We start from the raw sequence: 72,089 nt of genomic DNA, 5'->3' as shown, positions 1-72,089 counted from the left end.
TATCTTCTCTGGTATATTACCATACTCCACACTCCAACCGTGTAAAACGCTGGGGTGTCACAGCATTTCAAAAAGCTACAGCCGGGCCAGGGTGCAAATTCCAGCGAAAGCCATGGAATCATTTTTTTATTTTCACAAATACGTAAGGTTGCTTGGTACAGCAGATTTTCAGAAAGCAAAAAAGTGATTGGTAGAATTTTTGAATTATATCAGTTACTTGTCCATTGTTTTTCTTTCGCCCACCAACCGATCTTAGGAAGGAACAAGAAAAATGTACATCAGCCTTATTCCTGTTGAAATGAGAATAGTCTTGGCCAAAATAACAAACCAGGAACCCTATAAATAGGAACACAAGTAACCTTTAACCAGTTTTGGCTATTTGGGCCTCAGCAGTAGGGTGCAGCGTGAGTCCTGTAGCACATTGAGCATAGAACCCAGGTCTGGGCACACCAATCGCTCCGAGTGTCACACTGAAGAAATAAAAACATGAGGGATGGCATGCTTGAATTCATCTAAACCACTGGTAATTACCCAGGCCTGCATTCTAGTTCATTGTTTTTTGCCCACCATGTGCCCTCAGACAGGAACCAGCAATATGTGAATCAGTCTTTATCCTGCTCCAATTTTGCATTGCTGTGAATAATATGTGCTGTCCCTGCCTAAGTGACATCCATTTTATCAGTCTCAGAAAGATGAAAGTTTGTGGCACTCCTACTGGAATTCAACATGTACACAGGTTGTGTGTAGATGTCTGCAGTTGGCCCAATAATGGTACATAATACTTTACTGGTATGCAGTTGCCTATAGTGTGCAGTAAACAGAATTGAGCATTGTTCTTCCCTTGATATCAAAATGCAATATATCCTTTGTTCACTTTATTTTAAGACCCCTGGTTTTATGGTATTATTTTTTTTTGCATTTCCATCTGTATTTATCCATATTTATTCTTTGGTCATTTTATCAGTATTTATCCATATTTATTTTTTGGGTTTGAGAACAAATTAAGTTTAAATTTGTATATTTCCACATTTAACTGATATGTGAGCACTCACCCTTTGATGCCTGTCGTGTTTTAGAAAATTAAGCAGCCACACATAACATAACAATACACCCACAGGTAAATATTAGCATTATTCTACAAATATATGTTGATATGTTGACATATTTCTGGGGGTTGAGACATTCTTTTCCTTTTTTTCATTTCTTTTGGAGTTAGGGGATTCTAATTTTAGGAACCCACTTTATATGAGGGACATTTTTGTGTATTCAATATGTTGACATATGACAGCATTTAATGAAATTTCATCCCATAATTTTAACTCCCCATACTGTCTATCTGTTCAGCTGTTGACCTGGACTTTGTAACATATAGCATGGAGAGCCACTTCAAAGAACAATTTTCTGTATTTTTCTGCTTCTAAGAATAAATGAATACATAAAACACATTGTTTTCTGTCTGCAATTATCTGTAAAATTCAGTAAAAACTGAAAAATTGAAACCCTATTTATTTTCCGTTAGTGGTGCACAATATTAGTGTTTTCAAAACACCAAAGAAGCATAAGATAAAATGCTATTAAAATTTATTTTAAACTTTAATATACCAGACTAACTCTATAGACTTGTATGGAAGGCAAAATTCTTCAGTCATGACACTGTCTATTTTTACTGCCATTTGATGGACACTTAATCTAGCTCTTGGGTTAGAGTGAACGTGTTTCTGGGTACCCCTGCTGTTATTTGTGGGTGGGCGTGGGATGCGATAATTACAGCTTTGTCCCATTTCACGTATGCACTTTAAATGCCCGGGATACAACTCTTTATTATGGAAAGAAACAAACATGTTATATAATGATAACATGGATTTGTATTTTATGAGAAAAGAAGGTGGTTGACAAAGCAATATAGACATGCGAAAGACATGGACGTTAGTTCACCAAAATGCCAGGATTGCGCAAGTGACATCTCACGCCATTTCATCTTAACTTACACTTACACACACATTCACTCATACACACACTCTTTTGTACATGGGCGCGCTCTCAACCAGAGGCATGCACACAATATACATTTAAAAGGGTTTTTTACTTACCTCAGCTGCCAAGAAATGTCATATTCCAGCGAACTGTACTCCGTTTATTATTACCCTAATGGTGAATAATATATTATATTACAAGACCAGAGGCTCATATTATGCAGTCTTTTCTTGCTTTAATTTTACAGCAGCCAAGAAAGAACTACATTTCTCAAGAAAAAAAGTGATAAGCTACAAAGTGACATCACAATGGGAAACAACCAGTGGGACCTCGAGTATAACTATTAGTATATTGACTGCGAATAACAAGTCATCTTTTCTTGCTGCTCGCAGTCAAGATAAGTACTTTCAGTGTTTCTCATCATTCATAATTGATAACATTTGCCTCTTATTGATGTTTAACTACTTGTATTGTGTGGCATACCGTTAATATTGAATCTTCACTTCACTCGCGTGCTCGTTTTTCTCCTGTTGCAGCGCGTCTCGTAATGGTCTAGGCGGCCATCTAATTGGCTGCGTGCCTCAGCTTTCACCGCTCTTCACTCCGGTCGTGTTTCTCGACACAGAGTTCCATTTCGTTCCCTTTTCCCTTCTGACTTCCCTCTGGGAGTGGTTTTCACTGGGTTACCGCCTCCTCCTACATACAGGTAGGACTAGGTTTGTTTATTTTCACGCCCACCTCTTCAGGCCACTCACCTCTCTCTCAGTTTTGTTTTTTAACCCCTTTTTTGCTGGCTCAAGTTAGTTTGCCAGTTTTCTTCAACATTTTTTATATATTTTGTCTGTTTTTCTCCTTCTCAGTATGTCTCAGGAAGAAGAGCCTCAAATTTTTAAGGAAACTTTAAAGTCTTTTATAAAAGACTCTGTCCAACAGGCTGCATCTGTTTCTATATTAGACATCTCTAAGAACTTAGAAACCTCCTTTTCTAAAATGATTTCTGCCAATGATGCACCTTCTGCGAAAGGCAAGAAACGTGCGGCCTCCCTTCCTGGACCCTCCAAAGGCGTTTCTGTTTCTTTTGGTCCTCCCACCCGAGAGGTTTCTAAGTCGGGACCCCCTTCCTCCCCCCTCCACATTATACAATTGAGAGACACTGATGATGATGATGACTCTCTTAGAGTGTCCCCGTCCATCATTACCCAGCAACGTCACTGCTACCCCTGTTATTGACCCAAACATGCTTATGTTTTTTACCAAATTTGGAAAAGATCCTAAAAAGGGTGTGGATAGAGCTTGGTCTGGTTGCCAGGATAAACTGTTAGACTTGGTGGATCCTCTCACTAGGATTTTTGATTTGGCAGAAGAGGCCAAAATGGAACAGTCACCAATAGACCCTGTGGAACTTTCTAATTGGGCACAATGTGCTATTTGTATGCTTGGTAATGCGAACACTCAATTGTCTATTGAAAGAAGGAAAAGTCTCCTACTAAAGATTGACCTGAAGCTGGTGTCTCTGGCCTCCAAGGAAGAGGGTCCATCGGCTAGAGGTTTATTATTCGGAAATTCTTTCATCAAAGAGTTGGGCAAATATGTCTCTACCTTTGCCACTCTGGATAAGGCCCATCTTTCTCTAAAGAAGATTTTTTCATCACGGGCTTTCTCCAGGGCCGGCAAAGGCAGGAGTCGCTTTGCCGGCCACTCCCTCAGGGGTCAATACCCCAACTGAGACTCCTACAATCAGGAGAACCAGCCTGATGCCTACTCAGGATACAAGCCACGTTTCTACCCCTGCCGCTCAAGAGGGTGCCGGAGCAGAGGTTATTCCAGCAAAGGAGAACTATTTTCCGGTAAGTGTTTTCAATTCTGGCCTACCTCCAGTAGGAGGCAGACTGGCCTTGTTTGTAGATTCATAGTTGCTTTTCACGTCAAATCCCTGGGTGATTCAATCTACTCAGGGTTACCTCTTAGAATTTTATCAACCCCGAATTCAGTACCGTTTCCCTCTTCCCCTTGTCTTCTCTCAAGATCAACACTAGCTCCTCCACACCGAGATTCAGTCCCTCCTCTCCATATAGGCCATAGAGCCAGTCCAGTTCGACTCTTCAGGTTTTCTCATCACCACTTTCTTGGTCCAAAAGAAAAACCAGAAGTTTCGGCTTGTTCTGAACCTCAAGAACTTCAACAATTTTGTAATTTATTGCCATTTCAAGATGGAGACTATTCTCAATCTCAGGGATATCTTACTGCAAAACGATTGGTTGGTCAGATTAGATCTTCAAGATGTTTACCTTACCATACCAATTCATCCCTCTCACAGGAAATATCTCCAATTTCAATGGGAAGATTACTTTTACCAGTACAAAGTTCTTCCTTTCGGCCTCTCCTCTGCCCCTTGGTGTTTCACCAAGATTCTCACGCCAGTAGCGGCTTTTCTCCGATCTTGCGGTGTCTGTCTGATCCTTTATCTAGACGACTTTCTCCTTATGGCACAGGACAGAGATCTTCTTCCTTCCAAGTTACATCTTTGTCAAAATTTTCTCCTCAAGTTAGGATTTCTCATCAATTTTCAGAAATCTGCCATTGTTCCAGCTCAAAAGCTGGAGTTCCTCGGTTTTCTCACAGACACTACTCTTTCTATTCTTCAGCTTCCCGAACACAAGGTCTCTCAAGAAGGAAATTTGTCAGTCTTTAGCTCTTCCTCACATCTCTCTCAGAACTCTAGCTCGTCTGGTGGGGCTTCTTGCTTCCTCAATTCAGGCTATCTTTCCAGGTCCTCTGCATTATCGTGCCCTCCAGCGTTTAAAGATTCAACATCTTCACAGAGATCTTGCCTATTCCGATCCACTTGCTCTGGACCCCGAGTCCAGAGAAGAACTACAGTGGTGGCTAACTCACTTAGAAGCCTGGAACCGGAGAACTATCTTCTCTGCTGCCCCAGATCTTGTATTAGAATCCAATGCAAGTCGGACTGGTTGGGGTGCAAGGTGTAGTCGGTTCTCGACTGGAGGCACATAGTCTCAGAAGGAGTCCTTCTTGCACAGAAACAGTTTAGAGATGCTTGCAGGTTCCTTTGCCATCCGATCCTTTACAAAAGAAAGAGTAAGTTGCACCATTCTTCTCAGAATGGACAACCTAACCGCCGTCAGGTATATCAACCATCTAGGAGGCACCAAGTCCAAGATTTTATCAACCCTCGCAAAGCATCTTTGGGAATATTGGTGGTCATTACAACCCTGTCGGACGGTGGAAAAGGTGCAGTAATACCACAAACAGGCCGGCAGACAAAAAAAGGGAATTATGACCCTGGCGGAAACCGCCAACAAAGACAGCCACTTTAACACACCGCCCGCCACGGCGGTACAGACAAGCAGCGCGGCGGTTACCACCAACAGACAGGCGGAAGACAATGTACCGCCCACACCATTACAAGCTGCCAATCCGCCACCTTTTCCGGGGCGGATTCACCGTGGATAAAAACACGGCGGAAACAGCTTTTGCTATGGGAAAACACTCACCTGAACACATCCCACGAGGAATGACGACTCCATGGACCCGGAACTCCAAATACTACCTGCCCTTGTCTTTCTGCTCGTTTACGACCAACAGCGACGTAGGCGCAGAAGATACCGGTGAGTACTGCATCTACGACACAGGGGAGGGGGGAGGCAAAAGTCAGGGGGACACCCACCAAACACCCCCACCCCCACCCCCACCCTCGCATTAGACAACATACACACCAATGCAGTCACAAAAATCACATTAACAACCCACAATCCCCTCGGAAGAATGCAAAGATAAAGCGAATTTCGGTCAAACATTGTAATGCCAATATACATGTCATACAAAAATATACAGATATATATCTCTAAATCACTCATAATTATATATACAATACAAGAAGTAGTGCAGATATGTACACAACAATGTCCGTGCACCAACAGTCCAAAAATGCATGGGCGAGGCCCACAATAGATACCTGGCCAAAATCGGAGAGAACACTGCTGGGGCATCAGATAGAAACACTACAGGCACCTCAGGGGGAAGGGAAGGGGGGGGCACCTCAGCCGGATGACTGCAAAGCCAGATCCACGACGGGGCTCCATGCCCATTGATGTATCCTGGGGAGTGCAAAGCCACAGTCTCTCCAGTCTCTACAGTGGGTGGGTTGCCCACTGTGCCATCCTGGGGAGTGCAAAGCCACAGTCTCTCAAGTCTCTACAGTGGGTGGGTTGCCCACTGTGCCATCCTGGGGAGTGCAAAGCCACAGTCTCTCAAGTAGATGCAGGTCTCCACTGGTTCTGGAGGGGGACTGGTGCCCAGACTGGATGAGTCACCCAGTGAAAGTTCCTGTCCTGTCACTGTCCCAGCTGCACATGGGATAAGGATGCCTGATGTGGCGGTACATTCATTCCTACACAGTGCATGCCCTGTTCAGCGGTGCTTTGCCATGGCGGTCTCTGCCCTGTTCAGCGGTGCTTTGCCATGGCGGTCTTTGCCCTGTTCAGCGGTGCTTTGACATGGGGGTCTTTGCCCTGTTCAGCGGTGCTTTGCCATGGCGGTCTCTGCCCTGTTCAGCAGTGCTTTGCCATGGCGGTTCAGGACTGTTCAGCTGTGCTTTGCCATGGCGGTTCAGGACTGTTCAGCAGTGCTTTGCCATGGCGGTTCAGGACTGTTCAGCGGTGCTTTGACATGGCGGTTCAGGACTGTTCAGCGGTGCTTTGCCATGGCGGTCTCTGCCCTGTTCAGCGGTGCTTTGCCATGGCGGTCTTTGCCCTGTTCAGCGGTGCTTTGACATGGCTGTTCTGATACTGACATTGGTGTGTGGCATGACGATCTCCATACTGGACATTGGTGTGTGGCATGATGATCTCCACACTGGACATTGGTGTGTGGCATGACGATCTCCATACTGGACATTGGTCTGTGGCATGATGATCTCCACACTGGACATTGGTGTGTGGCATGACGATCTCCATACTGGACACTGGTGTGTGGCATGACGATCCCTACACTGGGCATAGGTGTGTGGCATGACGTTCCATCATTGCCGAGCGGGGCTGTGGCATCCTGGCCCCTCCTGGGCTGTGCCATGGCGGTCTTTGCCCTGTTCAGCGGTGCTTTGACATGGCGGTTCTGATACTGACATTGGTGTGTGGCATGCCGATCTCCATACTGGACATTGGTGTGTGGCATGACGATCTCCACACTGGACATTGGTGTGTGGCATGACGATCTCCATACTGGACATTGGTCTGTGGCATGATGATCTCCACACAGGACATTGGTGTGTGGCATGACGATCTCCATACTGGACATTGGTGTGTGGCATGACGATCCCTACACTGGGCATAGGTGTGTGGCATGACGTTCCATCATTGCCCAGCGGAGCTGTGGCATCCTGGCCCCTCCTGGGCTGTGACTCTGGCGGTGGCTTCTGGACCAGTAACAATACTTGTGCCCTCCTGGGCTGTGACTCCGGCGGTGGTTTCTGGACCAGTGACGATACTTGTGCCCTCCTGGGCTGTTACTCCGGCGGTGGTCTCCTGACCAGTAACGATACTTGGGCCCTCATGGGCTGTGACTCCGGCGGTGGTCTCCTGACCAGTAACGATACTTGGGCCCTCCTGGGCTGTGACTCCGGCGGTGGTCTCTGGACCAGTAACGATACTTGTGCCCTCCTGGGCTGTGACTCCGGCGGTGGTCTCCTGACCAGTAATGATACTTGGGCCCTCCTGGGCTGTGACTCCAGCGGTGGTCTCTGGACCAGTAACAATACTTGTGCCCTCCTGGGCTGTGACTCTGGCGGTGGTCTCTGGACCAGTGACGACGGTGCTGGCAGTTGTGTCTTGACCGCCGGAAATGATGGTGCACTTCTCCGCCGTGACACTCAGAACAGGCTGGGGAGACTTCCTCTGGACCTTCCCCACCTTCTTTGGAGTTACAGCTGACTCACCAATCGCCTTGGATCCCATTTCACTTGTTGTCCCACCAGGAGTCTTGACACGGTCCCGTCGTCCACTCCCCAATTTCAGAGCCTTTACAGGGGGTGGGCTGCCAGTGCCTTAGCTCCGGGTCTTACTGCCTGCCCTGGTGGACGGTGCACTCCAAAAACCTGGAACACGCACGACTGGTACTGGAGGCTTTTTGGTTGAGGCGCTACGACGGGACTGATGAATTGGAGGGGGGGTGGTGGCAAAAAGGTCAATTTGACATAGGGACTGACGGACACTGGGATGGGTAGCTGGAGGGGGTCTGGGAGTGGAGGAAGAGGAGGTGGTTGTAGGAGGTGTCACTTTAGGTGTTTTGGGTGCAGGTGCAGGTACTGGAGGCTGTCGTGAGGTGGATGGATGTTGGGTGAGTGATTGCCGGCGTTTGTGTACTTTGGGAGGGGGCGTCACAGACACACTGGGAGAGGACACAGGGGACGTGTAAATGGCAGTAGAGGTGGTAAGTGCAGGTGAGCGGCTTGTGGTGCTGGGTGTCCTGGTGCAAGTCCTAGTGCCTGTAGATGTGGTGCATGCAGGTGTGTGTGTAGACGACACTGGGAGGGAGGAGGGAGAAGAGGAGGAGGGGGACACAGTGGAGGCAGTGGATGTTGCTGTGTCTGTATGGGTGTGATGCTTGTGTGAGTGCCTGTGGTGTGTGTGGTGCCTATGTTTGCTTGAGCTACTTTTGGGTGTTGACTTGTGTGCATGCTGGTCTGTAGATGTGCTTGGGGTGGGCTGGGGTACAGGGGATTGGGTCTGGGTGGAGGAAGTTGGAGGGGGGAGGCTGGACACAGGGACAATGGCTGCCATCAGTGCTGAGGCCAGAGATTGCAGGGTTCGCTGAAGGACAGCCTGACCAGAATGAATGCCCTCCAGGAATGCATTACCATGTTGCAACTCTCGTTCTACACCCTGGATGGCATTCACAATGGTAGACTGCCCAACAGTGAGTGACCTGAGGAGGTCAATGGCCTCCTCACTGAGGGCAGCAGGAGTGACTGGTGCAGGGCCTGAGGTGCCTGGGGCGAAGGTGATGCCCACCCTCCTGGTTGAGCGGGCACGGGGCAAACGCTGAGGGGCTGCTGGGAGGGTGGTGCTGGTAGGGGAGGTGGCGGCTGTACCTGTAGAAGTGGGGCGCCCAGATGGTGCCGCCACCACAGGGAAGCTCCCATCGGCGGACGAGTCTGTGTCGCTGGTTGGTGATCCGGTGGCCGACGTGAAGCTCCCCTCGCCCTCCGTCCCACTGGTGCATTCAGAGTCTGTGGTGTGGCCCTCCATGGCCATGTGGGATGCAGCTCCCTTGTGCTCCGGTGCCACTGTACCTCCGCTGATGTACAAAAGGACAGGGAGAGCAGGAAAAGGGGGGGAGACAGAAGAAAGAGAGTTTTAGTGCATGGCATACCGCTACCGTTGGCGGACAAGACAGACGCAGCAGCCCCATGCATAACGCCGTGCTCCTGGCCTCTGCACATGCAATTTCTGGGATATGGCCTACATGGCAATGGTGGAAATCTGCGCACATGGATGCCACAGGGGCAACTATACCTCAACTTGCCACTCTTCTGAGGTGGGGTAGAGTGTCACATGGCCTACATTACAGAGGGGCCTTGCCTACCTAACTCGCCCTGGCCTAGGGACACACACAGACCACCTCCCCCACCCAGACCCCTCCACTGCACGCAAAGTCCGCAGAATGAGAGTGTACTCACCCCCTTGTGTCTGCTGTGATGCCCTTAAGCGCCCATCCAACTCCGAGTAGGCCACCGCCAGGATCCGGAACATCAGGGGGGTCATGGTGCGACGGGCACCCCTCCCACGTTGGGAGGCCATCCCCAGCTGAGCCTCCGCCATCTTCTTGCTGCAGCGGCGAATGTCCTCCCATCTTTTCCGGCAGTGGGTGCCCCGTCTCTGGTGGGCCCCCAGGGTCCGGACCTCCTTGGCGATGGCACGCCAAATGTCCCTCTTCTGGTGGGCGCTAATCTACATCACATACACAAGGGAAGAGGAACAGTCATTACCAACTGCACCATCAATGTGAGTGGCCCCCTCCATACTCTGACCATGTGGCCCTTTTATTCCCATGCTTTACTGTAGTATCAACTCTGCCCCCTTCCCTCTTCCACCCAGCCCTGTCCACCCAGGCCTAGCCGATACAACGTGCTCCCTGTGTACTAACCTGTTGGTCTGGAGGACCGTAGAGTAGCATGTACTGGGGGAGGACCCCATCCACAAGTTTCTCCAACTCCTGTGCAGTGAAGGCAGGGGCCCTTTCCCCAGATGCAGCAGCCATCGTGGTTTCCAGACCGAGGTCACAGCAGCACTAGCAGTGTAGGTCCTTTCCTGTCGAAGGTCAGGTATCTAGTGATTGAACAGATAGAAACTGGAGGTGACGTCCGCGGCGGTGACGTCCGCGGCGGTGCGCATCATCACCGCCGGTGCACCTGTTCATTGGCTCCTGGGACCCATAGGGTTCAATGTTAACCAATGCAGCATTGCGCCACGGTCTATGACCGCCTACCGCGACGGTGTGCAACGCCAGCGCTGTTACCCCACAATCCCATTGTCCCAGTTTAGAGGTCAGGCAGCCGCCATTTCAAGGGCCCACATGGATTCATTTTTAACTGCATCACACATACCGAGGCCTACACTCAACACACATCCAGGAAGGGTTTATTGTCTGGTGTAGTCTTGTGTGTGACTGTGGGTACATACCTGGAGGAATAGTGACTGTTTCTTCGCTGTTGTCCTTCTTAGGCACCGTCAGCTGGGACATATGAGAAGATGGCGGAATCCTCCGGTGTACCGACCGCTGGTGGACCTGTTGACAATGGAAGAGAGACATTTAATCGTTACCTACCAGTTTGACCATGCCGCAATCCAGCAACTATGTACCCAGTTGGAGCCAGACCTGATGTCACCAATCCGCCATCCGACTGGAATCCCCCCTGACGTGCAGGTGCTGTCAGTGCTCCATCTCCTTGCAAGTGGGTCTTTTCAGACAACAGTGGCCATGGCATCAGGGATGTCCCAGCCTATGTTTTCCAACGTCTTGTCCAGAGTGTTGTTTGCCCTGCTGAAACACGTAAGGAGATACATCATTTTCCCTGAGGTGGAGGATTTGCCTAAAGTAAAAGGTGACTTCTATGCCCTTGGACATATCCCCAACGTCATAGGTGCTATTGATGGGACCCATGTAGCTCTGGTCCCCCCCCCGCAGGAGTGAACAGGTGTACAGGAACAGGAAGAGTTATCATTCCATGAATGTCCAGATGGTCTGTTTGGCAGACCAGTACATCTCGCAGGTAAATGCAATGTTCCCTGGCTCTGTGCATGACGCCTACATCCTACGCAATAGCAGCATCCTTGATATGATGGGTCAACTCCAGAGGCACTGTGTATGGCTATTGGGGGACTCTGGTTACCCCAACCTTTCCTGGCTACTGACCCCAGTGAGGAATCCCAGGACCAGGGCAGAGGAACGCTGTAATGAGGCCCATGGGCGGACTAGGAGGGTTATCGAACGCACCTTCGGTCTCCTGAAGGCCAGGTTCAGGTGCCTCCATATGACAGGTGGGTCCCTATTCTACTCACCGAAGAAGGTGTGCGACATCATCATCGCCTGCTCCATGCTCCATAATTTGGCATTGCGACGCCAGGTGCCTTTTCTACAGGAGGATGATCCAGATGACGGTGTTGTAGCAGCTGTGGAGCCTGTGGACAGTGATGAGGATGAAGCTGAGGAAGAAGAAAACGACAACAGGGAGTCAGTCATACAGCAATATTTCCAGTGAAACACAGGTGAGTACATTTTCAGGTTTCACATTATATTAACTTTCACACGTCTACCTCTATCCTGTACCTACATTTCACTCACTATTTGTTAACTGAGTTGTCCCCTTCCATTTCAGTTTCACAAATGTGGTAACCTATGTGTCAACTGCTTGCATCCTTGAAGGGCTTGTGGTGTGTGACATTGGTATGTTAGCCTTCCAATGGGTAACCCATTATGACACTGTAATTGATAATACAAAGTTCAAAATCATAGACTGACTCCATTTTATTTAGTGTTTCAAGGGTGTTTATTTAAGTGCTAAGAAATGAAGGGGGGTTGTGAAATGGGGATGGGTGATGGTGGAGGAATGTCCATGGCAGAGTCCAGTCTATTAATCTCACAGGTACATTGCACATCTGGCCATTGGAAGTGGAGCTGGGGCAGTTCTGATTTGGACAGGGTAACAAAGTGGGACAGTGGGGGGACAATCAGGGTGGTCTTATTTCCTGGCGGGGGTCTTGCCATCTTGCTCTGTCCTGTTCCTGGATCTCAGGGCCCGCTTTCGTGGTGGTTGTCCGTCTGTAGGGGATGGGGTGCTGGTGTGTTGGTCCTGTGGCGGGGCGTCCTGTCCACTAGCGCCGGTGGAGGTGGTGGGCAGTTCGTTGTCCTGGCTAGTGTCAGGGGCCCCTTGGAGTGCCACGGTGTCCCTCAAGGTCTTTTGAATGTCCGTCAGCACCCCTACGATGGTGCCCAGGGCGGAGCCGATGGCACTGAGCTCCTCCCTGAACCCCAAATACTGCTCCTCCCGCAGACGCAGGGTCTCCTGCAACTTGTCCAGGACCGTCGCCATCGTCTCCTGGGAGTGGTGGTATGCTCCCATGATGGAGGAGAGGGCCTCGTGGAGAGTTGGTTCCCTTGGCCTGTCCTCCCTCTGTCGCACAGCAGCCCTCCCAGTTCCCCTATGTTCCTGTGCCTCCGTCCCCTGGATTGTGTGCCCACTACCACTGCCCCCAGTTCCCTGTTGTTGTTGGGGTGTTGGGTTAGCCTGGGTGCCCTGTAGTGGTGGACACACCGCTGATTGACCTGTCCTGGGTACAGAGGTTTGGGCCTGCTGGGTGGGTGCTGTGCTGGTGTTACCAGAGGGTGGAAGTTTGGTGTTGGGCTGTGGCTGGGCAAGGGGAACCGACTGTCCTGAGGCCCACGATGGTCCGGGCTGGTCATCAAGATCCAGTAGGGCAGAGCTGCTCTCGTCACTGTGGGCCTCTTCTGGGGGTGGAGTGGTTTTGTCTGGACCCTCTGGTGTGGTGACGTTCCTTCGGGTTCCTGCGGGGGTATGAGAACATGATTATTGCATGTGTGTGTTTCATGGTGTGCAATGGTTGGGTGTGCGTGAACCCCAGTGCAGGCATTCCTGTGTGGGGGCTTGTGTGCTGATGGTTTGGGGGTGTTCTGGGTCTGTGCAGTGGGCATGCTTTAGTGCTGGGTGTCCATGCTTAGTTGTGTCATGCAGGTCTTGGGGTTGAGATGTGTAGTTGGTGTTATGGGTACATTAGTGAGGAGTTAGGGTGATAGGGGAGGGTGTGAGGGTGGGGGTGTGTGATAGCATGCAGGTAGGGTGGGGGATATGATAGTGAAGATTTGACTTACCAGTGTCCGTTCCTCCAACGACTCCTCCGAGGCCCTCAGGATGCAAGATGGACAAGACTTGCTCCTCCCATGTTGTTAGTTGAGGGGAGGCGGTGGGGGTCTGCCGCCAGTCCACTGTACTGCGATGTTGTGCCTGGATACCGTGGAATGCACCTTCCCCCGTAGGTCGTTCCACCTCTTCCTGATGTCCTCCGTATTTCTTGGGTGCTGTCCCACTGCGTTGACCCTGTCCACTATTCTTTGCCATAGCTCCATCTTCCTGGCTATGGATGTGTGCTGTACCTGTGAGCCAAATAGCTGTGGCTCTACCCGTAGGATTTCCTCCACCATGACCCTGAGCTCCTCCTCGGAGAAGCGTGGGTGTCTTTGGCGTGACATGGGGTGGTGTGTGTGATGTGTGGGGTGGGGTATGTGTTGATGAGTGTGGTGAGTGTAGTGGTATGTGGTGTTTTGTGCGTGGATGTTGTGTGGGTGATGGTGTTGAGTGCCTCTGTGTGATGGGGTTCTCTATTCTGTGCTCTCTCTCTGGCCTTCTCTCAGAATTTCTGGTTGTAGGGGTTTGTGGGTGATGTGGGTGTGTGTTTTATATTGTATTGGATGTGTGGGTGTGGTGTGTGTATGTGTATCAGGTGTGTGTATTTGTAATTGTCCAATGTGGCGGTGTTTTGGTGCTGTGTGTGTATTTTGAGCGTGGCGGTGTATACTGCCAATGGAATACCGTGGTTGAAAGACCGCCGCGTGGATTCGTGGGTCGTAATGGCATGGGCGTGTTTCTGTTGGCGTGGAGGTGGAGGATTTGTTTCCGCATGTTTATCGCTGACCTTTGGTGTGGCGGTATTGTGTGGGTGTCTGAATTTCGGCGGATTCCTTGATGTGTGTCATAATAGCTGTGGCAGTCTACCGCCGCGGCGGCGGTGTATTGGCGGTCTTCTGCACGGCGGTAAGCGCCTTATACCGCCAATGTTGTAATGACCCCCATTGTCTCCCTCGAAACATCTCAGTCAAGGCAGTTTACCTACCAGGAAATTTGAATACAGTGGCAGACTGGTACTCCAGACATCTTCAGGATTCCAGCGATTGGCAACTGCACCCTTCAGTGTTCAATCGTTTTATTTCTATCTTTGGCAACATGTCCATAGATCTTTTTGCTTCTCGTCTCAATTCCCACCTTCCTTCTTCAGTTGGAGACCGGATCCACAGGCTCTAGCTACAGATGCTTTCCTCCAGGTCTGGCTGCTATCTCTAATTTACGCTTTTCCTCCTTTCCTTCTAATTCCTTGAGTCCTTGCACCTGCACGCAGGCCGCTGTCTACACTGGTTCTCATAACACCCTTTTGGCAAGCACAACCTTGGTACCCAACTCTATTGGAATTGGCAGCCGACCGCCCAGTCTGGCTTCCTCATTTCCCCAACTTACTGTTGGTTCCCCAAGGTCGGCAGCACCGCATGGCCCTCAACAACTCCCTGTTTCTCATTGCTTGGAAGATTTCAGGTCGTCCTGGAGAACCCCAGGAATTTCGGAGGATGCTCTCAAACTCATCCAACAATCTAGAGCCCCTGGTACCACCAGAGCCTATAAATCGGCATGGGGCGCTTGGTGCAGCTGGTGTATGGACAGGAATTCAGATCCCTTTTCAGCTGATGTAGTTTTTGGTTGTGAATTTCCTTGCTTCCTTGGCTTCGCAGGGTAAAGCCTACCGCACTATTAATACTAACAGATCAGCCATTTCAGCTGAACACTATAGAGTCAATGGCAGGCCGATTGGTGAGCATCCTCTCATTTGTCAACGTTTAAAGGGAGTAAGATATGTTTTTCCTCCATCTCCTAAATATAACATAATGTGGGATGTTAATTTGGTGTTAAAAAATTTCACTGCTTGGCTAGAGGATGCATTCCTTTCCTTTAAGCAACTTTCTGCAAAATTGACTAAGCTTTTATGTTTGATATCTCTAAAGCGCGTTTCAGATGTTAAAGCAATGGATGTTACCTCCTTTTTCTTCTCTCCTTTGGGTGTTTTTTTCTAGGTTCAGAGACGTACTAAAACTAACCTGACTTCTGTTCATTACCAGTTTTTTCCCTCTAAACCCACATTGTGTGTTGAAAATTGTTTAAAGAATGATGTGGCTAGTACTGCAGATTTGAGCTCATCCTCGGCTTCCCAATTACTCATTTATTTCCAAAAACTTCATAAACCCGCTTATTCCCCTACCTTGGCCCGTTGGGTCAAATGCATCATGTCTTTAGCGGGAATCAACGTAGATTACTTTGGAGCCCATTCTGCTAGAGGGGCTATGGCCTCTCGGGCTTTCTGGGCTGGAGCCTCATTGCAGGATATTCTCAAGTCTGCAGACTGGTCTAATGAAAACACGTTTAGAACTTTCTATTGTAAACCATTTTCACATGTTTCTGATTCTGTTATTTCTATGCTTTGAACATGCATAATATGAGCCTCCGGTCTTGTAATAAAATTGAGATTTTCCTAGCCTTTGTGTCTGAAAGGCTAGATTTTATTGGAGTCGAGTATTATGCTGTCTTTTCTTGCTTTAATTTTACAGCAGCCAAGAAAGAACTACATATCCCAAGAAAAAAAGTGATAAACTACAAAGTGACATCACAATGGGAAACAACCAATGGGACGTCGAGTATAACTATTAGTATATTGACTGCGAACAACAAGTCCCCTTTTCTTGATGGGAGAACTAAAGAGGAGAATAAGTAACAAACAAAACAGCATAAAAAAATAGTCATCACAGTGAAAAGGTCCATAAAACAATCTTGAAACTGGGGAGAGTAGAAACGATTCCAGGAAGAAGATCAGTTGAAGAAGCATTCCTGTTCTGATGGAAGAAAAACATGCGAATTAGGAGGAACCAACGCCGGAAGAGGGAATTGGAACTGAAATAAAATAAATAGGGAAAGGTTAATAAAAGTGGTGGGATAACACTCGCCTCCGTGTCTTTAATAAAATCTAGCCTTTCAGACACAAAGGCTAGGAAAATCTAAATTCTTCACCATTTGTGTAATAAAACTGATTGAAAATAAGGAAGTGGAGAAGCACACAACTTCCACAAGGACAAGCTGCCCCTGTGTTCCTGGCACTGTGATGCCACCTCTGAGGCCAGGGATCGCAGAGGCAGTGCCAGGGGTCGCAAGGGGCACGCTGGGGTCGCAGCTGCAACACCCGGTGACTCCTAAATGACGTCCATGACGGTTGTCGTCGTGGCTGAAGGTCACGGGGAAGTTCCAGCCCAGCCCGCCTATTCCAGGGGACACGAGGGGGTGGGGTGCAGCGCTAAAGCCCCCTCTCAGCCGAGCGAACTCTGGTCTGAGGTTAGGCAGCAGTGTTTAAGCGAATCGCTTGCTAGAACTCTTAAGGTACGAAAAATCTCCATCCCCCCCTTCTTTCTAACACACACCAATTTCCTGCCAAACGAAAGTGAAACTACTTCCACTGCTCTCCCCACCCCTGCTCCTCCCGCTATTGCTGGGGAGCGCTCATTCTGAGTCTTCAGCGCTGAACGTCCACCCAGATACCGATGACGCGCCTCGTGGTGCGTGGCTCCGATTGGTGGGCGGAGGTCTCTTATAAATTTCACCGGGAGTAGGTGGGTGATTTCTGTGTGATACCCACGAAGAGGTTGGTGGAGGCTATCGTCTGTGCCGAGATGGGTCGACTTCTCACAATTTCCCTGTTGTTCTTTCTCGGATGGTTTTGCCAGGGGGCGCTAGGTAAGCAGAGCATCTTGAAGAATATTGGAGGCTGTTTTTCACTTTTGTATTTGCTCAACATTTTAAGCGTGTGAATTTAGTTGAAAAGTGGTATTGAATTCATTTCTTTCGGGAACATATTTATTTTCTCCGTGATGGAGGCAATTGTTGAGGGTGCTCTGGGGCCCTTTGTTCAGTAAACTTGACTACTGAAAGAACATTTTCTATTCTGGATGTTTAAGGTCCTGACTAGTTAAAGTAAAAGTGGCATTAGAGGTCTAAGAATACAAAGTACTTTCGACTTAAAACTCTGTAGCTATTATTTAATTAAACTTTTATTGGTTCCCTTTTAAGTAGTGTCTTTGCTGCGTGAAGGCAACTCTAGAGCACACTGTGCTGATGGAAGGCGTGGGGCGGGGGGACGGAAGGGGTGGGTGAGAATCTTCGGCCGTGGATCATCTAATTGCACATAGACAACGTACTATGTCAGATAACCGGCTGCGAGAACAGTCAGATTTAGTGCGAGTTCCTGGTATCTTAGCAATAATACATGATTGGTTCAGCCTTTCGTTGTAATTTATTATTAGGTCTTGTTTTTAATAAAAGCTGTATACTATGCATGTATACTTAACAGGGCCTCTAAGTTAACACCAGTGATTTAAATGGAAACATGGAAGTACTGATACTAAATATTTAGAGTGTCTGCTTGTTCCTGAAAAGTGCAGGTACACTCCATTAAATTCACCTTGTAGTGCTGAGAAGTGCAAGTCATCGCTCTTTCAAATTCAAGAAGTGCAGGTCCTGAGTTCCTGGCTGTACCCTCCCATTTAAAGCACTGGCCAGCACTGTGTCCATTTGTCTGCTGTAGTGATATTCACTTTTCTTCTTCTGCCCACCACAGGATACAGCATGAGGGACCGAGTCAATCCACTTCGACATTTGGCTCACAGGATGTGAGTGACTGCATTCTGCTCTTTGCACAATAAGTAGTCCTTTTTAGTTTTCGCTAGCGCTGTGGCAACATTTTTTGTATTTGAAAAAAAAATCTTAAAAGGGGGTTCCAGCTCGCACCCAACCTTCTCATTACCATTGGTAGGCTTCCCCGGTCACTCTCCTTTTCTTGCTTCTAATTGGTCATCAGCAGCCTCTGACGTCATCCAGCTGCCCCTCCTCTCTTCATTCTTCTGCTTTGTCGGCTTCATCTGTTCCTTGGAGTTTGGAAGAAGTACCCTTTCTAGTTGGCGCTGAATGTCTGGCAACCAGTGTCCTTCCACTAGTGTTGCGCTTGTGATGTACTTATTTTTTCCACTCCACGCCTGCACTCCATATGAGCAGATGTGTTACATCTTTACACTGCTCCGGTGTCCCTCGGGCCCCTACAGTATGTCTGCTCTGCTACAACCTGCAATAATGTAATTCTGGCGCCCAGATAATCCTTGCAAAGTCTGTGGTATTTTGTAGGCTACTGTAAAAAAGACCACCTTCACAAATGTGCCGCAGACTCGTGGGTGCCTTAAAGCTCGCGTGCTCGCAGATTCTAAAACGTGCATGCTAGATTTATGTAAGCATGTTCGTGTTCAGACACTTTCATATGTGGTGTTTTATAATACTGCTCTCCTCTTTTTATGTTTTACGTAACACCTCTCACTTGTGTGCGCTTGTGAAGAAAGCTCCCACCACACACTTGTATATGTTGCCACATCTATCTTATTTTACGTTTGTCACCCGTATGTGGTTTCATCCAACCCCCATGCCCTCCTTTCACTCTCCGATGTCTTTACTAAACTCCTCCCTCGTGTAGCTTGACACCCCTACCCTTGTTCTTTTTTTACATGTTCCAGCTTGCCCATCTGTGCAACATGGCTTAAAGTAAAATTTTAAACCCCTGTGATGCAGTCAATGCTGGCCACTTCTCAGTGCTTTTTTTACTTCAAGGCAGCAGCTTGCGGTGCTGTGCAATATGTAAAAAGATAATGACAAAGCTAATAGATATTGCATAGGTGAAACCTATTGGCTTTGCCAATGCTTGTTAGTTCCATGAACTACTGGTGCGGTGTTTACCCTTACTCATTAATTAATAAAATGAGTACATTTTGGCTTTATACATAACTTTTTTTACACATGCAACGGACCATGCTCCCCCACCCTGTGTGTTGCACGTCTTCATAGACCCCTCCATTACTCCAGTCAATCTAACTAACAAACTCTCATATCCGCGGCTCAAATTAACTCATAATAATACTAAAACTGTACTCATTATTAAATGATACTAATCCATCACTAATTCTTGTTGGGTTCCGGAGTAGCGTGCTACTCATCGAAAAGCGCTTTGACGCCTCGTCAGGGGTAGTAAGCGCTATATAAATACGATTACAATACAATTCCAATAGCAAAAGAAAAAAATCAGAAAAAATGGATTGGCCAAAAGGTGGCAGATGGCACCAGACCTATTGTCTGTGCCAGTGCTTTTTAGTTCAGGCCTACTAGATAGCACATGCTCTGTCTGTTGCAAGGCGTATTGTGGCTTTCTATCAACATGGAGGAGCTTGGAGCCTGTCAATTGGTTTCAGTTGGTTGGTTTCCCTTGTCATTCCCATTTGCCTTCTTCTTATTTGTGTCCCTGCTTCATTATCTTGTGTTTGCCCCGCCCATGGAGCACTGGCTGTTTACCATTCCTGTTTTTTCCTGGTGTTTGGGCTTGATATTAGGGAATTACTTTATATTTTTCTGTAAGCACTCACAGGATGTGCTTGTGTTTTGAGCCGTCTCCCCTCGTGCTGCTGCCTATCGCAGCGTGGTTCTCGATGCCTGCCTCACTGTTGCACGCAGCCGTGAGCTTTTCCAAGTTGCATCTGCCTCCTGCCCTCCCCAGTGTTGCTTACGTGTCACTTGCCCCCGCCAGTGTTGCTTCTGTGTCAACCACCCTTCCGCTGTTGCTTCTGTGTCCTGCCGCCTTCCTGTTTGTTGTTGCCTACCACCTGTTACTTACCCGCCCTCTTTACAAAAATACAATTGTGGAGTTTGTTTTAGTTACTGATCCGACTAGGATCTGTAACTAAAAACAAAAAAAGGTGTTCGTGAGAATGAAGAAGTGACTGTAACAGTTATTAGGGCCTTGGTATATGGGATTTAGAGATGTTCTCATTTTTCTGCCAGACATAACACACTGCTTATAACAGCAAAGATCTGGCATCAATTTTGTATTTGTTTCCTAAGTGAAATGCAGCTCTACTCTTTCACTACAGCTGCCTTCGACTGCTAGGGCCGACACTACATGTATTCCCCATAATCCACCTCTCGTTCAGTAGAACGTTACTTCACAACGTCACCATGACTCGCACATCGAACACAGCCTCACCACCCCTGAAACTATTTTATAGTTTTGCTATTAGGCTACTTTTGACATACAGTTTTGAACATCAAAACGTGTTCTACACCCTACTTGAGTACCCTTAAAGCCAGTGCTTAATTTGAGCCGGTGGTTTCCAGACCTTAGTACTGGCACTTAATTGTCAACTCTGGCACGTATGACACTCTGCCACATGGTGGCACTGTTTGTCAAATTTAGCTACAAGTACAACAACAGTTGTTAATTCAATATAAATTACAAAATTAATAATACCTGCTACCCAAGCCATTCTTCTAGCTGAGAGGGCCTGGAATAGTCTGAATTGTCCCACTTGTAGGAGTGTGATGCAAGTAGTTGTGTCGCTGCTGTCATTGGCTGCGCTGTCAAGGGCGGACGATGGTGCAAGCTGCACCGGCCTCCTGGCGAGGGCCCTAGAACTTATTATTTAACTAAGAACTGCTTCAAGCACAGCCAATAACTACCGAGTACACCTCTCCACTCCTGTTATTAACACCAGTGGCTCAGAGCACTGGCTCCTTACCACGAGAGATGCCAGGTGGTGATTGGATCCCAGTGCTCCAAACTGGGACCCCCTCCATGATCTCTTTGTATTCTTTAGCCGATGGTGTTTAATGTAACTAAGCTGCTGGTCCTTGCACCCCTAGACTGAGTGCATTACTTCATGAGCCCACACTCCCTTCAGTCCTGCTCCTTCAGAAGAGCAGTGTCTGGACCAGGCCCGGCTCTAGGGGTTTTTGTTTTGGAGGGCCGTGAAGAAGCATGGGTGGGCCATGTAAACGAAGGGGTACTGGCCAAAAAAAATATATTCAATGATCTGATATTTAGGTATTGGCATCTACCCGCTTTTGCCATTTTTAACACAATAATCAGCACCCAAGGAGCTACATATTCCGCTTTCTCTGATGTGCCTTAAGGAAGGAGAGGGAGGCTGCCTGTCAGATCTCTAAGATGCAAAACTTTGACAGCAGCATGCGTCTCCTGGTCATGTGCAGCAGCAGGAATGTTTCTGCTGACCAGACAGGGCCACTTTACAGCTTTTCATGTTTAAAAAAAAAAAAAAGAATAAACTTTGACAGTTTTTTACTTTGAAAAGCCTTGAAATTAAAAAATGCGATGCAGTAAGCTGAAAATCTTTATTTCGTTTTCAGGATATCCGTGCGGGTGATTCGTGCATCATAGCAACTACTAAACTCTGCTGACTTCACGCATCTCCCCATGCCTGAAAATGTCCAATGTCAATTCTGTTAATCATTCAAAGAAACGATAAGGGAGAACCCATGGGGATACAAGCCCACTTGAAACATTAAGGTGAAAAACTTTTGTTTTTCAGTTCTAACTGGCCTGGGGGGGGGCGGGGGTAGAGTAATCCTTGGGTTGGCCTGTCCCACCTGACCTACCCTCTAGAACCGGGCCTGGCCTGGACCTGCAAAAATGTAAGTGTAGGCGGGTTGGAGATTAGAGAGGTCCAGTTTTCTCCCAGACAAATTTTAAACAGATCAGTCTTCAGAAATGTAGCGAAGCCAGAGTTTTTGGTTATACGGAGGAGAGAATTCCGTGGAGCAGGAGCAGAGTCAGAAAAGTGTGGTTTTATAGCAAGAGAAATCCGTAGTTCTAGTCTCTCCAGAAAGAGAGCTATTGCTCCTGAATGGTTTCGATCCAACAGAGATATTAAGAAAGCCACCTTGATGGCTTTGTCCGCCCAGGCGAAAAGCTTTAAAAGTGAGAGTGCACCATTTAAATGTGCAGCATCCTACAAGAGGAAGCCAGTGTAGGTTTTCTCAAGATGAGAGGTAGGTGGGTGATCGATTCTCTGATACCAGACGAGCTGTGGCGTACAATATGGCTTTTAGGTGGAGTAAAGAGCTGGCAGGTTGGCGAGAAAGCTTTTACCAGTGTCTCTCGTTGTTTACCTTTCATGAATAAAACCACTGCTGATAATGAGGCCAGGCAGATTTATTCAATTCTGTGGTAGTACAGTTTACCATATAATTATCGAGTTACCTTATTTGCACGCTAATTTGCAGATTTCACTAAAATGTTGAAAATAATGCTGCCAGAAAATATGCTGCAGAATTTGTTTTCTTTGTCGTATAATTTAGATATTATTATACAGAGCTTAATTTGTGCTTGTTGTTTCCGGGACGGAGTACTGACACTTATTTTTTAGGGCCGGCACTTATTTACTGCGAGCAAAAGACACATATAGGAAAGACAGAGGAAGAGAAAAAGGAAAAAAGCGTCACAAAGGGAGAAAGCAGAAAGCTGCAAGAGTGAGTTGAAGGGACAGGAGTGGCTGTAAATGGATTGAATAGGCCCGAGATGGCTTCAAGATTAAGCTGCCTCAGTATTCTGTCCTTGCAGCAGCCGCGTGTTTAAGAGCAGGGCCTTGGGCATGGCACATTTTTAGTTACAAATTGAGCACTGATATATTGGTCGTCCTTGCCAGTTAAACTTTATAGCCCCACAAGTGGTAAAGCTTGAAGAGTGGTTTAGGGCACTGTTAAAGTTTTTTCAAACCGAGAAATGCATGTTGAAAACAGCAAGCGAAATACAAATTTACAGTTTTTAGTTTCTGTCTGTAGAAGGGAAGGATTGGTGACGTTCTCTGCAAGGTGCCCCAAACTACGCATATAAAAATCAGGGTTTGTTTACTTTTCATGAATAGAATGTTGACTAAACAAAAGGCAGGTTGCTGGGGCTGTCATAGTGATGCAATTTCAATAAAACATAGTAACATTTCACAGGTCTCTGTGGGGTAATGGGTTTTCATACTACTGCATTTTGTACAATAAAAGTACCTAAACAAGTATTTATGTATAAATACACAAATAATACATATTAGATATACACTCTAATTGCATAGCACACATAATAAAGAAAGGAAAGGGAGAGCTTCACTATTTTTGCTAAAAATAGACGTAGGATCTTGAGACAACAGCTGCACAATCGGATTTCCAGAAAGGGCAAAACCTTATGACTGCCAGCTTCAACAGTTAGATTAAAATTGACTGCAAACGCGTCATGAATTTTGGAGCAACCAGAATTGCTAAATGTATATCAAAATGCATAACATTTTAACCGCTTCAAAATCAGGAAGTGAGATTATTAAAAGTCGATCGTTAAAATCTGCATATTTTCACTCAGGAATGGCACATACAGACACATTAAAAGTCCCAGAATTTGGCTTGGAACAACCCCAAAAGCCACAAGGGTGGAAATTCACCTCAGGGAATAATATTTGGAGGGAACCAGGGGACAATCTGCAGGTTTGTGATTCTGCAAATGCATAGAAATGCTTGCAAATCCCCTCAAAAAAGTAACTTTATAAAAATCATACACGGTTGCCTAAGTTTGTGATAATAGGTACTCATTGGAAAACACAGTATTTTTATAGGATATGTATGTGCTGCTCTTCTGTATGGTACTGATATGCAGCACACACAATTCCATATGGTCGCCAGTAGGTGGTTATGGTTAGGACCTAGTTTCCATAGAGAAAGCTTTTTTATGTTTTGCTAATAACTTTAGTGCCGTTCGACAAATCTTCACAAACATTTCAAAATTAGTTTGTCACTCACTTTAGCTGCTGTCTGTAAAGTTTCTGGTCCATTCATCAAGCGGAGGCCCAGATAAAGGAGTGTGTGTGGGGGGGGGTCCCAAAACTTGTTTTATTCATGCAATTTCCCATAGGGATTTCAGACACGACTACAGCCCAAACTGCTGAACAGAATGACACCAAATTTGGCAGAAAGCTAGATCTTACTCCAGAAAAACTGTTTTTTTGTGTGTAAATCTGTTCAGTAGTTAATAAAGAAAATATTTATGTAAATCTAGAGACATGGATCCACTGGAGTAGATCTGTGCCATGATTGGCTGGCAGCAACCTGAGAGAAATTTGCTGCCACCATTTTGTGTATATCGACTGGGTCCTGAGGGTGGGGGGAAATAAAACTTAAAAGTGATAGAAGGGGTCAGGATAGAAGTACCTTATCTGTAAAATCGGAAAAATTTAAACCCTATTTATTTTCCGTTAGTGGTGCACAATATCAGTGTTTTTAAAACACCAAAGAAACATAAGATAAAATTCTATAAAAATGTATTTTAAACTTTAATATACCAGACTAACTCTATGGACTTGTATGGAAGGCAAAATTCTGCGGTCATGACACTATTTTTACTGCCATTTGATGGACACTTAATCTAGCTCTTGGGTTAGAGTGAAAGTGTTTCTGGGTACTGTAAGGAAATGCCTCCTTGGCATGGTTACCCCCTGACTTTTTGCCTTTGCTGATGCTATGTTTTGATTTGAAAGTGTGCTGAGGCCTGCTAACCAGGCCCCGGCACCAGTGTTCTTTCGCTAACCTGTACTTTTGTTTACACAATTGGCACACCCTGGCATCCAGGTAAGTCCCTTGTAACTGGTACCCCTGGTACCAAGGGCCCTGATGCCAGGGAAGGTCTCTAAGGGCTGCAGCATATCTTATGCCACCCTGGGGACCCCTCACTCAGCACAGACACACTGCTTGCCAGCTTGTGTGTGCTGGTGAGGACAAAACGAGTAAGTCCACATGGCACTCCCCTCAGGGTGCCATGCCAACCTCACACTGCCTATGCAGTATAGATAAGTCACCCCTCTAGCAGGCCTTACAGCCCTAAGGCAGGGTGCACTATACCATAGGTGAGGGCACCAGTGCATAAGCACTATGCCCCTACAGTGTCTAAGCAAAACCTTAGACATTGTAAGTGCAGCGTAGCCATAAGAGTATATGGTCTGGGAGTCTGTCAAACACTAACTCCACAACACCATAATGGCTACACTGAAAACTGGGAAGTTTGGTATCAAACTTCTCAGCGCAATAAATGTACACTGATGCCAGTGTACATTTTATTGTAAAATACACCCCAGAGGGCACCTTAGAGGTGCCCCCTGAAACCTTAACCAACTACCCGTGTAGGCTGACTGGTTTTAGCAGCCTGCCACACTCGAGACATGTTGATGGCCACATGGGGAGAGTGCCTTTGTCACTCTGTGGCTAGTAACAAAGCCTGCACTGGGTGAAGATGCTTATCACCTCCCCCTTGCAGGAGCTGTAACACCTGGCGGTGAGCCTCAAAGGCTCACCCCCTTTGTTACAGCACCACAGGGCATTCCAGCTAGTGGAGTTGCCCCCCCCCCCTTCCGGCCACGGCCCAACTTTTGGCGGCAAGGCCGGAGGAGATAATGAGAAAAACAAGGAGGAGTCACTGGCCAGTCAGGACAGCCCCTAAGGCAACCTGAGCTGAAGTGACTCTGACTTTTAGGAATCCTCCATCTTGCAGATGGAGGATCCCCCCAATAGGGATAGGAATGTGACCCCCTCCCCTTGGGAGGAGGCACAAAGAGGGTGTAGCCACCCTCAGGGCTAGTAGCCATTGGCTACTGCCCTCCCTGACCTAAACACACCCCTAAATTCAGTATTTAGGGGCTCCCCAGAACCTAGGAACTCAGATTCCTGCAACCTAAGAAGAAGAGGACTGCTGAACTGAAAAACCCTGCAGAGAAGACAGAGACACCAACTGCTTTGGCCCCAGCTCTACCGGCCTGTCTCCCCCCCTTCTGAAGAAACTGCTCCAGCGACGCTTTCCCGAGGACCAGCGACCTCTGAATCCTCAGAGGACTGCCCTGCTCTAAAAGGACCAAGAAACTCCTGAGAACAGCGGCCCTGTTCACCCAAGACTGCAACTTTGTTTCCAAAGAAGCAACTTAAAGACAACTGCGTTTCCCGCCAGAAGCGTGAGACTTGCAACTCTGCACCCGACGCCCCCGGCTCGACTTGTGGAGAACAAACACTTCAGGGAGGACTCCCCGGCGACTACGAGACAGTGAGTAGCCAGAGTTGCCCCCCCTGAGCCCCCACAGCGACGCCTGCAGAGGGAATCCCGAGGCTCCCGCTGACCGTGACTGCCTGACTTCCAGATCCCTACGCCTGGAAAAGACTCTGCACCCGCAGCCCCCAGGACCTGAAAGATCGGAACTCCAGTGCAGGAGTGACCCCCAGGAGGCCCTCTCCCTTGCCCAGGTGGTGGCTACCCCGAGGAGCCCCCCCTTGCCTGCCTGCATCCCTGAAGAGACCCTCTTGGTCTCCCATTGATTCCAATTGAAAACCCGACGTGTGTTTGCACACTGCACCCGTCCGCCCCCGTGCTGCTGAGGGTGTACTTTCTGTGCTAACTTGTGTCCCCCCGGTGCCCTACAAAACCCCACTGGTCTGCCCTCCAAAGACGCGGGTACTTACCTGCTGGCAGACTGGAACCGGGACACCCCCTTCTCCATTGAAGCCTATGCGTTTTGGGCACCACTTTGAACTCTGCACCTGACCGGCCCTGAGTTGCTGGTGTGGTAACTTTGGGGTTGCTCTGAACCCCCAACGGTGGGCTACCTTGGACCCAAACTTGAACCCCGTAGGTGGTTTACTTACCTGCAAGAACTAACAATTACTTACCTCCCCTAGGAACTGTGAAAATTGCACTGTGTCTAGTTTTAAAATAGCTATATGTGTTTTATTTGAAAAGTATTTATGCTATTATGATTATTCAAAGTTCCTAAAGTACTTACCTGCAATACCTTTCAATTGAGATATTACATGTAAAATCTGAACCTGTGGTTCTTAAAATAAACTAAGAAAATATATTTTTCTATACAAAAACCTATTGGCCTGGAATTGTCTCTGAGTGTGTGTTCCTCATTTATTGCCTGTGTGTGTGTACAACAAATGCTTAACACTACTCCTTTGATAAGCCTACTGCTCGACCACACTACCACAAAATAGAGCATTAGTATTATCTCTTTTTGCCACTATCTTACCTCTAAGGGGAACCCTTGGACTCTGTGCATACTATTCCTTACTTTAAAATAGTACATACAGAGCCAACTTCCTACAGGTACCCCTGCTGTTATTTGTTAGTGGGCGTGGGATGCGATAATTGCAGCTTTGTCCCATTTCACGTATGCACTTTAAATACCCAGGCTACATCTCTTTATTATGGAAAGAAACAAACATGTTATATAATGATAACATGGATTTGTATTTTATGAGACAAGAAGGTGGTTGACAAAGCAATATAGACATGTGGAAGACATGGACGTCAATTCACCAAAATGCCAGGATTGCGCAAGTGACATCTCACGCCATTTCATCTTAACTTACACTTACACACACATTCACTTATACACAAACTCTTTTGTACATGGGCACGCTCTCCACCAGAGGCATTTACACAGCATACATTTAAAAGAGTTTTTTACTTACCTCAGCTACCAAGAAGGGTCATATTCCAGCTAACTGTACTACGTTTATTATTACCCTAATGGTGAATAATATATTTTATTACAAGACCGGAGGCTCATATTATGCAGTCTTTTCTTGCTTTAATTTTACAGAAGCCAAGAAAGAACTACATTTCTCAAGAAAAAAAGTGATAAACTACAAAGTGACATCATAATGGAAAACAACCAATGGGACGTCGAGTATAACTATTAGTATATTGACTGCAAACAACAAGTCCCCTTTTCTTGATGGGAGAACTAAAGAGGAGAATAAGTAACAAACAAAACAGCATAAAAAAATAGTCATCATAGTGAAAAGGTCCATAAAACAATCTTCAAACTGGGGAGAGTAGAAATGATTCCAGGAAGAAGATCAGTTGAAGAAGCATTCCTGTTCTGATGGAAGAAAACCATGCGAATTAGGAGGAACCAACTCTGGAAGAGGGAGTTGGAACTGAAATAAAATAAATAGGGATGGGTTAATAAAAGTGGTGGGATAACACTTGCCTCCTGTCTTTAATAAAATCTAGCCTTTCAGACACAAAGGCTAGGAAAATCTAAATTATTCACCATTTGTGTAATAAAACTGATTGAAAATAAGGAAGTGGAGCAGCACGCAACTTCCACAAGGACGAGCTGCCCCTGTGTTCCTGGCACTGTGATGCCACCTCTGAGGCCAGGGATCGCAGAGGCAGTGCCAGGGGTCGCAAGGGGCACGCTGGGGTTGCAGCTGCAACACCTGGCGACTCCTAAATGACGTCCATGACGGATCACTGTTAGGGCTGCAACTGTCCTGGCAAGAATAATTTGTCGTCGTGGCTGAAGGTCACGAGGGAATTTCCAGCCCAGCCCGCCTATTCCAGGGGACACGAGGGGGTGGGGTGCAGCGCTAAAGCCCTCTCGGCCGAGCGGACTCTGGTCTGAGGTTAGGCAGCAGTGTTTAAGCGAATCGCTTGCTAGAACTCTTAAGGTGCGAAAAATCTCCATTCCCCCTTCTTTTTAACACACACCAATTTCCTGCCAAACGAAAGTGAAACTACTTCCACTGCTCTCCCCACCCCTGCTCCTCCCGCTATTGCTGGGGAGCGCTCATTCTGAGTCTTCAGCGCTGAACGTCCACCCAGATACCGATGACGCGCCTCGTGGTGCGTGGCTCCGATTGGTGGGCGGAGGTCTCTTATAAACTTCACCGGGAGTAGGTGGGTGATTTCCGTGTGATACCCACGAAGAAGTTGGTGGAGGCTATTATCTGTGCCGAGATGGCTCGACTTCTCACAATTTCCCTGTTGTTCTCTCTCGGATGGTTTTGCCAGGGGGCGCTAGGTAAGCAGAGCATCTTGAAGAATATTGGAGGCTGTTTTTCACTTTTGTATTTGCTCAACATTTTAAGCGTGTGAATTTAGTTGAAAAGTGGTATTGAATTCATTTCTTTCGGGAACATATTTATTTTCTCCGTGATGGAGGCAATTGTTGAGGGTGCTCTGGGGCCCTTTGTCCAGTAAACTTGACTACTGAAAGAACATTTTCTATTCTGGATGTTTAAGGTCCTCACTAGTTAAAGTAAAAGTGACATTAGAAGTCTAAGAATACAAAGTACTTTCGACTTAAAACTCTGTAGCTATTATTTAATTAAACTTTTATTGGTTCCCTTTTAAGTAGTGTCTTTGCTGCGTGAAGGCAACTCTAGAGCACACTGTGCTGATGGAAGGCGTGGGGCGGGGGGACGGAAGGGGTGGGTGAGAATCTTCGGCCGTGGATCATCTAATTGCACATAGACAACGTACTATGTCAGATAACCGGCTGCGAGAACAGTCAGATTTAGTGCGAGTTCCTGGTATCTTAGCAATAATACATGATTGGTTCAGCCTTTCGTTGTAATTTATTATTAGGTCTTGTTTTTAATAAAAGCTGTATACTATGCATGTATACTTAACAGGGCCTCTAAGTTAACACCAGTGATTTAAATGGAAACATGGAAGTACTGATACTAAATATTTAGAGTGTCTGCTTGTTCCTGAAAAGTGCTGGTACACTCCATTGAATTCACCTTGTAGTGCTGAGAAGTGCAAGTCATCGCTCTTTCAAATTCAAGAAGTGCAGGTCCTGAGTTCCTGGCAGTGCCCTCCCATTTAAAGCACTGGCCAGCACTGTGTCCATTTGTCTGCTGTAGTGCTATTCACTTTTTTTCTTCTGTCCACCACAGCAAACAGCATGAGGGACCGAGTCAATCCACTTCGAAATTCTGCTCTTTGCACAATAAGTAGTCCTTTTTAGTTTTCGCTAGCGCTGTGGCAACATTTTTTGTGTTTGAAAAAAAAATCTTAAAAGGGGGTTCCAGCTCACACCCAACCTTCTCATTACCATTGGTAGGCTTCCCCGGTCACTCTCCTTTTCTTGCTTCTAATTGGTCATCAGCAGCCTCTGACGTCATCCGGCTTGTAGGAAAGTACCATCTTGCCTGGCATGTTACCCCCATTTTTCACTGTATATATGTTGTTTTAGTTGTATGTGTCACTGGGACCCTGCCAGCCAGGGCCCCAGTGCTCATAAGTGTGCCTGAATGTGTTACCTGTGTTATGACTAACTGTCTCACTGAGGCTCTGCTAATCAGAACCTCAGTGGTTATGCTCTCTCATTTCTTTCAAATTGTCACTAACAGGCTAATGACCAATTTTACCAATTTACATTGGCTTACTGGAACACCCTTATAATTCCCTAGTATATGGTACTAAGGTACCCAGGGTATTGGGGTTCCAGGAGAACCCTATGGGCTGCAGCATTTCTTTTGCCACCCATAGGGAGCTCTGACAATTCTTACACAGGCCTGCCACTGCAGCCTGAGTGAAATAACGTCCACGTTATTTCACAGCCATTTTACACTGCACTTAAGTAACTTATAAGTCACCTATATGTCTAACCTTTACCTGGTAAAGGTTGGGTGCTAAGTTACTTAGTGTGTGGGCACCCTGGCACTAGCCAAGGTGCCCCCACATTGTTCAGGGCCAATTCCCCGGACTTTGTGAGTGCGGGGACACCATTACATGCGTGCACTACATATAGATCACTACCTATGTGTAGCTTCACAATGGTAACTCCGAATATGGCCATGTAACATGTCTAAGATCATGGAATTGCCCCCTCTATGCCATCCTGGCATTGTTGGTGCAATCCCATGATCCCACGGGTCTCTAGCACAGACCCTGGCACTGCCAAACTGCCTTTCCTGGGGTTTCACTGCAGCTGCTGCTGCCAACCCCTCAGACAGGTTTCTGCCCTCCTGGGGTCCAGCCAGGCTTGGCCCAGGATGGCAGAACAAAGGACTTCCTCTGAGAGAGGGTGTTACACCCTCTCCCTTTGGAAAATGGTGTGAATGCAGGGGAGTAGTAGCCTACCCCAGCCTCTGGAAATGCTTTCATGGGCACACATGGTGCCCATTTCTGCATAAGCCAGTCTACACCGGTTCAGGGACCCCTCAGCCCTGCTCTGGCGCGAAACTGGACAAAGGAAAGGGGAGTGACCACTCCCCTGACCTGCACCTCCCCTGGGAGGTGCCCAGAGCTCCTCCAGTGTGCTCCAGACCTCTGCCATCTTGGAAACAGAGGTGCTGCTGGCACACTGGACTTCTCTGAGTGGCCAGTGCCAGCAGGTGACATCAGAGACTCCTTCTGATAGGCTCCTTCAGGTGTTGCTAGCCTATCCTCTCTCCTAGGTAGCCAAACCCTCTTTTCTGGCTATTTAGGGTCTCTGTCTTTGGGGATTCCTTAGATAACGAATGCAAGAGCTCATCAGAGTTCCTCTGCATCTCTCTCTTCACCTTCTGCCAAGGAATCGACTGCTGACCACGCTGGAAGCCTGCAAAACTGCAACAAAGTAGCGAAGACGACTACTGCAACTCTGTAACGCTGATCCTGCCGCCTTCTCGACTGTTTTCCTGGTGGTGCATGCTGTGGGGGTAGTCTGCCTCCTCTCTGCACTAGAAGCTCCGAAGAAATCTCCCGTGGGTCGACGGAATCGTCCCCCTGCAACCGCAGGCACCAAAGAACTGCATCTCCGGTACCCTGGGTCTCCTCTCAGCACGACGAGCGAGGTCCATTGAATCCAGCAACTCTGTCCAAGTGACTCCCACAGTCCAGTGACTGTTCAGTCCAAGTTTGGTGGAGGTAAGTCCTTGCCTCCCCAAGCCAGACTGCGTTGCTGGGAACCGCAACTTTTGCAGCTACTCCGGCCTCCGTGCACTTCCGGCGGAAATCCTTTGTGCACAGTCCAGCCTGGGTCCACGGCACTCTAACCTGCATTGCACGACCTCCTAAGTTGCCCTCCGGCGACGCGGGACTCCTTTGTGGGACTTCGGGTGAGCACCGTTTCACTCCACTTCGTAGTGCCTGTTCCGGCACTTCTGCGGGTGCTGCCTGCTTCTGAGAGGGCTCCTTGTGTTGCTCGACGCCCCCTCTGTCCCCAGACATAATTGGCGACATCCTGGTCCCTCCTGGGCTACAGCAGCATCCAAAAACCCTTAACCGCACGATTTGCAGCTAGCAAGGCTTGTTGGCGGTCTTTCTTCAGGAAAACACTTCTGCACGACTCTTCACAGCGTGAGGGATCCGTCCTCCAAAGGGGAAGTTCCTAGCCCTTGTCGTTCCTGCAGAATCTTCAGCTTCTACTGTCCAGTAGCAGCTTCTTTGCACCCACAGCTGGCATTTCCTGGGCATCTGCCCATCTCCGACTTGCTTGTGACTTTTGGACTTGGTCCCCTTGTTCCACAGGTACCCTCGTTTGGAAATCCATCGTTGTTGCATTGCTGATTTGTGTCTTTCTTGCAGAATTCCCCTATCACGACTTCTATGTCCTATGGGGAACTTTAGTGCACTTTGCACTCACTTTTCAGGGTCTTGGGGTGGGCTATTTTTCTAACCCTAACTGTTTTCTTACAGTCCCAGCGACCCTCTACAAGGTCACATAGGTTTGGGGTCCATTCGTGATTCGCATTCCACTTTTGGAGTATATGGTTTGTGTTGCCCCTATCCCTATGTGTCCCCATTGCATCCTATTGTAACTATACATTGTTTGCACTGTTTTCTAATACTATTACTGCATATTTTGGTATTGTGTACATATATCTTGTGTATATTTGCTATCCTCCTACTGAGGGTACTCACTGAGATACTTTTGGCATATTGTCATAAAAATAAAGTACCTTTATTTTTAGTATATCTGTGTATTGTGTTTTCTTATGATATTGTGCATATGACACTAGTGGTACTGTAGGAGCTTCACTCGTCTCCTAGTTCAGCCTAAGCTGCTCTGCTAAGCTACCATTATCTATCAGCCTATGTTGCTAGACACCCTATACACTAATAAGGGATAACTGGGCCTGGTGCAAGGTGTAAGTACCCCTTGGTACTCACTACAAGCCAGTCCAGCCTCCTACACGGCTGCCCCTCCTCCCTTCATTCTTCTGCTTTGTCGGCTTCATCTGTTCCTTGGAGTTTGGACAAATTACCCTTTCTAGTTGGCGCTGAATGGCTGGCAACCAGTGTCCTTCCACTAGTGTTGCGCTTGTGATGTACTTTTTTTTTTCCACTCCACGCCCGCACTCCATATGAGCAGATGTTACGTCTTTACACTGCTCCTGTGTCCCTCGGGCCGCTACAGTATGTCTGCTCTGCTACAACCTGCAATAATGTAATTCTGCCGCCCAGAGAATCCTTGCAGTCTGTGGTATTTTGTAGGCTACTGTATAAAGACCACCTTCACAAATGTGCCGCAGACTCGTGGGTGCCTGTAAAGCTCGCGTGCTCGCAGATTCAAAAACGTGCATGCTAGATTTTTGTAAGCATGTTCGTGTTCAGACACTTTCATATGTGGTGTTTTATAATACTGCTCTCCTCTTTTTATATTTACGTAACACCTCTCACTTGTGCGCGCTTGTGAAGAAAGCTCCCACCACACACTTGTATACGTTGCCACATCTATCTTATTTTACGTTTGTCACCCGTATGTGGTTTCATCCAACCCCCATGCCCTCCTCTCACTCTCCGATGTCTTTACTAAACTCCTCCCTCGTGTAGCTTGACACCCCCACTCTTGTTCTTTTTTTACATGTTCCAGCTTGCCCGTCTGTTCAACATGGCTTAAAGTAAAATTTTAAGCCCCTATGATGCAGTCAATGCTGGCCACTTCTCAGTGCTTTTTTTACTTCAAGGCAGCAGCTTGCGGTGCTGTGCAATATGTAAAAAGATAATGACAAAGCTAATAGATATTGCATAGGTGAAACCTATTGGCTTTGCCAATGCTTGTTAGTTCCATGAACTACTGGTGCAGTGTTTACCCTTACTCATTAATAAAATGAGTAAATTTTGGCTTTAGACATAACTTTTTTTTACACATGCAACAGACCATGCTCCCCCACCCTGTGTGTTGCACGTCTTCATAGCAAAACAAAAAAATCAGAAAAAATGGATTGGCCAAAAGGTGGGAGACTGCACCAGACCTATTGTCTGTGCCAGTGCTTTTTAGTTCAGGCCTACTAGATAGCACATGCTCTGTCTGTTGCAAGGCATATTGTGGCTTACTATGAACATGGAGGAGCTTGGGGCCTGTCAATTGGTTTCAGTTGGTTGGTTTCCCTTGTCATTCCCATTTGCCTTCTTCTTATTTGTGTCCCTGCTTCATAATCTTGTGTTTGCCCCTCCCATGGAGCACTGGCTGTTTACCATTCGTGTTTTTTCCTGGTGTTAGGGCTTGATATTAGGGAATTACTTTATATTTTTCTGTAAGCACTCACAGGATGTGCTTGTGTTTTGAGCCGTCTCCCCTCGTGCTGCTGCCTATTGCAGTGTGGTTCTCGACGCCTGCCCCACTGTTGCACACAGCCGTGAGCTTTTCCAAGTTGCATTTGCCTCCTGCCCTCCCCAGTGTTGCTTATGTGTCACTTGCCCACGCCAGTGTTGCTTCTGTGTCAGCCACCCTTCCGCTGTTGCTTCTGTGTCCTGCCGCCTTCCTGTTTGTTGTTGCCTACCACCTGTTACTTACCCCGCCCTCTTTACAAAAATACAATTGTGGAGTTTGTTTTAGTTACTGATCCGACGAGGATCTGTAACTAAAAACAAAAAAAGGCGTTTGTGAGAATGAAGAAGTGACTGTAACAGTTATTAGGGCCTTGATATATGGGATTTAGAGATGTTCTCATTTTTCTGCCAGGCATAACACACTGCTTATAACAGCAAAGATCTGGCATCAATTTTGTATTTGTTTCCTAAGTGAAATGCAGCTCTACTCTATCACAGCAGCTGCCTTTGACTGCTAGGGCCGACACTACATGTATTCCCCATAATCCACCTCTCGTTCAGTAGAACATTACTTCACAACGTCACATGACTCACACATCGAACACAGCCTCACCACCCCTGAAACTATTTTATAGTTTTGCTATTAGGCTACTTTTAACATACAGTTTTGAACATCAAAACATGTTCTGCACCCTACTTGAGCACCCTTAAAGCCAGTGCTTAATTTGAGCCGGTGGTTTCCAGTCCTTAGTACTGGCACTTAATTGTCAACTCTGGCACGTATGACACTCTGCCACATGGTGGCACTGTTTGTCAAATTTAGCTACAAGTACAACAACAGTTGTTAATTCAATATAAATTACAAAATTAATAATACCTGCTACCCAAGGCATTCTTATAGCTGAGAGGGCCTGGAATAGTCTGAATTGTCCCACTTGTAGGAGTGTGATGCAAGTAGTTGTGTCGCTGCTGTCATTGGCTGCGCTGTCAAGGGCAGAGGATGGTGCAAGCTGCACTGGCCTCCTGGCGAGGGCCCTAGAACTTATTATTTAATTAAGAACTGCTTCAAGCACAGCCAATAACTACAGAGTACACCTCTACACTCCTGTTATTAACACCAGTGGCTCAGAGCACTGGCTCCTTTCCACAAGAGATGCCAGGTGGTGATTGGATCCCAGTGCTCCAAACTGGGACCCCCTCCATGATCTCTTTGTATTCTTTAGCCAATGGTGTTTAATGTAACTAAGCTGCTGGTCCTAACACCCCTGGACTGAGTGCATTACTTCATGAGCCCACACTCCCTTCAGTCCTGCTCCTTCGTAGTGCTCCCCATGGGATCTTCCTCTATTCATTTCTCTATTTTTTAATATATTTAATTAGATTTTACATAGCATTGTAGCACCCGAAGGTTTTAGAGCGCTTCACAAGGAAGAGTTAACATACAACCTAGTGTGGGGACCCAGAGATGACCTAGACAGAAGAGCATGTCATGCTGACTATTTTGATTGAGGTCCCATTGTCCTAGGACCACCACACGGTGAATTATGGGCAAAAGTATTTTATAAAAGGAATGCCTTGCAAAGCATTATGAGGCACATTTGAGTGCAGCGAATATTGTAGTATCTTGACTTTAATGCTCTGAACAGCCTCTAGAATGCACCACAATAAAAATAGCATGTGTAAGAAACATGGTCATGTAACCATATAGTCAGCCCCTAGAAGACATAATCACATAAGAAACTAATTGCAGTGTAGCCATATATAGAGGGCATAGTGCCATACACGTTTTCAGGCCTAGCAGGTCTACAGCAATAATATTAAAAACAAGACCCTTAAAAACGCAAACTACTCCTAGCCATAAAACAAAGTTCCAGCCATGAGAGCTTAAAAAGACACTGAATGTTGGGAGAGGTTACTATTCTATTTTGAGGTCCCCCGCAACCTAGTGTGGGAACCCAGAGATGACATAGACAGTGTGCTGTGCTGAACAATTTGGTGGTGGTCCCATTGTCTTAGGACCACCATAGGCCGAGTTATGGATCAAAATGTTTTGTAAAAGAAATGCCCTGCAAAGCATTATGGGGTGAGTTTCTCAAGTGCAGTAAATATTGTAGTATCTTCTCTCCTGCTGTGCCGAGAGACCTGCGTTGAGGATTTCTGTGTTTTATTTTTTTCTATTTAAAGTGTTCCAGTTTGTATATTTTTTAACTGCTAAACTTGTATGTAAGTGGTACTCAAGTAAAGTGCTCATCCGATCAAGTTTGGGCTATATATAACCTCAAAATAAATAAATAAAAAAGAAGCCCCCCCTCCATCTTGCAGCCTTTGGGCGCAGACACCACAAAAAAACTGCAGCATGCCCAAAAACAAGGAAGAAGAAGAAACAACATATTGACATGGAGCGCAAAGTGGACAGAGAAAGGAAAAAAGTAGTGCACCACACTAAAGTAAATGAGCAATTGTGCAATTATTCATGTAACAGGGTCACTCTCCAAGGCGGTAACAAAGCAGCTTCGAGGTGGGACAAACGTAAAGCATTTACCTACAAAATCAGTCGAATTTTGAAAGGCAGTCCAACGAAGTGATGGCCGTGGTGAAAGCCCACAGAAGTAGATTCCAACATGTCGAGAGACAGCACCTGCGCGCTGCCTAGACTTGACCTAAAAATGAGCCTAAGCTGGGCTTTGTGGTGTTGGAAAATGACCACCACACTTAAAACAAACTCATCAAACTGAGCATGTACCACCGAAACTGGCTTTTGGCACGTAAATGTTAGCTGGTTCAATGGTACCCATTTAATCACCCTTGAAAGGATGGAAGACTGAGTTGACCTGTCCCATATTTGAAGAAGTAACAGGCAGAATACCCGTCTCTGCGTTCAGCACTGAACCCCCTCCGCAGTTTTTCTCGTGGGTGAGTGGAATTATTCGCACTGGTTCTCACCATCTATTGTTTTTCTCTAAAGCATTCTCCGCGATTGCAGCTTTTTTTTTTGTTAAGACATCTACATTGGGAAAATACAACGTCCTTTTCAATTATCAACCTCAACTGTTTAAAACTAATCTACTCTGTGTTTGATTCTTTTGCTTCTTGTTCTTTGTTCATGCTGTACCGTGGTTATAAAGGTTTATTTTGCTAACCGAGAAGTGCTTTCTGTGCGGCTGCACGGGGCGTTTAATAGACAACTGGTCTGGCTGCTCGACGCAGGACACCCAACCCAACTAGTTCATAGAGAAGTTACAGACATGGGTGACCAAAATAGCACCGGGCACAAAAGTCAAAGTGGCCCTTTTGACCAATCAGTTAGCTAAAAAAACAATGTGACACATATTTGGGGAAGAAGGACATCTCACAGGCTTGTGTGTAAAAGGACAGCTTTATTGAAAACAGGTGCAGTCACATTCACTTATACCTTAGGCCTTCCGCCTCACAAAACTAAAGCCTCACTAGACATCAAATTTCCTACCACTTCTCTCTCCCAACCGCTACCCCTCCCACCCCCCTCCCCTTACTTTAAACTGCATGTCCTATTAACCTTCCGACTGTAAATCCCGTTGTCATAGTCCAAACGTCCACGTTACTAGTCTTCTAAAGTCCAACTATCTGGCCTGCTGTCTTCCACTCCCTTTCCACCTGCAAACATGTTGTCGGCCCTGCCGTCCTTCCCTGTTGTCATATTCCTGCGATCTGGCCCAATCCCCGCTTGCACCTGTTCCTCAGCGACAAATACAATAACTTGCCCCCCCGTGCACCTCTTTCCAAAAAAGGCCTACCCTGCTTACACCCTTGCAAGAAAAACACACCTCTTAACCCAGCCATAGCCCAGGGAGGGAGGGCGGGGACACAAAATCCCCTACAACCGGCCACCGTGTCTTTACCAACAAAATGGTGCCGACACCTAAAATGGAAGGATTAAATACCTGCCACCACATAACCCAAAAAGCGCCCAACGGCGCCCGTGGACTATGCCACTATCCCAATCCTCCTGGGGGGGGAGACCTCATTCTCCGGCGGTCCCCCCCCCCCCGGGACCTCCTTGCAAATCAGAGAAAGACAAGTGGTATAAATGTTTTTGCAAGGAATGGGGCGTGCGTGCATTTGTGCTTGCTAACAATGTTTGTGGTAACATCAGGGAAGTTAACAGTTTTTCAAAAAGACTACCAGACCATAAAACAGACACACAGGCAGAGAATCGGCGAGCTCGTCGCCCCGGGACTACCTAGTTGCCCCACGGGACAGAGTGGGTGACTACAAAAGTGGATAGTTTATTGATGGGTTTTCGGTGCTCTTGCTGTTGAGCAACGATTTCCAGAAAGCCCCTTTGTTAAAATGTTTACTGTTCTAGCAGTTAGGAATGTGGTGGCCTTGGTATAGTGCCCGGTACTTCCCGGATAATCTCGTGCTCCACTGCCTGATGGTTTCAGTTTCTGTTTCTCGAAGTTGCTAGCTTTGAAGGAAACATTTCAGTAACCATAGTTCATGGTGCAACCGTTTATTAATAAAGGCGTGGCCTCGTAAATATCGGGCACAGGTCTTTCCTGTCAGTCACCAAGGAGAGGAGCTCTCGGAGACTTGGCTGTGACGCGTTCTGGAAGCTTCTAGTCACTTGAGATCGAGAGCAACAAAGAAGCGAAGTGCGAGTGTTGTATCTAAAGATATTAAATTCGGTTACAGTTTTCGAAATCCCACATTTCGTGCGTAAGGTACAACCCCACCTCCGCAGCGAGGCTAATCTTAAATCCTGATAAAACTTCTCTCTTGGGGGAGCACCTGCCATGCATACCTAAGCATAAACGGGGAAGTGGGCAAATACCACTTCTTCGCATTCATTACAAGCAGTATTAAATGTGCTGGTTAAATACAGATTTTAATTCTCAATGATAGTTAAGGTTAAGATGTCACCTCTGTTCTTTATTTTTAGGGTGTATTCTGATATAACAAGTGCCTGGAGTTTGCCTGTCCCTAACGCTTAATTTGAGCCAGTGTTTGTAGGTTGCACTTGCACTCATTTTTGAGGGCCACGTCTTATTTTTGCTCAACAGACTTTCACCCAGAGCAAGAGATGGAAAAACACAAAAGAGAGAGAAAGAGGACAAAAAACGGAAAAAAGTCCCATGACAATGGCAGAAAAGGATCCAAGAGGAGATCCAAGAGTGAGATAGAGACAGGGAGTGTTGTGGTGGACGAAAAAGTGAGGAGGTGGAATCAAGACTACGCTTCCCTGATATTCACAGAGCCAGCCAAGGGCCTCTGAGCAAAACTTCTGCCAGAGCTCTTTTTGATGAACCGCATTTAGGGTTTGCGAAGGGCCTCAGTTGCGACCCCTAGCTCCCTCTTTGCCACCCCTCCCCCTCCCTTTGCCACTCCTTGCCTCAGAGGTGGCAAATTCAGTGCCAGCAACACCTGGCAGCTCGTGAATATTTTTTTTTTCCTGTTAGTGTAATAAAAATGGAGTACTATCAGCTGGAATAGCCACTTCCGGGGCAGCTGAGGTAAGTAAAAATGTTTTTAAATGTCTGTTGTGTGCGTGCTTGCGGGTGAGAGTATTTATGTGAGAGAGAGTGAATAAGTGCGAATTTGTGTGGGTGAGTAAAGCTGGAGGTCAAGGGTTGTGTGGTGCCACTTTTGCTACCCCTTGTGTTTCGGTGAACTGACGTCCATGCTCTTATTTTTTTATTTTTAATAACTTAAGGGCTGCTAGTACCCAGTGGCACAACGAGGGTGCTATAGCTCCCAGTGCACGGAGGGACGTGAGTCACGGTAACCGCTGGTTTAGCAGTAAGAAGGTGTAATTGATCTGAAGGCAGGCCCACCACACTCCGCTGCGCTTGTGACAGGCACGCTCCTGTCTGAACTTCTTGGTCCACTGCATGCTGGGCGTTGGCTTGTAGCTACTGCACGCTGTGCCATTCCTACACTGGAGAATTTGTCTTTTTCTTTATTTTCATGCATTACGGACCAAATGTACAAAGCTTTTTTAGAGGGTTGCAAAGGGCCAATTCACAGAATTGGGCCGTATGCGACTGCATGGAGCAACCTGAAATTGACTTGGGTGGTCCTTTCCCCATTTCCTACAGGCGTCCCCTATCTAGCCAACAATGTTACTACTAATCATAATTCTCAATCTTTAAAAATCACGAGTTGGAATATATCTCGCATGTCAAGTAAAATAAATGGTGAGGTTTGGCTGTCTTATGGAAAGTATTTCAACATTATGTTACGAGAGACCTACTCTCTTGCAGTCAGGTATGAGTTGCATGACGTAGTTACTGAATAATCTCACAGAGCCCCTCTGGAAATCCCAGGGCCCGATGGGGTCCCCCTGGCGCTACACAAATCAAATATTGATAATTTATTGTCCTAATCTAGTGCACACAATATGAATCGTAACAACACAGGATATAAACAGTGAAGCAGCCATTCAATTTGTGAACAATACTCTAACATTGTTTGTTCATCTTTGTAGTACCAATAACCTCATTGGCTACTTCTACGCACTATATTAGTTCTAGCAAGTAAATTAATAAAACACTTATTTCTGCACCTCGCATACCTGTTTCAGGACAATAGGGTCTTTGCATACGTCTTTCCGAACAATAGGGTCTATTGTGTCATGTGAAGTAGCAAGCCTACTGATTCTTGTCATAATGGACAGCCGTTGTGTCTGTTTAAGCACAAACACAGGCGCGGCGCCATTCAATGAAGGCCGAACGCCTTAAAGAGCCTTCAGTTAAGATGGATGCTGATGTCACTCCGGCCTATCCTCCTTTCCTGCTTTCCCAGGTGATGTGCTCTCTAGCTTCTGCCTAATACTTACGGTTCATACCAGATGTTAGCAGGAGGCAGTAGCAGAACGTGAGGTGGGTGTGGGAGGGGGTAAAATGTATTTTAAAATATAAAAAAAAAATGAAAAAAAAAAAAAACGTACCCGCTCCTCTCCCGCGCCGCAGGCAGGCACAGGCTCCCAGCTTGCCCAGCGCCAATCCTCACGCTGCTCAAAGCAGCGTGAGGATTCCTGGGAGAGCCCAGCCAGGGTGCTCCCAGGCGGACTTGGAGCCTGGCAACTGTGTTCTGGGCTGGAGAGAGCCTACTGCGCATGTGTGTTAGGCCGGCCCGAGACATGCTCACTGAGGGGAGTGCACAGTGCACTTCCCTCACTGCTCGTCACCCCTGTGGCCCTGCCCCTTCAACAAACAAATCGATAACAAACATGGTTTATTATAATTTCGTTTGTTGAAGGTTTTGCAGCTTCTGTTGCTGGTCGGGGTGGGGGGCTGCCCCTGGCAAGAGGTCTCTTAAAGTTTGTCAGAATAAACAATCACTGTGTAATGATTTAACAGCAAAATTACCTTTCAGCTCTCTGAATTGTTAGGCTATGTTTATTTTTGAAGGAGAAGTAGGAATGAAACGCACGTTTACTATTATGAATGTATTTGCATAAGCATTTCATGATGCATGTGCCGAACTGAATAACATTGTGGAAATGTGCATTTGATTTAATTGTTGCTATGCATTTTTCACTTATGTGAATGACGTGTTGTGTGCCAAAATGAAATCTCTTTGCAGTGGAAAAATACAATATTTATCATGGTAGAGCTGTAATAAGGAGATTTCTGGGCCGAGATTGGAGAATACTTTTTTTTTTGAGTGGGGGTTTATCAGCTTGGTACTTCTTTAAGTAGGGCGGTGGAGAGGAGAGTGGGAGAGATGGAGGTGGTGCTTCCGGGTAACAATGACATGTTTTTCTTTCCAGCCATTGCAGATCCACCCAAAGTCAGTATCTACACTACCAGCCCATTGGAGGAAGGAAAGGAGAACACAGTGGTGTGCTTGGTCAGTGGATTTCATCCTCCCAAAATCACGGTGGAGATGCTGAGGAACGGCGAAGTGATAACAAACTTGAAGGCTATGGATATGACGTTTGAAAGTGACTGGAAGTACCAGTGGATGAAGTACTACCCATTCACCTACAAGGCGGGTGATGAGTTTAGGTGCAAGGTTGCCCATGCCGAGTCTGAGCCCAAGTACTACAAGTGGGGTGAGTAGCCTGCATCTGAGAAAGGCAGCAGTGGGAGTCATATTGCCTGAGTCCTGAAACATGTTGATTTTTGTGATGAAGAGATTTAATGTCTGTTTTGTTGAACAGACAACTAGACATTAAGGGCCAGATGTAGCAATATACGAATTTGCGAATCAGAAATTGCGAGTCGGTACAACTCACAATTTCCGATTTGCAAATTCGTATGCAGAATTGTGTCTCAGACACCTTCTGCGAATCGCAAGGGGTCGCAGAGACCCACCTCATTAATATTAATGAGGTGGGTCGCACTTTGCGACCCCCTTGCGATTCCCTGCTCTCACAGGGATGGTGGCCTGCTGGAGACAGCAGACCTCCATGTCTGTGACTGCTTTATCAATAAAGCAGTTTTTTTTTTTTTTTGTAATGCAGCCCGTTTTGCTTAAAGGAAAACGAGTTGCATTTCAAAAGAAAAAATGAAACCATTTGGTTTCGTTTTTTCAGAGTAGGCAGTGGCCCATTGGACCACTGCCTGTTCTGAAAAAATATTTTGGGCGACATTCACAAAGGGAAAGGGGTCCCATAGCACCCACTTCAAGTAAGTGCTAACTGCGAATTGCTTTGCGACCGCTTTCGCTGTCACAAAGCATTTCTGCATCGCGGTGGAGTCGCAATTAGGAAGGAAACACCCCTTCCTATTTGCGAGTCGCATTCTGGGAATGTGCATCGCAATGGCCGTTTTGCATGGCGCAAACTGCGATTTTCGCAGTTTGCGCCATGCAAAACGGTTCATACATCTGGCCCTTAATCACTTAAATAATGTATGAGCTGCGGGACTCTGTGGCTCACAGCCAGCAGAAATGCTGTGATAAGTTTTGGAGACCTATGATTGGCTAGAAGCCCATGACTCGTCTCTAGCCTGTGATTGGCTGGGGTAGTCTTGAGCCCACTCCACAATAAAACATAACAAGTCTCTGTTGTGTGAAACAGCCTGCGGGCGTGGCCAGTGATGTTACTGAGTCAATGAGCAGCCCATCTCTGCCTTTCCCCAACACCTTAGAGTGGGGGACTAAAGAGTCATAGTGGGAGGCATCTCTTTTCAGCTCCTCCCGCCTGAGCATTTGCTTCCCGAGCCTCTGCGAACACTAAAAATTAGGACTTTCAAACAGGGCACTGTTGAGACGTCTGCTACACGCCTGCGATCAAAAAGCAGCAAATAGAGTAACACAAAAAATTAAATATGAGTAGTTGGCTTTACAATCAAATGCATATGTAAAGCCAAGAGTACTCTGGCAGTCTTCAAATTACGCACACTTTGTAGTAGGCAGGTGGGTTGAGGGATGGCAAGGGAGAGAGAGAAGGTTGCAAAGGTGGTATACATGGCAGCGAGGGTACCAAAGTGCAAGCCAGTGACTGAGTACCACTCTGATCTGCCCTGACACCAGAGAAAGAGGCACATCCATTCGGTGTGATTTCCCAGTTGTGTGTAGGCAAAGGACAGACCCGCTCCCACTGTCTTTCTCCTTTTTCTCTCTCTTTCTCTCTCTCTCATTTGCAGGCTCCTGAGGAGATACAGATTTACGGTGAGAGATAAAACTGTAGTGCCGTTTAATAAATATCTCTGGCGTCACCAGACCCTGTGCCACTTCACCAATTCATACTAAACTAATTTTATATTCTCTTCTGGTGGGTTCGGCTTCACTTCATGAAGAATGTTGTGTGTCGATGTCCTATCATGTTTACTAGTCCTCTCTCCTGTGGTCTATTGTTACCCTGTTGTATCATATTTGGAATCCTTAACCGATTCTCAAAGAAAAAAATAACTTTTTTTCCTGTTGTCATTCAATGAGGTAGCTGTAGGAGTATGATTTCCATCAGTACAGGCAAGTTATAGTTCAGCCTAAATTAGATGCAAAAAGATTTAGGGCCTGATTTAGTTATTGGCGGATGGATAAATCCATCACAACGATGACAGATATCCCATCCGCCAAAATTTAAATTCCATAGGAAATAATGAGATTTAGAATTCGACGGACAGGAAATCCATCTCCGTTGTGACAGAGTAACCCATCTGTCAATATCTAAATAAGCCCTTAGTTTCAAATGTTACTTGATTGAACAAAGGAATCTGTTTTTAAATTTTTTTTACTACATGAGACCTCTTGTCTCCTTGTGTGCCATGTTTTCATTTTCTCTTACATCTCCCCCAGCAAAGGTGTGACAAAAAAGTTACTTGCAAAAGAAAAAAATCAGCAAACAGTATGTGCTTGAGTTAGACACAGCATTAAAAAAAAAAAAAATTTTTTTTAATGTAGTATGTACAACAACTAAAGACACAGCATTACCCTTTGACATCCAGGTGACTAAATTGGCCAGTGTGTAGAAATCCTCAGATCAATCCCCCCCCCCCCCCCCCCACTTCACCCATTGTGTGATCCTACTCTCCGACTCTCCTTTTTCTTTGTTATCAAATATGAGAGCACATTCAAATAAATGAGTTCAAGAGGTGCGTTGTACATAAACTACCTGTATTTGATAGACTAGAATGCTGGCTCATGTATAATAAGAACCAGGGCCATGTATAAGGTGCACATGACAACTCCCTTGCCTTTTGGTTTGATAGACCTCTTCAAAGTGGGAGATCTTTCACTAAATGATTCCCAAAGGCAGTGATGTTATTTATTACACCAGGTGAACAACTTCGACGTGCTAATGAAATACACAGTTTAATTTTGAAGAAACATTATCGCATTTTTACATTGTTTGCTCTTTGATTTACATGCTAAACATTTCTATGGCACGGCTCCCACATGGGCTCTTAGAGACAAGCCGGACCCTTCGCTGGACGGTCACTGATAATTTACTGGCTTCCCTACTGTGACAGAATACATGACCCTGAGCACAACCCGCTTCTGCCTGCACCATTCAGCATGGAAAATTGTGGTTCTGAAATACTTGCAATGTGAACACAGGTGATTGGCAACTTTTTTTATTCCCAACGAGCAGCTGAGTTGCTGCCCTGCCTGGGTTACCAGTGCTTCAGAGAGGCTTGGAATACACAGCACATGCTCTTGTAGCTTGTCAGTCCTTGCCCCCATGCCAGTCATATCAGTTCGACAGGGAGCAAGAGTTTCATTTTGCTGGGTTGCTCGCACTGTAGGATTGAGTGAAGGCAGCTGAATGCAACACCCTGGAGCTTCAGTGAGCCGCTGGGGTGTGTATAGTATGTCACAGCAGAAACTGCCTCTTTGCATCATCTGCCAGGGCGAGGAATGACTGATCCTTGGCAGAAATGCCATTCATACTTCTGTCTCTTCCTTTTTCAGAAACACGTCCCAGAAATCATAAAGGTACGGAGTGGTGCTGTTTAATAACAGTACTATGCAGCTGCCTACAGTACTCCAAGGAAAGTGGATGAGGGGCCAAGTTGTTCACAGAAGTATCGAGCATTGCCCCATTGCTGGGGAAGATACTGGTAGAAAACGTTAAATTTGGTTAGAACACCATCCGTCAATGGCACTGAATGCCTAAGGAAATCGGATTCTTGCCATGCCCATTCATTCTGCCCACCCCCCTGTTGTAATCTAAAGACTACACAGTCTCAGGTTCTGTGTTTGTTCCTATGTTATGCACCTGCCCCAAAGGGTCGATCAACCTACTCCACGAGCATTTTTTTAAATTATTTGTTCCTGTGACTATTTTAGTTCGCAGCACTTTTGGGGACATTTTAATTATTTTAATCTTTGTTTATTTTCAATTTGACTTTCGGAGTTTTGGGTGTTTCCTACCTGCTCTCCGGCCCGTTGCGGCTTCGCCGATTGTAGTAGAGAGTCTGGTGTTTCTCTTGTCCTGTCTTAAATTCCTGGAGGGGTCTAGACTGCCGCCATTTTGGGCAGGTTGGTGGTTTAGAAGTCAGCTGCTTCCTACTTGGAGTCACCTGAGCTCGGACGTGCTGCACCTCAGGTTTGGTTTCCCTACTCCATGAGCTTTTTTAAAAATTAATTGTTCCAATGACTATTTTCGTTGGGGGCTCTTTGAGGTGGATTTCAATTATTCTAATCTGTGCTTACTTTAAATTTGACTTTCCTAGCTTTAGGCTTTTCCTGTTGGCTCTCCGGTCTGCCGCCGCCTAGCTGATTGTAACAGAGAGTCTGGTGTTTCTCTTGGCCTATCTTCAATTCCTGGAGGATTATAGAGTGCTGCCACTTTGGGCAGGTTGGGGAGCTAGACATCAATTGCCTCCTATTTAGGAGTCAGTTGAATGTGGACACGCCGCATTTCAGGTTCAGTTTACCTACTTCATGAGCTTTTTTTAAATTATTTGTTTCTTTGATTATTTTAGTTGGGCTCTTTGGGGTGCATTTTAATTGTTTTAATCCGTTTACTTTAAATTTAGCTTTCTGAGCTTGGTGCTTTTCCTTCCTGCTCTCTGGTCCACCGCAGCGTTGTCGATTGTAGTGGAGAGTCAGGTGTTTCCCTTGGCCTATCCTCACTTCCTGGAGGATTCTAGACTGCTGCCAGATTGGGCGGGCTGGCGGTCCAGATGTCAACGGCCTCCTATTTAGGAGTCAGTTGACGAGGACACACAGCAGACACACTACTGGCGGGCAAGCCTGTCTGCGTCCGACCGTGCCTGGATGACACAAGACGCCAGGACCCCTTCTGCTTTGGAATAGCACCATCGTAAGACCTACGGTCTTGTGATATTCTATGCCACAGCACTTACATTTCTGGACTAATCTGAAAACCATAAACTATGTGTGACTGCGAACATTGCCTCCCCTTAATAGAGGGTCTGATTTCATGCAACTATTGTAACTTTAGCTGCCTTGTTTGTAGGCCAGGCGTCAAACCAACCGCTAACATACATTTGAATACTGAGTCCCATTTGTTGGAGCCCACATCAAGTCGCTTGACTCCTCCCTTGTCTAATAAAATTTTGAGAAAGGGACTCATGGGCCTCTACTGTAGTGTTAGATTCCTTGCGAAAATGCTACTGAAATCTGAGATCTAATCTCTTCCTTGTCACCTAAATTATGTTTCTTTACTGAAACCTGGTTAAATGCGGCCGCACTCCTGAGTATTACCCTACCTATTCCAGACCATTATTCTCTGCTTAACCTCGACAAGCATGGCAGCGCCGGCGATGGGGAGGCCTTCGTTTTTCATTATTCCCTTCTGGTGGAATTGATTGATACCTTAATGTCAGAGAGGATTGAGCTCTGTTTGTTTTAAAATCTCAACTTTGGCTACGGACTCCTGTAAGGAAGCACTAATTTGCCACCATCCAAGGTTAAAGAGAGACCTCAGCCAATCCTTAATAGATTTCCTTGCACCACATGTTTTGTTCACAACTAACTTTTTACTCTTGTGTGATTTTAATTATCACGGAGAAAGCAAGGAAGATGGAGATATAATTCAACTTCTAGCAGATTTAGAATCACTTGTTTTCATGCAAATTGTGTCAGGACCCATACACGAGGCAGGGGGCATACCCTTGACCTCATTTTTACTACTTCAGAGGGTGTAACGTGACACCCACCTCTTCCAATTACATGGTCTGACCATCACTTAATAACATTTCAAATTTCTTGTAAACCTATCTCAGTCACGCCAGGACCAAAACCCCCAAATTCATTCTTTCTTGGAGGGCGGTTATATCTGACTCTTTTACAGAACTCTACAAACTGATTTCTAATACATCATGTAAAGACATTAAAGAGGCTGCTGAAGCCTATCACAACTCCCTCTCTAAGGGGTTTGACCTAATGTCCCCGGCCAAACAAGTCCCTGCTGTGCAGGGCAGGGGTGTGCAGCAAAACGGCGCGCCCCTGGTATACTAACCATCTACCCCAGTTTAACTCTGTGGAAACACTTGCAGCGCAGATGGCGTGCCACTAAGTTTTCTGCTGACAAAGAAGCCTATAAGCTGATATTAAAAAGCTTCTATAAGCAACTTAAGATAGCTCGCAGAGACTACCTCTTGGCCACTATTGATAATTCGAGGTGCTCAATTAATGAACTATATAAAACTTTGAATAGTTTTGTGGAACCCAGCGATTACACCCTGTCTATGCTGGCCTGTCAACAATTGTGTGATTCGTGTGCCTACTTCCTTGAGGATAAAATCAACCTGATTTATAAGCTTGTTCAAACTGCTGTATATGAAAGAATAGAAAAGTAATGAAGCCCCTCTTTGTGTCTCTAATAAATTAAGTAACATTGACCTTTGCTCCCTGGAGCAGGTGCAAAGGATGCTGTCACTAGCCAAATCGGGTTCTACCCTGGATCCATGTCCACCTTGGATTACGGCTAGTTTGAATCTGGTGATTGCCTCAATTGTAAAGGAGCTATTTAACATCTTTTTAACATCATACAAGCTTCCAGCAAGTTGGAAATGTACACAAGTTTGGCCCAGCCTAAAGAAACCTTCAGATATCCCAGAGGTTCTTTCCAACTATCGCCCTATCTCCTTGTTACCATCACTTGCCAAAATATTAGAATGGTATGTCAGCTCCCAATTGTTGTCATAAAATCTTGGATAATTCACAGTCTGGTTTTAGAGTATCCCATAGTACGGAGACCGCTCTGGTGGCAGTCTGACAACATCAGACTAACCTTAGATGCTGGGACTGGGATTATGCTTGTTTTACTAGACTTGTTTGTGGCCCTTGATACAGACTCATCCCATTCTTATTCATAGACATGAGGCTGGCATATGTGTCAGTGCCTTGCTTTGGCTCATGGATTTTTTAAACAATCAAACTCAAAATATCTGGCTTGACTCCTTCAAGTCCGAAACCTTAAAATAAACAAAGGAGTACCACAGGGTTCGTTCCTGAGCCCAACTCTTTTTAATATTGACCTGGCGCCACTAGGAAAGAAAGTGAGAACATGTGGATTTGAGATCATATCCTATGCAGATGATACACAATTGCTTATCTCTTTGGGACTTGACTCTATAAAAGTACAGTCTTAGTTCTCCCACAGTATGCGTGAAATTGCAACATGCATGACCAATAATTGTCTCCAGTTGAATGGAGATAAAACAGAGATCATATTCTTTGACAAGGCACTGCAACTTGGTCAACTGATTTGTGCCCACCCGAGCTTGGCCCTGCTCCTAAACAGGCAGTAAAAAACCTGGGGGGGGGGGGTCAAAATTGATCCCTCTCTATCTGTGGTACCTGCAATGCCATAATGCAGCTCCTAAGGTAGACTTTTCCATGGCTTCACCTCATATGTAGAAAGTCTTTAGTCTAGGCTCTTATTACCAGTCGCCTGGATTACGGCAAAGCACTTATAGGAGCAGATAATGACACCTTGGTATCAAAACTCCAACTGATGCAGAATACTGCTGCCTGGATAATTTGTAACTTGACTCATCGTACTTCCATGGCTCCCATTTTAAGGGTGCTTCATTAGCTGCCCATAAAAAAAAAACCTCATGTTCTTCAAGATATGTTGCCTGACACAGATGGCCTTAATCAAGGCCTTGTCCACCTCTTTGCATTCCAAGCTTTGTATCCCTCATCAGGTTTGGAGATCTTATAACATGTCCTATCTAAAAATACCTTGCATCTGCACACCCACATTTGGCAGTAGATCATTCTCCTACCTGGCACCATCTTATTGAAATAAACTTCCCTGTTTATTCGGCTACGTGAGGATCATGTGAAATTCAAAAACCTATTAAAAGCATGGGTGTTTAATGCTTTTCTTTAAATCTTTGGCGACTGCTTTTGCCAACCTGCTGTGCCTGGCGCTGAGATGCTTCTCAGGGAGTGAGTCGTGCGCGATAGCAAGTTTCCATAAAGTTAATACATGCATTAATGCAGACATTTCATCTTTCTTGCAACCCTTGAGTCAATACCAAAGGTGCTAAGGAAGGCATTGCAACATTGTCTGTTTGAGCCAGATTCCGACCTCTGCCAAGTGAGCTGCCATTAAAGAAATACATTCTAAAATGTGCATTAAACGTGTATTCCATATTTAGACATCTTTAACTCCAGAGCAGTGGTTTCTAATTCTGGTCCAGGAAGACCAAATTCATAACAGATTTTCACTGAAATACTACATAAAATAAATATGTAATCACTGTGGAACTCATTCATAGAGCCAGTGGTTATCCTGAGTCTGGAAAGGATCTGGCCTTATTGGACCTATGTTAGGCACCTTTGCCAGGAGCCTGGAACACCTTAGAACACTTCTCCTTCTGCAGACTTCTTGCGTGGGAGGGTTCTTGTTTTGCATTTTTAGAATCCAGTGCCAAAAGGGCGTCCAGATCCTTCTTGGAATCTTTAATTTTTTAAAATTCTTGTCATCCTTCTGCCTACGAAATGTCTCCAGTGAAAGGACTGTGATGCCTTAAATGGCCAGGGTGACATATCCCTCCATTGCTTTTGCTGCGTCTCATCATCCCTGGGCGTCAAAGATCCCATCATCGCAATGAGGAACCAAGACTGTGTGCCGGAAATCAATGCAAAGCCCCGTGCAGCGTGCAAAGAAACAATGCATTGTCTGTCATGTCGGAAAATCCGACACACACCCTGTTTTTCCATGCATCTCCTCCTCTGCGGTCTCCATGCATGTCATTTTTTACGCAAACCAGGTACTTTGTGTAATGAAGAGACAACCGTTAATTTCTAAGATTTAAGACTCTTTTTAATCTTTCAAAAGTGATATCTCAACTTGTGCTTATTGAATCTTTATTGTTTTGACCTTAATTTAACCAGATACATATCCTATATTTTTCTAAACCTTTGTGGCAAATTTTGTGTGATGTTTTCACTGTGTTACTGTATGATTTATTGCACAAATACTTTACACATTGCCTTCTACGTTAAGTCTGACTGCTCAGTGCCAAGCTACCAGAGGGTGTTGGCCCATTTGGACAAAGGTGTATACCTCTGCGAACTAGAGACCCCATTTTTAACAATATCTAAAGTAGCTCTACTGGGGCTCATGGATAAAATGGGTAGCACAAGGGAAGCATGTACACTTATTAGTCTGGGATTCCTTATTCCTAGGAGGGGTATAACGAGGAGATGGAGGGCAGAAACTCCTCCTACTTTGTGAGGGTGGAAACAGGTGTCCCTTCCTGCAGCTTATTCCTAGTTATGTCCTGTGGTCCAACCTGTATTTCTGGAAGAGGGGAGGTACTGAGGTGGGAAGGGGGGATAGAAGGAGTAGCTCAGCTCCTCCCAGCATTCATTCTCTCTTCTGACCCCCTCTGCCAACAGAAGAAATTAACTAGGTAGAAGAGGATGCTTGCAAAATCTTTTGTGAAGAAATAAAAATGTTAAAAGGGGTTTAGAAACTGCTGCTTACCTACCTAAGCTTACCATTCGTTCACTCCAACTTTGATCTCCTTTACTTGCTTCTCATTGGCCAACAAGTTGTCTCACATAGTCTGCTTTCAGTTCCTGCTCTGCTTTTGCAGTCTGTGTCGTCGAGTGGACTCTGCATCAAGTCTAGCTTCCGGTCACTCTTATTGGCTTATGGCCAGTATCCCTCCACTTCACTGTGCATGTACTTTTTTTGTCTTTACAAAAGAGGATTCCATTTGCACTGTCCTTTTAAAAAAGATGCCCTTCACAAATTCTCTTATGTTGCTAATTCTAAACACATTTGTCAAACCCTACAAGCCCATCTCAGATTTACACCTTTTCTCATAGGTGCACAAAGCCCCCCCAACCAATTTCCGCTTCTTGCAGGGGCACAAGCCGTGCGCTCGTTTCATAGCCTGTGGGACGGATCACCGCTTGCGCATTGGTTTTAAAAATCTGCAGTTCATCCCTACAATCCCCCCCACTGCAAGAAGCTGGGAACAGTAGAGGGGAGGGAGTATGGAGCTTGTGCAAGGCTCTGTGGTGTCCCATCACGAGCCAGCCTGAGCATCAGAGACAAGTGGGTGAATCCTGACGAGTTGCGTATCCCTAGGGCAGGAGTTAGACCCCATACATTCACTTTCCAGGTCTTCCTGCCCATGTTTGGAAAAATAAGCCCTGGAAAGGCATTGTATTGAAGAGGCCCACACTGCTGCACATAAGTACTTTATTATAGTACCTGGGAGGCTAACTTTAAAATCTCAAGAAAGACCAGTTCAAATCACAGGGTTCAGTAGCTGACAGTGCATGTATGACTAAAGGAAAGTAACCTGCCGATCACTGCAGAGGATGAACAACCTGGGTCTTGGGGTAAGTTATTGTCTGTGGCATCCAGAGTCTTAAGTTGAAAATAAGGGCAAATTGTGTGATCCTGGGGAAATCAGCAACAGACCTCTGTCTCATCTAAACAAGCATTGGCAAGGTTTTGCCTGTACGAATTCTTTTGGTTTGGTCAATGTTTTTAAGACATGTAACACAGCACTGCTAGCTGCTGTGCAGCATGTCTTAAAATGTCAAAAAAGCACTATAACGTGGCCAGGATTGACTGTATTGAAGTTTAGCGTTTTTCTTTTTTTAACTTTAAGACATGCTGCGCAGATTATTAGAAGTGAAACCTAATGGCTTTGCTATTGTTAGTTTTCACTATGAGTGGTATTTTGAGAAGGAGCTGTGTGTTTGTGACCTTGAAAAAATTCAGATCTTTGAATTGTTTTCTTAGGGTAAGAAAATATCGAGACAAAATCTGTCTCCTTTCTGGAATGGAGACAGACAATACATATCTCTCACAATACTTGGTGTATCATTGCAGGTATCAAAGGTATGATTTCCCCTGTTTCCCTTAGGTTACCTCCTTTTCTTTTTTACAGGCATTTAGAGATTTTATTTTAAAAAAAGTAAATAAACGCCCAGCACAAACAATCAAGACTAGTTTGTGTTTTTCACTGTGTACCAAGCATGCATCGCTTGGTATTGAAAACTCTAATGACTATTGTTGGAAATGGCCATCTCTGCAGGGTCACCCCCCAAACTTTTCGCCTTTTCGCCTCCTATATTTTTCTGAATTAGTTTTTGTTGACCTTAGGACACTTTACCACTGCTGACCAGTGCTAACATGCTTGTGGTCACTCCCCTAAACATGGTTTGATTGGCATATACCTGATTGGCATATTTAATTTACTTGTAAGTACCTTGTAGAGTGGTATACCATATATCCAGAGCCTACAAGTTAAATACTGCTAGTAGGCTTTCAGTATTTAATGTGCCACCTACCTACAAAGCCCTCTAAAACTTGTCTCAACTCTGCTATTACAGCCTGAATGCAGTGTCACACCATCATGCCGACATAGCACTTAAACCTCCTTGCCAAGCCTTAAACTCCTCTTTTTTTTACATATGTCACCCCTAAGGTAGGCCCTAGGTAGCCTATATGGCAGGGTGCTGTGTAATTAATAGGTAGGACATGTACTTTTACGTTTTACATGTCTCGGTAGTGAAACACTCCCAAATTCGTTTTTCACTACTTCGAGGCCTACCCCTCCCATAGGACAACATTGGGGATTCCTTATACAATTACTAAGTGAGAGGAGGCGGATATGTCAAGTTTGGTACCTATGGAATTGTAATGATTAACTCTATTCAATGGTAAATTTGGATTTTGCATTACAATTTTGAAAATTCCTCTTTTAGAAAGCTAGAGCCAAGGGATTGGGTTTGTTTTAGTCAGCAAGATTAGACAACATTAAAATGAAGAACAACAAACTGTACCTAGGCATCGCATTTTGGACCCCTCATGATTTTGGGATCTTCTCAGGACCAAGACCTGGAAACAAAATGTGTGCCAAGTTGGAATTGCTTGTTCCTTCCATGTTCGATTTCTTTATACGCTAGGCGTTTCAAAGTGTGGAGTCCCAAATTCATCGACAATCTAGTACTATGAAGTTGTTGAAGTGGTTACTGGATATAGGGAACCTGTTTGTGAATAAGGGTGCCTGCTTTGGTTTTAAGAAATAAGGCGCTTTAGCCACTTGTGAAGTTTCAATGCAGGAGTATTGACAAATGAGATAAATAGGACACTCCTTATGTTAAAAAGGTGTGAACTAGAGCATTTTAATTTGCCACAAACTGTTTAATATCTGGCAAACATGTTACAAACTGTCAGATTCACAATTTGTGTTCATAATTTGTCTGTGTATGTGGTAGGTTTTCCAAATTCATTAACGTTTTTACTATTGGTGTGTCCTTCCAAATTATGTGTTAAATAAGTAAAAAAAAAATGTTCAAATATATACTATCAAAAAGTGTGGTCATGCTGATTACATTTCTTGACCACAGGTTAATAATGCATTGTGTTTGTCAACTGATGTCAGACAAGGTACAGTTTTTTTTGTTCTTACTTTGAGATAGTTGCCATTTTCCAGTCCGTAGCACTTTGTGTCTGCAGCCTGTCTTGGGTCACATGTCTGGGTGTAGCTGAGAGACTTTGTGAATTCCTCCCAAACAGTCACACAATAGTGGGATTAGCTAGCCTCAATGAGCCATTAACTGGCTCAGCGGGGCAGGCGGAGCTGAGCACAGCCCCACTTGCACCTGATTAGACTGTGCCCTGATCAGAGCTGGAATCCTTGATGGAAAAAGTCTCCTCTTCAGCTGCAGAGGCCTCATAGAGTTCTTCCCCTTCCTCCTCCTCGACATTCTGCTGCACGAAGATGTCCGGTGTTTCCTTGACCTTCTTGCGATGCGCCCTTAGGTCCCATAGGGTTTCTTTGATTGAAACGATTGTCAGTCCTTGTAGTCTTCTTCCTTGTGAGCATGAGACAAGTACAGGTTGCCAACCTGATGAAGGTCAGTCCTCGGGTAAGAGTGTGGCATCTAGGATAGAAGTGGAACAGAGTTAGTTCATTAGCAGCGCATTCTAAGTCAAAGCAGATGAGATGGAAGATAGGGCAGGAAAGGCGAGGCCAAAGGCCATGGTTGGAGCACGTTGAACCAAGGAGTGATAGTTTTCTGTCTGTGCAATATCCAAAGGTGGAAATGCTATCAATAACAATACAGACCAATGTAAGGGTGGATTACAAACCGAAAGGAGCCTGAAATGGTCTCCAACTGGAGTGTAGTAATACAGTCCGAACCACCAGACACGGAAAGAAAATAACCGAGTTGATGCCAATGCGCATTATTACCAAGATGAGGATTCACTTAACCTCATGACTTGAAAGACTTCTTCAAAGAAAAACAACTTGCACACATCCACACCCAACACTAGATGGCATGAGTATGCAAAGCATGTGAATCTACAGGACTACATGCCACTAACAGATGCTTACACGGTAAGTAACATATTCCTTTTATCATATTAATTGAATAGAGGATTTTGTTTTCTCTTCCCAACACATCTCTACCTCCCTTTTGTGGTAATGCCACTTAATGTGGTACACTTTAAGAAATATGTATACATTTTTCAAAATGTTTATCATTTTTTAATGTCTACCTTGGTTTTCTTTCTCTATTTCACAGACCCCATGTTGTGAGGCCTTACAGCAAATCAAGTTTGGTGGAGAGATGAGTAAGTGGCTTTGTTAAATGCAGGTTCTGCAAACTAGCAGCAAAATGTGCTCTACCTTCTATCATTTCTGAAAATGTATTTTTAGGCTCCAGCATTGGACCATAGATTGACGTGCTTTCAGCGGTCCCCAAGGTCCTGGAATGCATGCCGGCTGGGGACAGGTGTCTACTATTTTATAAATGTGCAGAAACTCCACTTGTTTTGATTGAGGGCTCTAAGTGAGCTTGAGATGCTACCGCAGAGCAAATTATTTTTACTGCATCCTTTCACCATGTGGAAGAATACTTTGAATCTACATTGCTCCAGATTTTGGATTCTAGGGTGCAAGAGGTTTAACTTGCCAATCACTCTGTACCTTGCTGCTCACCAAATCCCCAGGCCCAACACTGATTTTACAAATTGACTAGTTGTTGTTGACCAATTATTTAATCTGGTGATTCATGATTATTTGCCACAGGATTCCACTTTTGGAAATCTTATTCAGGTTCCTAAGCTCAATGTTGCAGACCAGTGTTATTCTAGTGTGTTTACACCACAAGGGTGTTGGGACAAAACCGCTGACTGCCCACGCCTTAATATGTTGACAAAAGTTGCTAGTATAACTTTAAAAAAAGGCATATTTTTTACTCTGGTAAGTATGTATTACTGGTTCAGTTTCTATAGCTCGAGGGTCTAAAAGATTATAGTAGTTGCTATTATCAACGTTATATTGTAGTGTAACCCAGATAATAAACAAAAAAAAAACAAAGCTGCAGTAGCTCGCAGTGTGTAAAAACATCCAGAAAGACTCTAGCTTTTCTCTATATAAGAAGTGCTAAACAAACGTCCCCCCTGCTTGTCATAGTAAGATAAAAAAGCTGGGCAGATGAAAGAAAAGCGACATTCCTTTTTTGTTGCTATAAGCAGCTGCTTAAATTATGCTCCATTACCTCACCTGCCTTTCACCTCAGCTGCTGGCACTGGCAGCAGGCATTCTGACGTCAGAACTTGACAATAATAATTTATAGTAGTTGAGTTCTGGTGTCTTTTCTTTATAATCGGTGACTGTGTCTGTCACTAATCGCTAATTATAAAGAAATTGGAGACACGGACTTATACAGTGGTTACAGAATTGCATGTACTATATTATGTTATAGTATATTGTTACATTGCCTTTATTTAAAAGCAGTCACAGACATTGTGGTCTGCTTATCTCAGCAGGCCACTATGATGGCTGCAATGCATTGTGGGTCGCAGTTTGTGACCTACTTCATTAATATTCATGAGGTAGGTTGCATTGAGGGCCATTAGGCATCTGTATTTTGCAATCCAGCCTACTAGGACAAAGATTGGTTTGCCAAATAGCATACTGCTCTTAGGTTTGTGACCAGTGTATTGTACATTTGGCCCTTGGTCTTCAATTGTTTTAGTTGTACTGTCCCGTATAACTATACAACATAGACTGCTAGGCTTTTGTTATTGTCCCATGGAGGCTTTTGAGATTCTGGCTGTATTTTAGTTTATATGGGACTGGACTTCCCCTGGTGTATTTGTCTCAGGTTTTTAGCCAGTGATGGCTATTTAAGGGATTAGGTAACCATAGAATAGGATGATTACTTGGCTGCTGGTGGCCTGTATGGTCTGCATTTTATCACCTTATCCAGGCCCTAACCCTGGTTCAGGGCTTCATATTAGTTTAGAATTCATTGCAGGTATCCCACTTTGATTCTCCTAAATCTGCCCTGTCCAAATATGACCTTTGGGTTCTATGGACAGAGGTCTAAGGCTGTCACAAGAACAATAAGTCAGTGTAGTAGGACTGCAGTTTCTTAGGAATGATCATTGGTTCATGTGGCACTTTTGGCATGGAGTCAGGGAATGTCTAGGTTAGTAGTTCCATGAAAAGAGGTCTGGGTTGTCCCTTCGCCTGACACTTGAAGGGCTGCTCCTTAGGCTGAGCCCCATACATTGATGCCACACTATTATTTGCAGGTGACAGTGGTGATGGCATCTAGTTATGGGTTTGGTGATCTCCAGTCATTTATACAGTGTTGCTTCTTAGTTAATTCTCCATGCATTTGCAGTATCTCATGCGTTGGTGGGTTTTGGTGAAGAGGGCATTAGGCTATAGTGTTCCTTCTATGGTTGAAGTAAGTACTGTGGTGAAGAAGAGGGTGTGTTACTTCCTAATAGCTCTCAATATTCCACCTCTTTCTTGTTACTCCTTATGTTGTATTTTGCCTTTTGGAGGTGTGATGGCTTCAGCATGCGGGGTAGCTCGGGTAATATTTAGTTTGCATGATGGTGGTATTTACACACTATATTGTTTTACATTATCACAGTCAGAATATCAGCGCAGTACATATCATGTCAATATAATACAATATACAGTACAATATAAACGTCGAAATAATCATCACCGTTGAGTTAATAGTAAATGTACCTTGTCAGTGACAATACTTCTAGAATTGATAGTTATGATACATGCGTAGCTTGATATTTGTGGGGTCAGTGTGTGACATACCACCTTTGGCACTCGTGCCTACACCTGTAAGGGGTGTATGGGCTCGTTGGTGGCGTTTGCTTTTTCCAGCAGCAAGTAATGCCCGCCTAGAAGATGGGCTTCATCTTGTAATTGACAGCTGGTATGAGGAACAGTTGGACATGGAGTAATGAGGGCAACCCGTTTGATTCAGGCACTATACACAGATAATTAGTTCTTGCTCTTTCCCTTGTGTTCTTCCCCTTTTTTTGGAGTGCTATATTTTTGAAAGGATGGTTTTGCTTTTAATCCATTTGTGCTCTCCCTCCCATTCTTCCATACTCCCCCACTCAACTAATAGCCATAATAGAATTACTGCCTTCTGGAGGCAGGAACAAGTGCTTCCCCAGACGGATCTTGTCCATAAGCTTATCTTGTTCCCCATTATTAATTATCCAGCTTGTGGGAAATCACTTATTTTCTTGCTGAATTTTACCTCTGTTCAGTGCTCATGTTTTTTTCTGTCCCCAGATGTTAAAATTTCTCACCTGACTTTGCCTTTACTCAGTCCCTTTAACTAATCAAGCTCCACCCTCTTGCACTCCTCATTCTAAACTGCATAATTCAAATGACATTTTCTTGCGTTTGATTATTAATTTATAGAATCTATTATTTGTAACAAAAAACTATAGAGTAAAAAGCATTAAATGTTCGTTTATTTACAAAAGCTCCTCGTTCAGTACAAAACTAAATATCTAGATATCAGGCTATGGACCCAATGTACTATGCTCAGGTGTGGCAGATAGAATCATGCAGCATCTATGATGCAACCTCAGGGGATATTTGTGCTGCAACAGATGTGCTAATCCATCACAGTGCAAAAAATGACATTTGTGCTTCAGCAAATCTTACCGAATGTTTGTGAATGCAGAGACAGAGGCCTGCTAGGGACAGATGTCAATTTTTCCATTTATATTTGCAAAATGCTGATATTGCAGCCCTTGCCCCTTGTGGAAGAGGGGCTGAAATAAAAAAATAAAAATCTGTGATGCAAAAGGACATGGGAGAAGATGAAACGGTCCCCTGTACCATTTTCTGTATTCCCAGTGTCCAGAGCTGCCAATCTCAAAGCAGAATCTGTCTCTGAAGGACAGCTTCCACTTTATGAAGGGAACCCCCCCTCCCCCCCGAGGTGTTGCTATATACACCATTGATAAGTGTCATTGTGAACTGCTAGGAAGGGGATGTACCCCTTTTACACCTTCTTTGCTTACTTAATCACAAGATTAGTGATTCATAATGTCTGTTCAATAAATACATTGTGGATTTGCCATCGCGCAGCCAGCATTTTGGTGGACCACATGCTTGGCGAGTGCCAAACACTCTTAGTACATTGAGACCAATAAACCATACATGAAAAAAGTGCTATTTATATATTCTTCGGATTCTGACTCCAATCACTGTAACATATTTTGTATGTAGCGCTTTGCCTCACTGTGCTATATTTAAATGTAGATGTCGCCGCCCCCACGTAGTCCTGCGGATGTTAGGACAAATACTTCAGCTCTATAATTTTTCTTGGAGAGGACTAGATGTCGGGTGAGTTTCAATAGTGTTGTGGGACGTCTCTACATTTTTAATTTTTAATTATTAAAGTAATAAGTACATGTGAGGCTAGTTCAAATTTCATATTTGACCTGGTTTGTACAGCATCCAAAAAAACTAAGCGTCAATATTGCTAAAATGTATTCACATCACATTTCCCAAAAATACTGCATTTTATTTTCACAAAAGCACAACAAATATTACATATTATAGAACAGGCTGGTTGCCCAACCCACTGAGCTTGCTGTGGTTATTCACAAATGGAATGCCGTTGGGTAAACACGTTTTATTTCACTTTTTCCGCATAACTGCACATTATTTTTTGATAAAAGGTTCCAAGCTATGCGTTCATCTTAATATTTACTTTTTCATATGAGTACTAATATGTGATTTAATATCACAGTAATATTCGGTAGGACTACAGATGAAATAAAAGCTGAGATACTTTGGCCCATATTTATACTTTTTTTGCGCCGCATTTGCGTCATTTTTTTACGCAAAAGCTGCACAAACTTGCAAAATGCAAATGAATTTTGTATGTTTGCGCCGTTTTTGCGTCAAAAAGCGGCGCTAAAAAAAGTATAAAAATGGGCCTTCGTTTTCCTTGTACTTCATGCACTTGGAATCGCACACTTATTTCGGCAGGATCGTTTATTGAACCAGCCTTTACCAGGATGCAAGCAGAGAACCTGCTCTGATCTCGCACACCGGAGGTGGCACTAGCCCTAAGTGCCAGGGGCAGAGTTTGTGACCACTCTGGGCAGGGGCTTGTGACTTCCAGAGGCCGGGACAAGCGCTGCAGCAGCCTTGACCATCACATGCTGAACCCTAGGACTGATAAACACTGTCTTAGACTATGTATGCCTGGGTTCGGTCATACACACAAGCCTTCACCCCCACATGACATATATCACATCCCCGTCACTCACTCCTGATAGTGGTACAGTGTCTGCTCCACCCCACTTACCACACCGAAATCCCTCAACTGGGAATGCGGAACGTTTTCTGATTTAAAGCTTAAATTAGCCGATTCTCGAAAGCTCGGCAGTACAAAAGTGCATAATTTGCCATCACAGCTTTGAATAATTTGTTTCTTCCTTGTTTTTTTAGGCACAGCTTGAAATTATCTGCAGTTTATTCTTCTTGAAGGCTTGAGGTGGCCTTTCTGTTACCGTCTACCCTGGTGTCATCCCTGGAGTGTTGTCTGAGCCACATTCGAACGCCATGGCTCATTTGTTGTCAGCTGTAAAAGGTGCAAACAAAAGTGGCAGCTGCCCTGGAGAATAAAGGCTTTGTCGCTAAATTGGCAGTTCAGGCACACACTTTCTTTCAGCCTCCCAAATCAGAGTTTTCTTGTTATGTGTGATTTTCTGTTTTCTGTGTGAAGGCTGTGAGGGCTAAAGTGAACATGTCCACCCCAACCTGCAGTCACCTCTAAACTGTCTTCCTCACCCACTTTCCAGATTAGGATTGGTGATTGTATAATTGTTTTATTTTACTGCATTTCGTTATTGTTAGATTTGTTAATTAACACTTGCATAGTGCTCAAGCTATGTCATTATGACGTCACAGCACCCTTTGGTAGAATGGGATATGACTTTTCAAACCTTAAATTCTTTTGTGTGATGCATGCTTATTTTGCAAATTAGAAATTATTTGCTTAAAATATAAACAAAATCTCTCCAAAATAAAAAAGAAAATGTATTTTGTTTTTTTCTTGTGTGTAAAACCCGAGCTTGTAATTTGTATAAACGACTCTATTTTTTTTATTTAGAATCATGTGCTTGTGTGTGTTGCTTATAGGTTTATCCATCTAGAAGGGTGCGGCCTAATTTAACAGGTGTCATTAAACTACAATGTTTTTTTGTACCTTATTTCGTAAATCAAGAAAATACATATTTGTTTCCGTGAGAGCCGATCCAATATTGTGGTTTCTTGTGAGGGAGATAGCAGGGGTGTCAAAAGGTGGTGGCAACTTAAACATATGTGTTTCTGGCAATTCACAGCAGAGCAGGTTATTGCACGTGGTGTGATGTAGACCCAATCAAGGACAAACCTAAGGCGTAGGAGTATTAGAAAATCAAATATATCATAATATTATTTCACCCAACAAAGGTGGTCTTTCTTTTACTTTGAACCCGCCCCTGTTCTGTAGAATGCCGAAACTTTGATCCAAGTTCTTCAGCCTTAAGTGTACCAGTGCGATAAAGTCACCCAGTGGTGGTGGTGGTGGTGGTGGTGGTGGTGGTGGTGGTGGTGGTGGTGGTGGTGGTGGTGGTGGTGGTGGTGGTGGTGGTGGTGGTGGTGGTGGTGGTGGTGGTGGTGGTGGGAGGTGGGAGGTGGGTCGCCAATGGAATATTTGTGAACAGTTGAACATAAAACCATTTACAGCGAAAGCGTCGCAAAACAAATCAAAATAACCATTTTGAGAAACTCAAAATGACATTTCCATAGCAGATGTAAACCTGATTTCGGATCATGTTACATTATGAAGAGCATAAGGGTTAAGTTTGGTTCACCCGGATCCAAACAGTAGTTTAGACTGTAAAATGACTCAAAGAAAGAACTACAACACAGACTTTATCAATGTGCGCTCTGAAACAACTGTCCTCTGACACTTTGGGGGCAGGTTTACTAAATCAGAACACTGCATTGCGACAGGGGGAGAGAGCAGTGCAGAGCCATATTTCCTAAATCTGGCCTGCTGCAGCCGTATTTCCCTGCACTGGTGCACAAACAGGTTGCCTAGCATTACCCATACCTTTGCACCTTAGTGCAAAGGCGTGCGAACGATTTCTATGGAAGGTTTATAACTGAAAGGGGAATTTTCCAGTACAAAATCCCATGCCTATACAACCTTTCAGACTGTACAGTCAGCACACTTGCAATATGTGAAATATTGGGAGCAATACAAAGATTTGTCCAACTTTGCCCCTGCCCCAGAAAGATATTATTTTTTAGAGAAGTCTTCATTTTTTGGAACTGTACCTTGTCTAATAAAGTCAATTGGACTTTGCATAAAAACCATGGGTAGTTGTGCTGAAAAGCCAATCTGCACCTATGCAATGCCCCCTGGCACAAAGTAGCACAAAGCGTTATTTGCAAGTGCAAAATGTTTTGCGCTGGAAAGTTAATACTCTAACAAGGCATTGCGCCACTTTTTGTGACATCGTGGCGGCGCGAGTGTGCCAAATATGTCACTTAGAATTCCTCTCCCTCACAATTAAGTGAGAAAGGAGCTTAAAAAATATCCTCATAAACACTTTCTTTCAAAACATGTATTCCATTCCTTACACACGCCCTTAAATCCCGAGCCTCCAGAATACAAATGCACACCTCTCTGTATTAAAATGGTAGAGCTCCATATTTTGCCACCTCTCTTGTACTGTGCTATGTACATCCTCTAGGGCTAGGCTTATCCAATAAAAAAAGCTGTAGCAGTGAGAGAGTACCAGAGCGATTCTAAAAGAAGCAGGAAATTAATTTTTCATACTGCACATTGAGATGCAGATCATGGGGAAGGTCCTTGAGATTTGAAATGTCAGCTTACAAGGTCTCTGCAAACCTATTTGTGAACAGGATTGAGCTCGTGATAAGAGCATGGTTGCATTGTGGACCACTAACCCGCTCACATGGTGTGTCTAGCCACTGCCACAGTGAAAGAGGAGATGCCATGGCCAAGTGTGTTGATGACAAATCTATGAGATGCTGAGGAAGACACGGCAAGAAGATCTTTCAGTGTCGCAGGTCTCATTCTGCATAAGGCTATTGTCGTGCAGCTGTGACCTTCACATATGACAGGACGTTAGCCAGAAGTAGTAACGTTTTCGAGAATTCCAACCAGAAACTCCCAAAGTCTTAAGATCTCAACACAGCTTTGTGCACTGTTACAATGGCTGTCCCCAGGTGCTGCCAGTGAAGAAAGGCAGGGTAAAATCCTCAGCCTCCCAACTGAAGAGGGAAAATGGTTTGTGTTAGAAACTGGGCTATTAGTTGTGTGACCAGCACAAATAATAGCTCCTCAGTTGTCGTCAGTGGGAACCAAACACCCCATTTTAGCACTTGAGTCTCATTGGGTAGCGAAGCAGAGCAGTCTAACGCCTACTCAAGGGAGGTGTGGAGGCTAGGAATGACCAATCACTGGCACACAATAACAACACTCAATAAATATTTGTCCAGTCCGTACTTTTTCTTTTGAAAATGAGAAGTACATTTATTACACACACACTACTAAATACTACGCAGTAATTTACAAATTTACATTGGTAGATGGAACATACCGTAGTTGGCATTGGTCAACCACTGGTGTCCCCCTAGACAGGTAGCACAGACATACCAAGTGTGTTCAGTCATGATGTAATAAGGATATTACTTTGGCATGAAGCATTGTTGTAATTGCAATAATGATTGATCAATAAAACATTCAATCATCATGTAAACCCCCAACAAATATTTATCAGAAATAAACTTGGTGCTTGTTCATTCTTTGATACACTTGACATTAGACTGGAATGGTCAGAACAGCATTGTAATGTACCCATACACTCAGGCCCTAGAGAGTATAACTACATGAAAGCAATAGGGGGAAAACAATGCAGGGTATTTATACATTCAGCCCTTAGAGGGCATAACCCCATGCAATATCATTACAGTGTAATTACATTAAAAGGCATTACGGTATAACCATATATTCAACCGCTAGAGAGTGCAGGGCACACATTTTCAGGCCTTTCAGGCCACTTAAAATATTAATACAAACTAGGCCTCCAGAAGACAAACTATCTTAACTGTAAAGCAAAAGCTCCAACCACGAAAGAGCTTAGAAATGCCTTGATAAGTGGGAATGGTTATGATTTTGGGGTCCCCTGACCTTGGGTGGGGATCTACACGATGACCTGGACAGAAAGGGCATGTAGTGCTGAACACTTTGGTGTTGGTCCCAACATCCTAGGACCACCAAAAGCGGTTGATAATGCTTTTAGGAAGAAATGCCCAGGAAGGCATCATACGGTGAATTTGGCTAGTGCTGTGAATATTAGAACTGGCTGTCCCGCTGTGCCGGGAAAAGCTGTGCTGAAATTTTTCCAATGCTTTCTTTTTGACTGCAGCCTCGTGCCGTTGCCTTTCAGTTTTTTTCACCAAAGGGGGGACCCCCAGTGCTGTTTGGTGTTGGAGAGCAGTACGGGGAGCCCACCACTGACTGCTCTCGCCAGCTCTCCGCACGGCCCACACTCTGGTGTGTGGCCATGGGAGCCGGCAATCCTTTTGTTGTGTCTGCTTCTCACTCCCCCTAGACACGGGTATGGGAAGCGGGTAGTGTTGGCCCCATGAGGGTGGGGGTGCGGCAGCACTCCCCCTGTCCTCAGGGAATGCTATGGGCCCAGGGATGGGGTTCTGGACCCCCTCTGCACCTGGCAGTAGTAGCACAATGGTGCTCCCTCTTCCTGGGGATTTCGGGGGAGCACAGAGAGTACTCGTGGGCGGGGTCGGGGATGACATCCCAGCCTCTCCAGCATAAGTCCGCCTAGGGGATGGGGGTCCCCAGGCAAGAAAGGGGAGGGGTGCCACCCATGCACGGCCTCTTCCGCCAACATGATGTGGATTTCCTTGCCCCGTCCCCTGGGCCCTGGTCCACTCCAGGAGAAATTGATGAAATAGCAGCAAAACCCCATGTGCAAGAGTTCATAAAGGGGAGAGGAAGGTTCCAGAAGACGGGCAACTTTAACCAATCCTAGGGAGCCACATTAACCCCCCAACCCTCCTGCACAGCATTTTGGGACAATAAAAAAATGGCACCATCAAGGAACCACTGGTCACCTCAGCTCCTGGGGTCTCAGTTCCAGCCCTCGCTGACATCACTTCCAGAGACCTTCACACTAGAACTTCAAAGGCGCCCCCCCCCCCCCCAGTGGTTTGGCTCCAGTTGTCTGAGCACTCTCCTTTGTTCAGTGGGCTTGGGCAGGCCAATCCTTGGTACAGGGTCACAGCAGGGTGATAGCTACAGAGCATTTGTGTTGGGGGCAGCCTTGTTTCCTGTTGTTGGAGAGAATGTAATTACAGTACACAGCAGGGTAATAACAGGCCTGGGCTCTGATCCTGAGCTGAGCCAGGGGAATATAAAAACTCTGACTGACCCACAAGATGTACAGTTATCATTTTGGAAGTGGCAAATTTGATTTTCCTGCACAGGTTATACCTTAATTCAGTACTTCAATGGTCTCTCTAGCACAAGGAGAAGGGAAACTACACTCTGAAGGCAGTTCCCTCCCTAGATGTATAGTTGAGGGTCCCTACAGTTAAAACAGTAAAGCACACTGACCTTTCCCTAATAGCATACACTTCCCTCATGATGCCTTTCCCAGGGACCTGCAGAGTCCCCATTGCACCAAGCTACCTGTGCGCTGTTACCATGCTGCGCATAACAGTAGTCTCCCATGTGCATCACGTGTACTGAGCCAAGTGCTCCTTGCTCTTGCAGCATCGCAACAGCCTTATCTTAAAAGGCAGGCCCCAGCAGTACACATGTGCAGTCTGGATACCATGTGATTATCGTGGGTGAGACACTGGTAATGAGGCTCGCCCACAGTAAAATGTTCAAAAAACGGGTGATCAAAAAAGAAAAGAAATCCAGGCATACTGCTAAGGTATAACCTAGTGCAACACGCACCACCGCCAGCTGGGAGTAGGGAAGGGATATCCATCCCTGAGGGGTACACTTGCCTGCTCAGAGGTAGCAAATGGGATTGGGTTCTGACCAGACACACCTTTTGCCAGTTGTCCGCTACCCCTAAGAACTCCCACTGGCCCTCCTATGCTAAGACCACCCACCTAAGTCAATCATGTGTCTGCAGATCCCTACAGGGGACCTAGACTGCACTGAGAACCCCTCTGGTTCTAGATCAAATGCATCCAGGACACTAAGGCCCATATTTATACTTTTTGACGCAAATCAGTGCCGGCGCTGGTTTACGTAAAAAAAACGCCATTCCTATGCACCAGGCGGGCGACTTATTTAAGGATTGACGTTAGCCAGCGCTGCGAGGTGGTCAGAGTAAAAAAAAAATGACTAACCAGGCAGCGCCGGCGTAGGGAAAAAGGGGGGTTGTGCATCAAAAAATGGTGCAAGTCAGGTTAGAGTCAAAAATTATGGCTCTGACTGGACTTGCACCATTTTTTGACGCACAACCCCCATTGAAATGACTCCTGTTTTAGCAAAGACAGGAGTCATGCCCCCTTGCCCAATGGCCATGCCCAGGGGACAAATGTCCCCTGGGCATGGCCATTGGGCACAGTGGCATGTAGGGGGGCCCAAGTTAGGCCCCCATATGCCACTTTAAAAAATAAAACAATTATACTTATCTCTACTTACCTGGGATGGGTCCCCCCATCAATGGGTGTCCTACAGGGGTGGGCAAGGGTGGCAGGGGATGTCCCTGGGGGCAGGGAAGGGCACCTCTGGACTGCTTCCATGGGCAGAGACCATAGAAGTGAGCCCACAAGCCCCTTAGCGCCTGCCCTCACCCAGGCGTTAAAAAACGGTGCGCATCAGGATGTGCGCCGTTTTTTAAGGACCGCCTCCTGTGCATCAAAATGACGCCAGAGTATAAATAAGGCACACAGGCCTTAAAGTCATTTTTTGGACGGGAACGCCTACCTTGCATGTCATTAACGCAAGACAGTTTCCCACATCCAGAAAATGACTCACACTGAAGAATTTTGACGTTCGTGGGGTCGGGCGTCATAGTATAAATATGGTGCGTGGTTTGCGCCGAATGTGCATCAATAATTTTGACGCATATTCGGCGCAAACAGAGTATAAATATGCCCCTCAGCATCTAAATGGGCTGAGCAGGTCTAGGCCCACCCTTGCCCTGGGTCATGCAATGCATCCACCACTCTGTTTCTGGCAAGGGTCCAATGCCTCTGCACAAATGCCAACACAAATGACAGATCTAAAACCTGTCACATGGGTCACGAGGTGCCCTGGGTAACGCAATGCTGCATCCAACACTCTGTTTCCGGAAAGGGTCCAGTGCCTCTGCACAAACGGGCAAGGGTCCAGTGCCTCTGCACAAACGCCAACACAAATGACAGATCTAAAACATGTCACATGGGTCACCAGGTGTCTTCCCTCTGAAGAAGACACAACCCAGTAACCCCAACTGAACTGAGCCATTCAAGCCCCTTGAACAAGCTGTTGACCCTCACCCTCAGTAGTTACTCTGTGGTCTATGATGCCACATCCCTTATGGGATGACTGTGTCCCTTAAGGGGATTACAGCCCTATCACGGTGTGCTCCTAGATAAGACTCACTTCCAGGCAGTTCCCACCACAGGAACCCCTCACCCGTGGACTCCCTCCATCCTCACTGGGTCAACAGAAGCATTGCAGGACACCACTTCCCAGCCTCCATGCCACAACCATGAAGACAAACGGGGGACTATGCATGGCCCCCCAGTGAATGGTTTAACAGGTCACCATAATACCCACACTGCCTCCTTTCACCACACTCCTCTGGTGGCTCATCCCCTCCTACTGAGCACTTGCCTGGCGAACGAGGACTTCAAAGGCCCCCAGGGCTTCCACCCCGAGGCTGACACACCAAAAATGCACCAGGCAGTTACCTGTTGTGTCAGGACCTCCTGCACACCGTCACCAGGGGTATTCACCCCTCTGGTACACCTCTTTAAAGTGCACCCACGGAGGTCTACCAGGCCCAGTCCTCGACAGCTGACCGTTTGACAGCTCAAAGTAATCATCCTAGATAAAAGTGACTATACCATCCCAGTCAGAAGCTTAGGGTCCCTTCACTTAAGATGCCCTTAAGATAGGCCCTGCATAAATGGTCTAAGTAAATTGAAAATAAATGCACGTTATCAGACATGGAAGAACTTTAACATAAATCACCTCGTGACTTGCAGCCTGGCTGGATGACAACTGCCTTGTAAAATGGAAGGGAAGAGGGCATACATGGAGGCAGGTCCAAACACAGTGCAGAGCTTTAACTCCAGTGCTGTAAATCATGTATGCCTCTCAAATTCATGTTTGCCTATGGGCTATCAGTTGGTTTGATTGATTTATTCAAAATTAGCTCCTAGCAAAATGTACATTTAATTGAATTTTGGGTCTTGCCAGATAATTCATGCGCTGTTTCTTTGAGCCCTTTTGTTTTCTATCAGTGGGCTTAGAGACTGTTCATTGCTTACTATTGGTTGGCTTCATTGTCACTGTAATTTGCTTGGTTCTTATTGGTCAGCTTCTGTAGGGTTCCTTTGTCTGCATGCGTTTGACCTTTCCCTGGAGCATCGCTGCATTACTTGTGCCCTTCAACTGTTCATTTTTAAGTCAAAGCCTGCCTTGGGGACATTCAGAAAGCTTCCCTGGGAATGCATTCTGTCAGTTGCGTACCACTGGCTTTGTGGTTTGTAATTCACAGTTTCTGGATTTCTCTTTGTTGGCTTATTTGTTTTAGGCTGTCCAAAGTGAGTTCTTCCTTCCCAAGGAGCAACGTCTTTTCACACAACTTATTGTGTTCTTCCACAAGTGCTCCCTTCTGTAAGCAGGCCTGTAAGATTGTTCTTCTCTTGTCACATTTGCTGTACATTCAAAGACAGAGTTCTAATGTCAGGCTATGTCTTCCAGAGGAGCTTGGTGATTATTTTTCTTTTTTCTAGCACAAATGAACTGTGCAGGTATTTGTATATTGTTTTATCAGTAAAACTCCATGCCTGTCAAATGTAGTAGTACTTTCAATTGAAAATGTGTTGTCTGTATTTGCAGTGTGCTGCCTACCTTGCATGCTCCACTCTGTGCAAGTGCAGCCTAATGCTGTTGCACTCTACAACACTCCATTCTAGGCCACTCCACTCTACTCTTTACAACTCCAGTCTACACCACTCCACCTTACGCCACTCTGCAACACTGCATTCTATACAACTGCTCTCCTTGCCAATACACACTACACCAATTCACTTTACCCTATACCACTCCACTCTACGCCCCTGCACTCCTCAGTTCCAATCCACTGCTGGCTACTGTGATCTACTCTGCCCAACTGCGCTCTATATACCACTGCAGTCTACACCACTTTACTCTATAACATTACATGCTAAGCCACTACTCTACTCTACCCTGAACCACTCCACTCTGAAACAATCTACTCCATGCCACTGCTCTCCACTTTGCGCCACTCCACTCTGTGCCACTGCACTGTACACCACTCTACTCTAAGCCACTGCACTCTACATCACTGCACTGAATTCTACACCACTGCACTTTATTCTGCACTACTGTAGTCTGCAACTGCTCTCTATGCTGCTGTGCTCTATGCTACTGCACTCTATGCCACTGCACTCTATGCCACTTTACACCTCTGCACTGTATGCCACTCTGTCCTCCTACACTGCACTCTATGCCACTGAACTCTACACCACTCTACTCTGAAGTACTGCATTCTATGCAAATGCACTCTACGCTGCTGTGCTCTACACCACTCTTCCCTGCATCATTCCACTCTATGCCATTAGACTCTATGCCACTGCAATCTGCCATCTATACACCAGTGCACTCTGCCACTCTACTCTGTGTGGTTCTACTCTACACCACTGTACTCTATGCCACTCTACTCATCACCACTCTACTCTGCACCACTGCACTCTACGCCACTGTAGTCTACAGTGCACCACTCTAATCTACACTACTGCATTCTACGATGCTGCATTGTACGCTGCTGAATTATACGCTGCTACACTCTATGCCACTGCACTTTTTGCCACTATACTCTGCAACACTCTACACCTGTGCGATATACACCAGACCACTCTTCTTTAGCTACTCTATGCAACTCCATTGTATGACTCTTCCATACACAAAACTCTATGCCTCTCAATGATACTCTACTTCACTCTTCACCATTCACTTTACAACTCTCCATTCCATTCTCCTCTACGCCACTAACATTTAGCCATACTAAACAGCAACCACGCTGGTGTACAACATGGCTAAAACACACTGGCAAACCCAATAGCTCTTGCACAGGCAAGACCTATTGGCTTTGCCTAAACCTGTTTTAGGTGCTACTTTTTTCTTTGTGTTTAAGCTTTCGACTAGAGTGTGATTTTTACAGCCTGCTCCCTTATGCACTTCTTGCCCCCCTGTATTTCTCCCCTGTCCATGTTGGCTTGCCCCCACGCCCTCTCTCCTCCCGTTGTCTGTGTTGCCTTTGGGACACTGTTGGCTGCCGCATGACATTTTCCCCCCCACCTGCATGCTGTGTTGCCAACTCCCTCCCTTAGTGTTGCCTCACAATCCACGCGTCCTCCTACCAGCAACAAAAGAAGTGCTATAAGATGTTCTTATTTTTAAAAACTTTCAGTTATGCTGCCACCCTGCTATACAACACGTCTACAAAAGACATTGACAAAGCCAATACCTTGCGTAGGCAAGACAATTTGTCTGTGTCAATGCATATTAGACAAGTTACCAAATATCTTGAAGAAAGGATAAACAAAGCTCAAAGTGCATAGATACTGTAATTGACAGCCTGACATAGATAGATATTAAAGCACTTGATGGATATACATAATTAATACAAAAAAGTGAAAGTTAACAAAATATGGAGAAATACATCCACAAAAAGGTTTATTCCTATTGAAGCAGAGTTATGTTTTTCCCCCTAACCTCAAACATTCTAATGACAAAATCACAACAGTGTCAACTCTCTGACTCCAAAAGCCTCTGAATAAAAACAATCAAATGGAAGTTATATATATATATATATATACACACACATATATGTGTGTCTGATGGCATATATGGCTGGAGATACACATGCTGTGCATACTCCCCCATACAACAACAAAATTCAGGAGTATACTCCCTATACTTTGTGATTCCCAAAAAGGATGGGTCTCTCAGACCAATACTAGACCTTTGACCTCTAAACAAAGACATCTTCTCAGAACACTTCCATATGTTTACTCTTCAGGATGTCATTCCACT

General features: G+C 45.5%; 1 protein-coding gene across 2 annotated transcripts; it reads left to right on the top strand.

Moving 5' to 3' along the window:
* Positions 1 to 16,957: 16,957 nt before the first annotated feature.
* Positions 16,958 to 61,792, top strand: B2M (beta-2-microglobulin). 2 transcript variants are annotated; one of them, XM_069244146.1, is made up of 4 exons: positions 16,958 to 17,110; positions 42,307 to 42,591; positions 55,974 to 56,022; positions 61,199 to 61,792. In XM_069244146.1, the coding sequence occupies exons 1-3, from the start codon at positions 17,047 to 17,049 to the stop codon at positions 55,985 to 55,987; spliced, it is 363 nt and encodes a 120-aa protein (XP_069100247.1). In that variant the 5' UTR covers positions 16,958 to 17,046; the 3' UTR covers positions 55,988 to 56,022; positions 61,199 to 61,792. The 2 variants fall into 2 exon arrangements, with proteins under 2 accessions (XP_069100247.1, XP_069100246.1); XM_069244145.1 differs by lacking the exon at positions 16,958 to 17,110 and adding an exon at positions 28,934 to 29,088.
* The last annotated feature ends 10,297 nt before the right edge of the window (positions 61,793 to 72,089 follow it).

The sequence above is a fragment of the Pleurodeles waltl genome, chromosome 7 (genome assembly GCF_031143425.1).
Source record: "Pleurodeles waltl isolate 20211129_DDA chromosome 7, aPleWal1.hap1.20221129, whole genome shotgun sequence".
NCBI lineage: Eukaryota > Metazoa > Chordata > Amphibia > Caudata > Salamandridae > Pleurodeles > Pleurodeles waltl.
This window is presented reverse-complemented; position numbering and strand designations above follow the sequence as displayed.

Bases quoted from the DNA above. Each gene is read 5' to 3' on its own strand.
- B2M (XM_069244146.1), top strand. From the start codon at position 17,047: ATGGGTCGACTTCTCACAATTTCCCTGTTGTTCTTTCTCGGATGGTTT. The intron at 17,111-42,306 runs GTAAGCAGAGCA...TTTTCTTTCCAG, and splicing joins GTTTTGCCAGGGGGCGCTAG to CCATTGCAGATCCACCCAAA.